We start from the raw sequence: 72,089 nt of genomic DNA, 5'->3' as shown, positions 1-72,089 counted from the left end.
AATGTATAACAAGTAATAGTTCAAATATCAACAAAATAAATAAGAACTTAACAAGTTGTTTCGAAGCTTCTATCTGTTTAATTCGGAGAAAGAAGTTTAAAAAGTCAAAATAATTATATGATAAAGTTTATTTTGGGAGGAAAACTTAATACAACTCAAAATACCAAAATATAAAAAAGAACAAAATTTTGATGATCGTGGAACAAAATATACAAAAAAAAACTGATGGTAATGGAGTCTAGATGACAAAAGCTTCGAAACAGCTGTCAAGGCCTAGGGTTTAAACAACTGCCTTAATTTTGGAAACACTAATTTTATATTGGCATTCAAAACAAAAATAACATCACAAAAAAAAAACAAGACAAAATACATAACTATCAGGAATGCTAAAAAAGGGAAATTTATCCAATTGATTTATTTTATCTTGGAAAATACTATCCAAAAATATTAGTGATTCCAAAACCAAGAGATTACAAGAAATAACTACTTAAATATTTTATTTTGAAAGGCTCCTAGATGGTTCCGAAATTATTCCTGAAAATCAATGCAAACATTATTTCCTGTTACTTGTCCAAGATTATTTATAAAATACATTCAAATTTAGCCACCAGGGTGATCCAAAAACTGAAAGGTTAAATGGTTAAATGGATTATTAAACAAAAATGATCTTGGCAGCATTAACTTGAATTTTTGTTAAGAAAAAAAAATGAATAAAAATAGAAGGCAAACTATACTTTTCTATTGACAATATGAAAATGTTTTAAAAGCGCTATACATTTAATGCGTTAATTTAATTTTGGAACACTAAAAACGAATGACCCACAGGGTTGAAGTTTCTCAAATAAAATCAACATTCAACAACAACTTAACAAAAACGTTATTGATGCCAAAATTAAAAAATAACAACAGATATAGTTAGTTCCAAAAGCTGAACTGAAATTTAATGATATGATATATCTAAAACTAAACAAAGCTCCATAGAATATTCGTGTAGACACCAGATGGATCCAAAAACTGTTGAGTTAAAATTTTAAATGGATTATAGAAAACAGAAGTGAAAGTTTGAAAATAGTAGTTTATGCAACAAGTTGCAAAAAGAAGATTTTTTCAGCACGAGTCGTACATTTATCCAACGAGGTTCACCGAGTTGGATAAATACGACGAGTGATGAAAAAATCAAGTTTTGCAACGAGTTCCCTACAAAGTTTTTTGCAATTCCGAAAAACACCCTTTGAACAGAAATATGAGACAAATGTCCATGCATTGAGTCAATGAATAGTTAAAATGAAAAAAATGTTGAAAAGTATAACTTTTCCTAACAAGTGCTGAAAAGTTCAACTTTTTAGCACCAATTTCAGTGCTGAAAAGAAGAACTTTTCAGCATTTATTTTGAAATGTGTTGCTATTCGATTCTGTTATTTTTGGTACAGAAAAGTAGGCTATTTCGTCGTTCAAGAATGACAGGAAAAGTAAGTAGTTTCACGACGGAATTGCAAAAATGTTTTATTCACACCATTGTGAGACAACATATATGTTGAGAAACCCATAAAATAAACTGTTTAGAAGTATTTAGTTAAAAAGAAGAAGTATTGATCTCAAACTAAAACTAAAATAACGAAAAAGGACTTCAAAACATCCATCAGGCTATGAAAAAATAATAATAATAATATTGCGCAATTCTCACTAACTTGGACTTCGCACTAAATTATTGCTATCGATCGCACTATTGCGACTTGTCAAACTGGCTTGGGAAATTTTAATTTTCTCGAAAAATGATCAAAGCGAGCCGATGTTGCTCGCATGTCAATCGCAATTTTAAAGTGCGAATGTCCAGTTTGGTGGAAACAGCGACTGGAAATGTAAATAAACAACTGCTGGTTGCCTAGTTTTTGGAAATTTTGTTGTCAAAAGTGCGAGAGAAAAGTGCGGGCCAAATCCAAGTTACAGTGCAAGGATCAATAATAACCAAACTTAAGTTATTTCTTGCACAAATTAAATTGGGGAACGTAAAAAATCACTAAAAGTGAAATAATTATTTCAATGAATAACAAGGCAGCCATGAAATTATAAGTTTCGGGAAAAAGTACGTTGCCATGACATTGACAACAACAACTTCAAATATTTTTTGCTGTTATGTAATTAATACATGAACACTTAATAAGGACCCAAAATGGAAAGAGCTCACCGGGATAGGACAACAGGAACCAAAACAGCCGTTCTACCGCTCCGGAATTTCCACCAACAGCTTCTAAAGGCTCTGCTTCTTTGTAGAGGTCCTTTTCTTCTGTTTTCCTTGCGTTAGGGCAGAGCTTCATCAAAGAACTCTAATTCACAAAATCACAATTTCCACTTTTATGAAACTTAGATGTGTTCCAGCACAAAAACCCTGAGCCCCAGAAACACTCCGAGCCGAAAACTGAAGATGTGTCCAAAGCTGCCACCGTAATTCCGACGCCAAATACGACGCTCACCAGTCGGAAACTACACTTTTCTCCACCACCAATTTGATATTCCGTCGCTTAGTGCCTCTTCAATCCAGCATTCAAAAACCGACTCTCAACTTCCCGGACTATCCACATTTTTAACTAAAATTTCACTAAAAATACTAAAAATATTAAAATGAGAAAGGAAAAATCCGCGGAGCAAAATTTCAAAACGTCACGACGCGCGCGCGGCTTGCTTCACCACGATCTTAATAGCGCTAGAAATAAGGTTTTTAAGACAAATTTAATGATTATCTAGTTGAAAAAACTTGTTCTGGAATAAGTTATTTGCCATGAACAACATTATTTCTGCATATTTTTTTTCCATTTCAACTTGATGGTCACTGAGACAAATTTAAAATCAATTTTATTGTTATATTTTCTCAAAGTTGCAAGATTTTTTTACAAACAATCAAGCCATTAATTGATTCTTACACTCATTTTGACCCTTAAAGATGCTGTTCTGTACAATTATGTTGCAAAATATTATTCAGAAACAGGATCAGAATAAAGTTCGTTAAATTTCAAATTTCCCGGAAATTCCCAGGAATTTCATGTTTCCCGGTAATTTTGTAATCCCGGGGAATAGGACGCTCTTGTTCAATTAATAAAGAAAATTCCTTACAACTTTGCCGAAGAGTGAAAAACGATCCGACTTGATCCTGGGCAAGATTAATTCATACAAATCAACTCCTTAAAATCTTTGTTTTCTTAATAAATATACGGGCAACATTTGAAAAAGGCGCTTATCCATTGATAGCTATACAGTCCAGACTCGATTATCCGAAGCCTCGATTATCCGTAGTTCGATTATCCGAAGGTTTGTATGGGACTTCGGATAATCGAATCAGGAACATTTTTTTTTGTGTTTTTCATTTTTTTCTAACTTTAGACATCAATTTCTGCGACCTCATTTTAGTCAAATTTGAATGGTTGATTGCATATTAAATTAAAAAAAATGCATTTTTTAATATTTCATCACCGCCATTTTAGCCACTTTCTTGGATTTGAAAATTCTAAATAACTTTAGATAAATTTAAGGGACATTGTTGAACAATCAAAAATATGAAAACGATTTTTTTCGTTATTCGATTAACCGAAGTGAAATTTTGTCAAGGCCTTCGGATAATTGAGTCTGGGCTATAATAGTTTTGAATTGTTAATTGGTAGGGTAGTTGTTTTTTTATATCTCGAGTTGTGTGAAAATTTACCAGAAGCTGTAGAATTTAGCTGAATATCAAAAATATTAAACTATGACCCAAATAAGTTATTGGTTTGTACACATACATTTGGATTACCCACTCAGCAAACACCACGGAATTGGAATGCCTTTCAGCTGACCACGAAAACGAAAAAAAAACGAATCTCGTCCAAGGTGTACCCATTTTCCGATTCCGCTCACCTTTCCTCACTGCTGGGGGGAGAGGACAGACAGATGGTCCCCTTGAGCTACCGTTAAGTAGAGTGGCAACATTGGCAATGAAAAACCATACGCCCCGGTTCAATATATTACGGTCACCTTCTCTCACTCTCCAAAGTGAGCCAAAGTGAGGCACAAAAAGCCTATCATCATCATTCCGAGGTGGCGGCGTCGGCGGCGGCGACCTCATCAACAGAGATTCGAATCGAACCGCCACCGTCATCACCTTAACAGCAAAATTCATTATCACGGCCATTTCCATTACGGTGAGTCCGTGGCATTGTGTCTTCTTGTGTCGTCTCGTGGCTAAGTTGAGCCGATAGAGATGCACTTGGGAGCGCTTTTCATGTGCACTTTTCCTGGGTATTGAATGGTGCTTGCGAAGCAAGTGTGAATTTGTATTTGGTTTCAGTAGGGGGAAGACTTGATTGTTTGACATATTTATGTTGACATCAAAAATAATTAATAAAACTTATTTAAACGGCAGTTTATCAGTCCTACACAGAAAAAAATCAATTCCCGTAATCGTGAATTAAGTTCACGAATGTGAGATCCACGAAGGAATTTATTCATGAGTATGGTGCATTTGTACTATAAACGTGAATATATTCCTTCGTGGTTCTCACAATCGTGAACTGACTTCACGGTTTCGAGAATTGATTTTTTTCTGTGTAGACTGATTCCTTAAACTTTTTATTTTATTTTAATATGAACATTAAATTGTCTGATCTTTCCGATAGAAATATTTTCAGATTTTTTAAAACTAACCTAACATTTGAAACGTTTAATAATGTTTTTTTTTCGGAAAAGGGGTTACATGGGCCCTAAATTAATTTTGCGATGCAAGTGATTATATTTGCTGGATTTCTTCGACATTTTCACATAAGTTAAGTGCATTTTGGATGGTCAGACATATTGGATTGGTAAGGTCCAAATGACGTCACTAACAAAGAGGTTTGCCCTGGTCGTTGACATCCATGATTATCTATTCCGAATGCTTTTGAAAGTAACTAAACCACAGAAGTCCATGATGCTTCGTAAATTTCTTGTAAATTATGGTGTTTTCAAACCATCAAATGATTCAAATTGAAAATTTTAAACTGTATTATTATCTTCTTAGATTAAACATGTGAGCAAAATGCGTTAAACTTGGACAACACACTTTTTTTGCTGTATAAGGTCGGATCAAAAGTGTAAGAAAAATGGATGCACAAATTTAAGGAAACAATATTTTAAAATTTAGCTTATCATCAAAATGTATTTGAATTTCAGAAAAAAATCTGAAAAATCCTGACCAACAACTTTGATTTCTATGGAGCAACAAATTATGTAAATGGCTTCTTTTACAGCTCTGAAGAGAAAAAATTGAAAATAGAAAAAAAAAACTGTTCAAAACATGTGTGATTAACATAATAAATAAATCGAAACCTTTAGCATTTCGATGTTATCGTGCTATCTTGTTGCACGTTGCTTTTTGATGTTCCAAGAAAAATGCGTTCTGATGTTTGACCTTCAATAGAAAAAATAGAGCAAGCAATGTAAACAATAACAAACACGTTTGGTTTGGTTGCCCATTCTGTGCATTGTCCCAAAGTTTGGTTGGATTTGGTTGCCGGAGTCCCGAGGTATAATCACAAACGATTACGGTAGTCGGGCTTGTACGTGTGTCAAACGCGTTCTGACCTGAAACCCCTTTGGCCAGTTGTCGCACTTACACGCACTTAGCACGACAAGATTGAAACTTCATTCAATAAAAAGTGACAACAATGCACGGTTTTTATTGAATATCTCAGGATCGAAATCGAATCATAAGGGATCTGTGAAGGTCAAGGGGGAAAGCTAGTTTAGTAGGTTTTGGCGGTCGAAAGATAGGGTTTCGAAAAGTACATGTCTTCGGGCAAAACTCGTTACGTACACTCTGTCAGGTAAAACAGTAGGGTACGATTTCGGGCAATGTCATTGTTAGCTTGTCACTTAGTAGGAACCCAGTTCAGATAGACACAAGTAAAACTATATGTGTTCCGAACTGTAGCTAGTACCAAATGCGATTCCTTGAAGCTGATACAGTTACAGGCCTATCAATTAGTAATCTACGATAGTAACTGCGATGACGGAGTTAATTGAAAGGCTAATTTATATTTGCTTTGAAAATCAGCTCGTTTTTTTTGCATTACTGATTTAATTGTTCAAACAAAATATCATAACGATAACTCGTCCAGCTCAAACCTTTGTAGGGGTAAGAAGTGGGACCATCATCATCATCATCATCAAAAAGTGAGGCATTGATAGTTGCACAAATTGGCGTTCTTTACTCAAAATGGTCAAAATGCACGTGTGACAAGTTAGCACGATATCGAAGATTTGTACCAAACATCATGTTTAACGTTTTCAAGTTGTGTAAATCTTTGATTATTTAAAAAAATGTAGAAAAAAAAATACTTGCAGTTTTCCTCAAACGTTCAACTCAGTAAAAATAATGTTTATTTGGAAGGTGGCAAATTTGATGAAGGAATATTAACTCTTTTATGATTCCATTTTATCTCTATGGGCAGCGAATGACCAAAAAGGTTAAAGCTGCCGGAAATAATCTAATCTAATCTAGTCTAATCAGACCCTAGCGCAGCCAATCTTTCGAAGGGATCCTGGAGAGTGCCTTAGGTTAGATGACGCCTAGCACTCTTCTTGTCATTTATTAACATTTGTAGTGCGCCATTGCATTAGAATGCATTGAAACATCACAAGCGTTAAACCGGCCAGGCCTACTGCGTAAAGCCGTATCGCAGAGATGACTCGTAATTGGGTTGAGTTTGAGCACTGAGTGTTCGAACAACAACACAATTCTGAATCGACAGGGGAGGAAGAAGCGTGGGGACACATCACCATACGCTCCGTGTTTTTTTTTGGTTGTATTCGTTGGAAGCACCATGCTAAGAAGGTTTGGTACTCCGGGAACCTCTGGGATGGGACATTAGGGTGTAATATGGTTGTATGGAAAAAAATAAAGTTGTCCAAATTTAGCCAGCACAGCAACTTTTTGGTTCCTTATAGGGTCCTTAACAACTCCCCAAAATTTGGTAACGATTGGTTAAGTCCCCACTTTGCGCAAAGCGATTCAATTTTTCATACAAATTTGTATGGGAAAAATCATTTTTTTGAATTATGATATTTAAAAAATCCACGTTTCACGCTATATCAAAACCGGATTCATATTTGGATGCTCTGGAATGTGCTCTACAACTTTCCCGAAGAGAGTATGGTGCTAACTTGCTCCTATAAAAAGATACAGCGTGTTCAAAACTCGTCTAAAACGTGTTTTTTGATCGAAAATCACGTTTTAGACGAGTTTTGAGGACGCTGTATCTTCTTTCAGTGGCAAGTTAGCACCATACTCTCTTCGGGAAAGTTGTAGAGCACATTCCAGTGCATCCGAATATGAATCCGGTTTTAGTATAGCGTGAAACTTGGATTTTTTAAATATCAAAATTCAAAAAAATGATTTTTCCCATACAAATTTGTATGGAAAATTGAATCGCTTTGCGCAAAGTGAGGACTAAACCAATCGTTCCCAAACTTTGGGGAGTTGTTTAGGACCCCAAAAGGAACTAAAATAATGCTGTGCTGGAAAATCGATTTTGATATTACACCCTAATGGGACATTGTATTTCCACGAATGCCCTGGACACTATTTGCCGTGGTTATAGCGCCACAACTCGCTCTCTGTAACAGTATTCATAATTCCTGTCCATGTTCACCAAGTCGTCATGGCCTAGTGGTTAGCATTTTTGCTTACCAATCCAAAGGACGGGGGATCGAACCCCGCCTCAAGCGACTTTGATTTTTCGTTCATATTCATCATTTCTAATTTGTGTGTTCTTAACTTTCTCGTTGGGAGCAGATGGGAATCGAACCCAGAACCATTCGCTTATAAAGCGAACACCGTAACCAGTCAGCCACGGCCGCTCCGAAGGTTAAAGCTGCCGGAAATAAATGAATTAACAACAACAACAACAACAACAACAATTATCTCAATTTAAGTTAAATTAGTAGAGATACACATAGATAGAGGTAATATTGCATTTTTTTTTTCAATTTAAATTACCCTTGTTTTCCCAAAAAAAATTTAACATGTGAATTAGTTTTTCAAACTCAGAAAAGATCAAAAGACATGGCCAATCCAACATAGGTCAACTAACTACCAGCTCACCCTTGGGTAATATAAGCAACTTTGAGCACGACACAGAGTGCAGTGTCTTAAGCAGCCCAGATACAACAGTGTGTAGAGTACGGCCAGGGTGAACCATGCAATTTCGCGCATGATTCCACCATTAGCAGTAAAACCAAGTGACACATTTCGTGTCTGCCAGCCAGTGTGTGTGTGTTTGTCTGATTTGCTTAAGGTTTTCTAGTACTTGGAAGTGCACCTAAATGTTGAAATTGAGTTGAAAAAGTGTAATGTTGATTAATGCTTATTTATTTTTCAAGTTGAAAACTGATCTTTCAATTTTTTTTTGATTGTTTTAAATTTTGAGATCCGTTGCTTTTATTCTGAACTTATGTGTCAATTTGTTAGATGCCAGAGAAAAAAAGTTTTGCTGAGGTTTTAGAGTGATGACCGCAAGCAATTCATCGTTTATATTAATTAAATTCATATCTTTCGAGTTAATTACTTTTTTAAAACGAGTTCCCTTGCCAAATGAGATAAAATTAAGCAAAAATGGAAATGCTTGGATGGCTTCGGCTGCCGATCCCGATGATGCTATGAGACGCGGGTTCGATTCCCGCCTTATCCACTGAGCTTCTATCGGATGGTGAAGTTAAACGTCGGTCCCGGTTTCTCCTGTCTCGTCAGAGGCGCTGGAGCAGAAATCCCACGTTAGAGGAAGGCCATGCCCCGGGGGGCGTAGTGCCAATAGTTTCGTTTTCGTTTTTCGGAAATGCTTTCTTATTTTATTCAAATTCCTCCAATGTAAAATCAATATTCCAAGAGATATCTTAGCTCAACAAACTATTTGCAAACTTGGCCCAGCGGAAAACAAACAAACCTTTTTTTATGGTTTCTGCAAGCCAAACAAACCGCCAAACCGTACGCTGAATTATTCAAACACACCTTCCGAGAGAAACTCCTAGCGCCCCCTAACACGTCGTCGTCGTCGTCGTCGGGTCAATGCAACTTTTATGGTAATTCGCATGTATGTTTGGTATGTTTTAGCACGACCCAACAGTAAACAGACACCGCGGAAAAGCCATTAAATCTCTTTGACCTAGTGAAGTGACGCGGCGGAAACCTTGTTGCAGGGTGGGGCGAATTCGAATGTTGTGTTTGTTTCTGCAATGGGGTGGAGTTCAAGTGCAAAACATTGGTTAAGTTCAAACGTGATATTGAATTTATATGATTGCTTCTAATAATTCACACAAGTTTAAAAATGTTATGGTAATGGTTTTTTTTTATAGAAATAAATTAGACGTTTATTGAAACCAGTACGGATAGTTTTGGCGAAATTTCTTGTTCTGGGGCTACACGGTTAGCAATCTTGTAAGTAAATCCAGTAATTCTATGTTGTCGAAATTGATTGGTGCGCTGGAAGTGGTAACGCGAAGTCGTGATTATTCAGGTTATTTTTTATGTGTGCTTATGTGTCGCTGTTCGTATGGGGTGAGTGCATAATTTGTAAAGGTGGTGTAAAAAATATTCGGAGTGAAAAGTGATTTTTTTTGTGTGCCTTTTGTCGTGAATTTTATGTGTCTTAATTTATTGTTTTGTGATTTTCAAAGCCCTTCCTATATCATCGTGGATCGGAAGGCACGGCGTCGGGTGCATTGTGATTAAATTTATTTGTTTGCGGTGAAAAAGCCATTTCTATATAATGATCGAAAGACGCACTGACAATTTGGATCGTCGAGTTAATAGTGGAGCAAAATAACTGTGTGTGAGTGATTTTGTGTGCTAACCAGAAAGTCCTCCCCATAGCGCCGTAGCTCGGGAGGCATCGAAAAGCCAATACCTTATCCTACTAACCCAAAAAAATATTAATCACGTGATGCTTGAAGGAGATGCTGTGGATTCAACGGTCTCAAGCGGTATCAACAAGTATATAGCGAAAAACTATGTGCTTGATGAGTCTGCAACTTCAACTATCGGACTAACATGCCTCCCTTCCGTTGAACTGCAGGCTTCTTGGGAGGGCGCCGGTATTGACTAATAAAGTAGGGATCTTCAGAGGTTAAACAGTGAACGGATGGTTGGATCCCACTGATCATTTTTGATTCATTGTTTAACTTCAGCTGATCTGTCAATAACGGAGTAGCAGCTCATTGGCAGTCAATCATGCTCATGCTCATGCTCATGCTCAATTCTATGTTGTCGAATTATAAATATTGAAATGTTTTTTTTTTTAAATTATCATCATTTATTCGATTTTACTGTTAATATTTTCAGAATCTATTACATTGCTGTTCAATCGACAACACAGAGTTTCCGGTTTGGATTTGGTACATTTCGCCGAATGTCGTTCAGCCGAATGCTACGTTTCGCCGAAGATCATTTCGCACATTGGACGGTTTGCTGAATTGCATAGAAAACATGTTTGTATAATTTATGGTTTTTCTTTGCTGCAGTGCTTTCTTAGCACTCGCTCATGCAAACTTGTAGAAGTAGTGGAAAAGATAATAATATAATAAGTAAAGTGCCTCTCGTATTTGAAATATTGCAAAAACTCACAGAAATAATAATTTGCTTTAAAAACGAAGAATGCAAACATTATCAGTAGATTTAATGATTTTTCACGCTCAACAATTGTAACTCCAAAACACAAAATTTCTCGGAAATTTCACGGAACATGGAAATAGTTAAATAAAATCTTTTGTCAAAATAACAGAAATATCATTACAAACCTTTTGTTCTATTAATCATCAATCATCCTTTAATTTTATTCACTAATTTTGAACGTGACATTAATATAAAATAGTTTCTACTTTTTTTTTGTTATTTTTAGTCACGTAAGATTGTACTCAACCTGAGATTATCTACTGAATAAAACTCAAGCAAAAATTAAGAATTGAATATTTAAAACTAACTTTAATCTAAAAAAAAAAAATATAAATGTTAAACTTCCACGGGGACTGTCAAGCTTAATCAGAAAATTTATTGATAACAAGCTAATCCCGACAAACTTTTTTCGTTTGTTGACGTTTTTAGCTTGTTTGCTTATTGCTTAGCCTCCTGTGATCAAAATTTGATTTACGTACCTTTTCCCATACATTCTGCAGATTTTCCGGAATCGATTCCAGAGTGGCCAAAGTCGTCATTTTTTTGCGTAAGAACCTTCCTTGGACTTATACGAACCCAACGCAACAAAGAGCACCTCGATCCGACGCTCCGTATTGAACTGATTCGCGTTCGAACAAAACCGTCGAAATTTTTTATATAGATAGATGTCTGTAAAAAAGTCTGTGTATGTCTGTGCATTTGTCTAAAATTCAAATATATCAATTTACAGTCATGGAAATCCATCAGAAATGTTGTTTTTAAGCATTTAAAGACTAAGAAAGTAATTTTTGGTTGATATTTTTAGAAAATATTAATGTAATGAAGTTTTTAAAAAGTCTGTGCACCTAAAAAAAAGTCTGGCACAAGCTCAAATGTCTGTGAAACACATGAAATATCTGTGTATCTGGCATCCCTGATTAGTAGTCCTTTAGTAAAATTTGAGTCATTTTTTACGACTTTTTGTCCATTTGGCGATACGTCCTATACGTTCAAAATTTTGATGGAAAATACCTTTCACTGATCTTTTGATATTATATTCCTAAAAATACATACACAGTACAATAAATACTTACACCAAATTTCCAAATCGTCACGATTTAGGCTGCAAATTATTGGAAACACGTCTTGTTTTGAATGTTCAAAATTTTAGGAGTCGTAGCGCCCCTCTATAATGAGATATCGTAAAATGTACCTTGGATTCGTTATCAGGGACCAAAATTACCTCTTAGGATCAAGTTTCACAAAAATGCCGCCAGAGAGCTATAAATGTGACATCTTTTGATTGTCTTTTGATAGCAACATTTCTCAAGCTGAATTCCATTTAAATTCGAACTCTAGACTCAATTTTATTAATTCCTTAAGTATACCAAAGTATGTCAGATTTATTTCAACATTTCGCATTCCTCCACAAGGATCTCAATCGCTGCGCCGCAAGAAGCTTTAAAATGTCTCCATTAGCTAAAAAGTTTCCGGTTTCCAACAGTTACTCCCTCCAATCTTTCTGGTGCATCACCAGAGACACTTTATTGCTCCCGAAAGAGTCCCCCCAAAAACCTGAACCCAGAACCTGGACTTTTATAGCCCCCACCCCGAGTTAGCACATCGGACAATCGTCATGAATTGATCTCTCTCCCTGGAGGCCACCGGCTGGGGCCACACTGCCAAGTGCCAATAAAAATTAACCCTCTTTCATGGCAAGGGGTATTCGTGGCGGCCCCAAAACTCTCCACCACCACCAACCCGCATAATGGATCAGGAGGAAATGATAATCATTTAAAATTGTTGAAAAATTAGCGCTGATTAGCTTCTTTCATTAATTCGAGAAATAGAAAAAAAAAAAAGATTATTGCCCCACTCCGGGACTCATTTGCGAGTTTTGGGCACCATTTCAGTTGTTGCCTCCCTGGAAGCTGTGAGGTGAGGTGGGTCAGACCCGTACGTACATAAAAAAGCTCATAAAAACTGAGCAATAATCATAATAATCGCAATCTGACCGCGGCGCGTGAAACTGGCGCGCGCGCTCGAGCAAACCCCAAAGATCTCGAAAAGGGGGAGAATTGAAACCAAGCTAATCGAAAATGAAACATTTTTTCCGTCCGCCACTGGAGTTTGCGGGAGGAGGGGAAGGGGGGCTTTCCACCTGTCTAGTGAGGGGGGCGAAAATCAATTTCAGCGCGAGCCTAAATCGCGCGTGCCACCGTCCCTCGCTGTAGGATCTGTTTTCCATGCGGACCACAATAAGTGGCGAAAGATTTTCCAGCGGACACGGTGTTTAGTCGGGTGGATTTATAAAGTTAGTAGATTGTTTCATCCCTTTACTAAGTGAGCAGTTCTCTACGGAATCGGTCTTTTTTCTTTAATTTTAATTTTTGTATTTTTTAATCCGGCTGAAACTTTTGTGGTGCCTTCGGTATGCCCAAAAAAGCTATTTTGCATCATTAGTTTATTCATATAATTTTTCATACAAATTTGGCAGCTGTCCATACAAAAATGATATGTGAAAATTCAAAAATTTGTATCTTTTGAAGGAATTTTTTGATCGATTTGGTGTCTTCGGCAAAGTTGTAGGTATGGATATGGACTACACTGAAAAAAAATGATACAAGGTAAAAAAAAATTTGGTGATTTTTAATTTAACTTTTTGTCACTAAAACTTGATTTGCAAAAAATCACTATTTTTAATTTTTTTTTATTTTTTGATATGTTTTAGAGGACATAAAATGCCAACTTTTCAGAAATTTCCAGAATGGGCAAAAAATCTTTGACCGAGTTATGATTTTTTGAATCAATACAGATTTTTTCAAAAAATCGAAATATTGGTCGCAAAAATTTTTCAACTTAATTTTTCGATGTAAAATCGAAATAGCAATCAAAAAGTACTTTAGTAAATTTTTGATAAAGTGCACCGTTTTCAAGTTATAACCATTTTTGGGTAACTTTTTTGGAAATAGTCACAGTTTTTCATTTTTTAAAAATAGTGCCCATGTTTGCCCACTATTGAAAAAAATATTTTTGAAAAGCTGAGGAAATTCTCTATATTTTGCTTTTTCGGACTTTATTGATACGACCCTTAGTTGCTGAGATATTGCCATGCAAAGGTTAAAAAACATGAAAATTGATGTTTTCTAAGTCTCACCCAAACAGCTCACCATTTTTCAATGTCGATATCTCAGCCACTAATGGTCCGATTTTCAATGTTAAAGTATTAAACATTCGTCAAATTTTCCTATCTTTTCGAAAAAAATATTTTCAAAATTTTTAAACCAAGACTAACATTTTAAAAGGTCGTAATATTGAATGTTTGGCCCTTTTGAAATGTTAGTCTTGATTTTAAATTTTTGATAATATTTTTTTCGAAAGGATCGGAAAATTTCACAAATGTTTCATGTTTTAACATTGTAAATCGGACCTATAGTTGCTAAGATATCGACATTAGAAAATGGTGGGTTGTTTGGGTGAGACTTAGAAAACATCAATTTTCCTGTTTTTTAACCTTTGCATGGCAATATCTCAGCAACTGAGCGTCGTATCAACAAAGTCCGAAAAAGCAAAATATAGAAAATTTTCTCAGCTTTTCAAAAATATTTTTTCAATAGTGGGCAAACATGGGCACTATTTTAAAAAAATGAAAAACTGTGACTATTTCCAAAAAAGTTACCCAAAAATGGTTATAACTTGAAAACGGTGCACTTTATCAAAAATTCACTAAAGTACTTTTTGATTGCAAATTCGATTTTACATCGAAAAATGAAGTTGAAAAATTTTTGCGACCAATATTTCGATTTTTTGAAAAAATCTTTATTGATTCAAAAAATCATAACTCGGTCAAAGATTTTTTGCCCATTCTGGAAATTTCTGAAAAGTTGGCATTTTATGTCCTCTAAAACATATCAAAAAATAAAAAAAAATAAAAATAGTGTTTTTTTGCAAATCAAGTTTTAGTGACAAAAAGTTAAATTAAAAATCACCAATTTTCAGTGTAGTTCAGTGTAGTCCATATCCATACCTACAACTTTGCCGAAGACACCAAATCGATCAAAAAATTCCTTCAAAAGATACAGATTTTTGACTTTTCACATATCATTTTTGTATGGACAGTTGCCGAATTTGTATGGAAAATTACATGGACAAACTAATGATGCAAAATGGCTTTTTTGGGCATACCGAAGGCACCACAAAAGTTTCAGCCGGATTAAAAAATACAAAAAAATCGAATGACCGAAATCTCAGAGAATTGCTCTAAGATTAACATTTATTACTACAATAGATAAGGAACCCAGAAATTACCTAGTTATTGAGCCTTTTGACAAAAAAAGTTTTTAGTTTTTCTTTATCATTTTTTTAAAATAAATTCCATAAAGAAACACCGTTCACACCAAGCGTCTCTCTAAATTTTATTAGCACTCACTGGGGCCACCTGTCGAAGCCATTTGTTTAGTATTGGCTTCGTCATTCAAGAACTGATTAGTCAGCTGAGGAGGTTTGCTTCGTATTTAGTGCACACAAAGCGTCCAACAGCGAGCTGCCTAAAATGGTGCAATTTTCGGCACCGGCCAACATTTGGAAAATCGAATTCAATCTCTTCGGCGGGTCGGAAAATGAGCCAGCGATCGTCGGTTAATTTAGTTATACTACTGGCGAAATCGTTTTGGCTACTAAGCGCGAGGGCACTTGGGCAAGCGCGGTTTGTCGCTTGAGCAGTGGCGTTGAAGTCTCTTTCTCCACACGACGACGGTGGTGGTGAGGTGCGAGAACAGTCACAGCACTGTTGTTGCTCCACTGAGGAGGGTTGTGAAAATTTGAAGGTTCGTTGCTTTACTAACGTTGCGATTGAAGTCGTTGGTTAATTAAATGAGTTTAGTTGTTTTTTTTTCTTCAAAAACTATTTTTTAAATAACTAAAACAAAAACATCTAAAAGCAAACTATTTTTCGACGAAGCAACTCTTCGATTCCGATCGGGTTCGTCTTCACCGGAGCTGAATACAAATTTAGAAATTGACCCAGTTTTGGGGACTTTCTTCGCTCCCTGGCGGTTCGCATCGATGAGCCGATAGTACGGATATCGCCGTCGCACGATATTGTTGTCTAGTTTGCTCGTGTGCTCTACAAATCAACGCTGTGGGAGCCCTCCCCTCGCTCTTCTGATGTCGATGATGTCGTTAATTTGTCAATCACTTTCGACATCACCATGATCGACATCTCTGATTCTGTTGGGTTGGCCTGCACAGTAAAAAACTAAATTATCAAATTTGTTGAGTTTTAAAAGCAGATGTATTTGATGAAAAAATCAATGTTTACTCTAAAATGAATTATTTCGAATTTAATTTTTTAACAGTGCTGCCCGAGTTGAGCTGGACTCGGTTTGACCGATATTGATTAGCACATCGGCGACGAATGTAGATCTTTCAAACGGTCTCGTAGTGTGACAAACCAACCGTCACAATAAAGGGCCCGCTGAACCGCACCGCTGCGCCACTCTGTGGTTCAAGAAACTTTGAACCTGTGAGGTAGATCATGCTACACTACTAGTTTGCAATTAGCGAAACTTTCCCAAGAAAATGGTAATGGTTATAATTTGTGTCTAATAACGTGTTAGATCTTTTTTTCAGTCGTGGACAGCAGTTCAGACTGTTCAATCGTGGTGGAATACTTTACGAAATGGTATCATAAGATGGTTTGTCTAATGAAGTGTAAATAGAATAAAATCTTTAGAATCTTTTTCGTGCTGTCGACGAATTTGATGTAGTTAATCAAACGCAAATTTTATTAAAAGTTTTTTGTATTTTTGTTGGAAACACATTTGTACACAGCGATTCTAGCAGCATCCAGTTAAAAAAGCTCCGATTTGTTTCAAATTTGGCATGGGAGTTCCTGGACCAAAATAATAAGTACCGTAGTTTTTTTGAATGAAGATTAGGGTGGTCCTATCCAAAATGAGTTGGGCCCAAAAAATGCGTTTTTTATCAATATTCGCAAAAAAACACAATTTTCAAAAAATCAAATCTTCTTTCCGGAACCAATTTTAGCTCACTAAATCAAAAATAAAAGAGATTAGTTGGGCTTTAGACAAAAATATTAAGACATTTTAAAAACATAGCTAAATACACTTACTGTTCCAATTAAAACTTTGCTTACTGATTTGTAGGTCTCGGAACCAAAGAGCTTACAGCTGAAAATATTTTTCTATATTTTTTCAGATTGTTTTATGCTACAGAATTCTAAGTTATGTTTTTTTAAACAAAAACTGAGGTTATCGAGGTGCCACGCGTTGATACGAGAAAAAGGTGAAAAAAGAAAAAAAAAATAAAAAAAAATCACTCGAACTGCGATAACCTGAAAATTTGAGCGATAACCTATACATTTTTGGGTATCAGAAGTTGCGTAGGGCTAAAATGGAAAAGGTCAATTGTCAATTATTAAATGACGGACATTTTCTAAAAGAATCTTCCTTCTTTAAGGCTGGTACAAATTTTATTTAAAGTTTTTGTTTTTGTTGGTCTGAAAATTCAGGGGGCAAAAAAAGATATTTTTTTCTAAAAACTTCAAAACTTCAATGGAAATTTAAGTGCAATTAGATGAAATTAATTTAAAATGTATTCCCTCGCGTTTAACATCATTTTTAGCATGTTTGGGTAGATTTAAACATCTTTTGAATTTTTGAAAATTTTCGATGTTTAGTATGGCGTCATCCATAAAGTATGCCACGCTCTAGAAGGGGGAGGGGGGTCTGAGCAAGCGTGACATTGCATGTTATAAGTATAGGAAAAGCGTGACAAAGGGGGGGAGGGAGGGTAAATTTTGGCTGATTTTAGCGTGACATACTTTATGGATGAAGCCTATCGCACAAAGTTTTTTTTTGCTATTTTTTTTTTGTTTTCATCAAATCTTACTTTTTTTTAAAACTAATGATTGCAAAATAACTTAACTAGTGTAAAATGCATTTTAAAACACTAGCATTCAAATGTTGAGACTATGGCTTGTTATTTTAATTTTTTATATTTTTTTTTTATTTCTTTCTCATCAAGAGAAAAAATCGGGAGGGACATGGTTCTCCTCTCTCGCAAACAAAAAACCGGTTAAAGAAACTCAAAAAATCACCATCTAAATTATTTGGTGGAATACGATTTCACTACTACATTTGCAGGTGTAACGTCACACGTCCAAAATTGACCTGTCACTATTCGTAGATGAACTTGAACAATGCTTGTAAACAAAAAGAAATATTTTTTTTCGCCTCTTCTGAAGTACTATCATCAGTTGTCATATTACTTACTAAGTTGCTTTAACACAAATAAATTCGTGACATATAAGTCAAAAACGGTAAAATTGAGAAATAAATTTATTTGAAAAAGAGTTCGCAAGTAAAAAAGATTTTTTTTTGCGATTATTCCATCCCTGATACCTTTAGTTTTACAAAATAACAGAGACACGGGGAACAATGATAAAATTGCTCTCACAAGTCGTAGTTTTGACCAATTTAAATGCTTTTTAGTATAACTTTTGTTAATTAAAGTTTCAAGTTGCTTCCAAATGTCCAAGACAAGTCACCTGCAATGGAACAACACAAGAACATGATGTTAAGTTAGAAAAATATAGATTTTCGTAGAGTGTCTCATTGTTCCTGCCTCGTGCGTCTACAATGAAACAGTTGAATAACTCTGGCTGTAGAGGTCGGATCGATCTCATATTTTGGTCAATGTTAGAACGATTTAATAGAAAGTAAATGCAACAAAAAGCTCTTGCTTATGAAAAATAACAAAAATCATTGAAAGTTGAAAACCAAAAGTGTCTCTTTGATGACTACCCTACCCTACGTGATGTTTCGATAGAATAAAAAAAATCGCTTTAACAGTAATGTTGACTGGTAAAATAAAAAAAAAACTAAAAAACAAAAAACTATAAATATTCAGATCAAGGGGTATTACATTGTTTAAACCCCTTCTTTTTTTGAAACCGCTTTAAATCAGGGGTATTCAAAAACTCCCAAAAAGCAAAAAAAAATTGTTTATTGGACCTTCTGAAAAAAAAAACTCCTTTATTTCTCGTATTAATTATGCCAAATTTCCATATGCAAACCCTGTTCCGCCGAATATTCATTCTGTTGAAGGGTTTAAAAACGACAATATTTTAAGTTTATTTTACACGACACTCCGTGCCCTGATATTAATATAAACATTAACATAAATTTTGAAAAACATTATGCAGATTTCGAAAAAAAATTGTCCACGTGCTTTATGGATGGTTCTTTAATACTTAACAATTGTTCTTTTATCTTTTTCGATGATAACTTTTATTTGATCAATTCTGATTTTTCGGAAATATTTTAAGGAGGGGAGTAGACAAAAAACCATAAATAATAGCTGTGGCCTAATAATTTTCAAAATTTACAGAATTAAATATTTTAATAGATTGTGAGAACAAATTTGTACACAATTTCATTTCAATCAAGTAAGATTGTTTCAATGTATTTCGCATATTATATTCCGAGAATAGTATTCATCAGTATTAATCATTTATGCTTTTGATTAATGGAATAACATATACGAAATTGATTCTGCAAAAATTAAAACATTGTTTACGAAGAAACGACTGACATAAAGTTTATCTTTATGGTAAAGAAATGTGAGATTTCTAAATTTACTTTTCGGATAATATTGGAGCTTCTTCAAACTGCGGTCAATAAATCAAAACACAATCCACCTTTTTGTTCAACATTTTATCATAAACTTTATTTCCTATCAATGGAGATAGACTGCATTTTCCCTATTTTTTCCATTCTCTCTCTCTCTCGTTCACTCGCTCTCTCGCTTTCGTCCAACATGTTCTGTTTCGTTTTGAGAAAAGATCGCGTTGAAAAAATAAATTAAAATCATAATTGCTGAGACCAGTCATTGTGGAGTACATTTTCTACAATTACACTATTTCTTGATTTATTCTTTTTTATTGTGTGTGCTTTATTACTTTCTATACACTGTGGAACGAGAAGTTTTTTTTTTGTTGATTTGCAAGAAGTCGAGAAAAGAGGACACTTAAACAGAGTAACGAAACAATTTTTCTCCCAAATTAGGGGGAAAGGGGCAGTTTTAGCTGTCGCTGGTTTTCCTTTTCTTACCACTACACGAAATGAGTAATTTTCCAGATATTTTCAAAAAATACACAGAATTTTTAAGGAGTGTTTACAGATTGAGTTTTCGATTACCTAGGTTAACTTACGAGCTAATATATTTACACAACTACATGCTTACACGATAAATACATCAACACTTTTGTCACAATACAAAAAGGAATGGTTCAGGTTGGACAGCTGGAGAGAATAATCGGAAAAAGCGGGGTGGAGGGGGGTTTGGAAAAGAAAACACTTACAGTCTAAGAGCAGATCAATCCTACAAACAAACGATACTAAAGTTAAAAATTGCACTTGTGTTTTACTTGTTTTTATAAATTTAATTCCTTCACTGCATTTGTGAGAGTGTGTTTTACTTCTTCTTCTTCGTTTTGCTTCCTAGTTGAGAATGTTTCATTTTTTTTGTCTCTTTATGGCGCACAAGATAGTGAGTTTCTCATCTTTGATATTCTGATTAGTTTCAAGAGATTTTTTCGATACAAAATTTTGAAAAATATATACTTTTTTGTTTTTAAAGAAGTTAGGCCAAACGCATACAGATTCACTTTTTTCATTTGCTAGTTTCGGGACGGAATGTTAGGGGGAATATTTTTCGTTTTTTTCTTTCTTTCAATAAATTACCTACAGACTAAACACTGTTTTTTTACTTCGAACAACTTTCTTGCTGCGCACACTCGCTGGCAGATTTTTGGGGGGACTCGCTCTCTAATAAATAACTGATCTATTTACAAAACAAAAAACCTATTAATTATACTCTGGGAAAAAGTTCAGGTTGCCATGTGTGAGTGTGTAAAGTTGGTTGGTTGGCTGAATACAAATGTTTTTTTGAGGGGCCTAGTAAAACATCACTAAGTATGAGGTACCTTTTTTGCGTCTTTTTTTTGACCACTGTTAGCTGTTTGGCGAACGCTTGCCAAAGCTGGGACTCTGCTTTAATTTAGTAAGGTGACGTAAATGCTTGAAAATTATCGACTCGTCGAATCATCGAATTTCGGATTTTAACATCTTCGATTATTCGAATCTTCAAATCATCGAATCTTCGAATCTGTTAATCATCGAATTATCGAAAAATCAAATCTTCGAATCTCGAAATCATTGACTCTGAAAATCATTGAATCTTCAAATTTTCAGTTTTCGGAACCATCGAATCTTCAAGCCATCGAACTTTCAATTAATCGAATCTTCGAATCTGCAAATTTTCGAATCTTCAAACAATCGACGCTTCGAATAACTCTTTGAATTCTTGAATCGATCTTCGAAACATCGAATCTTCAAATCTTCGAATATTTGAATCTTTGTATCTTAGAATCATCTAATCTTCCAAATCTTCGAATGTTGGATTTTTCGAATTTAGAAGTCTTTTAATTTAAAAAATTAGTAGTCTTTAAAAATAATCAACTTCGAACTATTGCATCTTTGAATATTCGAATCTTCGAATATTTGAAATTTTCAAATCTTCGAATCTGCGAGCCATGGAATCATCATATATATGAACTATCGAAAAATGGAATATTCGAAGCTTACAATCTTGGAATCATTGAATCTTCGGAATCTTTAAAACTTCGAATCTCCGAAATTCCGAAACTTCGAACCTTCAAATCATCGACTCGTCGAATAATCGAATTTCGGATCTTCACATCTTTGAATATTCGAATCTTCAAATCATCGAATCTTCGAAAATTTTAATCATCGAATTATCGAATAATCAAATCTTCGAATCTCGAAATCATTGAATCTTCAAATTTTCAATTTTTCGAACCATCGAATTTTCAAATCATCGAACCTTCAATTTATCGAATCTTCGAATCTTCAAATTTTCGAATCATTGAATCTTCAAATCATCGATGCTTCGAATAATTGAATCTTTGAATCCTCAAATCGATCTTCAAACATCGATTCCAATCTTCGAATATTCTAATTTATGTATCTTTGAATCATCTAATCTTCCAAATCTTCGAATATTAGAGCTTTCGAATTTAGGAGTCTTTTAATTTAAAAACATTAGCAGTCTTTAAAAATAATCATTTTCGAACCATTGAATCTTTGAATATTCGAATCTTCGAATATTTTAATTTTCGAATCTTCGAATCTGCGAGCCATGGAATCATCATATTTTTGAACTATCGAATCATCGAATATTCGAATAATCGAAGCTTACAATCTTCGAATTATTGAATCTTCGGAATCTTTGAAACTTCTAATCTTCGAAATTCCGAAACTTCGAAGTTCAAATCATCGACTCTTCGAATCTTCGAATATCGAATATTCACATCTTCGAATATTCGTATCTTTTAATCATCGAATCTTCGAATCTTTAGTCATCGAATCATCGGAAATCGAATCTTACCAGGTCTGAAGAGTAAAAAATCTGGCAAAAAATCTGGGAAAAATCTGGCAAGCCACTTTTCTCAAAGTAATAAGTAATTTTTTGTTCAAAAACTGTGTATTTTAACTTTCTATACATTATAGCTTCACAAAATAAAAAAAATACGTCAATAAAACCTTGAAATCATTGAACCTTCAAATCTTCAATTTTTCGAATAATCGAATCTTCAAATCATCGAACCTTCAAATCATCGACTCTTCGAATCATCGAATTTTCTACTTCGAATCACCGAATCTTCGAATAATCGAATCTTCAATTCATCAAATCTTCGAATCTACAGATTTTTTAATCATCGAATCTTCAAATCATCGATGCTTCGAATCATCGAATTTTCGAATCTATGAATCCTTAAATCGATTTTCGATCTATCGAATCTTCATATCTTTGAATATTCTAATCTTTGTATCTTCGAATCATCTAATCTTCAAATCTTCGAATGTTTGAGTTTTTGAATTTTGTAATTGTAATTTTAAAATTTTCAAATTTTGAAATGATATAATTTTAGCCTTTTGCAAGTTTTGAATTTTCAATTGTTTGCATTTTAAAATACACAGGGACATTTTGTTTTATAAACAGGGTTCTTTACCTTAGTGTTCATCAGCATAATATTTCAGCTTAATTTTCCACTTTACCACAATATCCAAGGTATAAATCATGATCATGCTGCAAATGAGCATGATTGAGTAAAGCCAGACAAGGGTCCTGATTGCCTTCAAAAAGACTTAGTCACTCGCGAGCACAAATCTAGCGCGACGAAAAACTGCTCTGATGTATTCCTACCGTTTGTCACTACCACACCAATCCCTACTGAATACTCTCTCTTTCTTCTTCGTCTCAAATCGGATAGTACATCGAATGGTACAAAGAGAAGAGATTTTGTTCAGTCGCTCAAAGCTGACTGAAAATAGTTTGCGATAAAATAAATGATATCAATAATATTTTGTAATTTTCCTGTTTACACAACATCAAAGACACATTTTTCAGCAATTTCCACCATGTCAAATTCTAAATGACAGAAAACTGTTGTAATGCAAGTCAAGTGAGCGCCGCGCTAATATTTTTTTTAGGCTTCTCCTCTCTGAGCATATTCGTGTGTAAATCAGGTTGACGGACGAAGTAGGAAAAGAAATTCACGAAATATTTGTTTAGCTGAGTTAAGCGATTGAGCAAGTCGCAGGCAGCCAGCGTTTCGTGTTCGCTCGCGAATGGTTGCGCGCTCCAGTCGGCAAAGATTCGTTCGGTGATGAGTGAGTGATTTTTGAGCTCTGAACTGAAAATCAGGACCCTTGAAACCAGAAAATTCTAACACATAGTCAACAAATCATCAATCAAATGTTTGTTGTTGAAATATGTTTTTGATTCTTATGTATTCATACTTTGGTTTTGAAAAAAATAAATAAATCGATTCTTCGTGGTTGAATGGATTCTCATTTGTTCAGAAAAATGAACTTTTGCCTCTGTTTTCTTTGTTTCTTCGAAGTCAGACAGGGATCACAGCAAACGATGGTCGATACTCAACTGACATCTAGATCAACTTGATGATTGTATTCGCAAGAGTTTGCGTAAGTTTGGCTGTAGATAAGGCTTTACAGTTGTATTTGCTCATTTATGTAAAAAAAAAGTTAGTTTACCAGAGGCATCCTTTGGGGACAAATCATAACCCTGATGAATTTCGGTCAAAAATCCCCAAATCTGCATAGATTTCGCCGTAATTTGGCTGTAATATATGTTGACCTTAAAAGACGCCTACTTTGACTGAAAATGTTTAAATCGAAATAAAATATTGCCAAATCTCGTGCACGTCAATACATTTAAACCCCTTGGCCGACGGATTTGGCTCAAATTTTGCCAAATTGCCCTTTTTTACATGTTAAATTGAACACCAAAATGTTCAGATCAATCATCCTACGTCACCCTTTCTAAATCAAACCAGAATCCTCCCGTTCAATCGCGACTTTGTCACGTAAACGGCACGAAGCGGAACTTTTTGCTATCGCCACCCATGCCGTCGGGACTGCTCGGGGACATTTCCCCCAGCAACACCGAGGACAGGTAGTGTGGCAGCTGCTGCTGCTGCTGATTGTTCAGGTTGTTGTTGTTCTGGGCGCAGTAGTTGGTGGCGGAGGACCGCTTCCTCCCGGACGGGGACGGGGTGCAGGAGGACGCCGGGGATGAGTCCGTCGTCACCACTACTGCTGCTAATGGTCAATCCCGGCCGATCCGTTTGTGGATCTGCTGGTGCTTGATGAGGTGGGCCTTCTGGCGGAACGCTTTGGCGCAGACCTCGCAGCGGAACGGTTTCTCGCCGGTGTGCGTCCGCAGGTGGACCTTGATGTTGCTCTTGTTGAGGAAGCCCCGGTTGCAGATGTTACACCGGTGGACGGGTTTGTCCTTGCCGAGCAGGCCGCTCAGTTCGCTGGCCGCCTGGAAGCTGAGCGCGGCCTGGGTTTGGGCGGCGGCCGCTGCGGCGGCGGCGGCTGAGAGTTGTTGTTGTTGTTGGAGGGAGGGTTGTTGCTGCTGGGATTGTTGGTGTTGCTGGTGTTGCTGGTGTTGTTGGTGTTGGTGTTGTTGTTGCTGTTGCTGGTGGTGGGAGTGACCGTTGGCTTTGGACTGTTTGTGCGGTCTCCGTTTGTTTTTTGGTGTCGTTGGGGTCGTGGTAGTGGTGTGGGGGTAGTTCCCTATGAGGTCCGGACTGCACAGGCCGTCCGGTTTGAGGCCCATGTTGAGGGCAAAGTGGGAGTTTTGATGATTCTGCAGGTACCTTCCGTTGAGGATCAGGTTGTCGGTAGTGGACACTACCGAGCCCGGTGGACTAGTTGAAGTCGAGATGAGTTCGCCACAGTAGGACGTTGAGGTGGGGGTTTCGAGCTTGATGGGGGGTCCGTTCTGTAACCGGTTCTGCAGCAGGGGCATGTAGCCGTGCGTCAGCAGGTTCTGCAACGTCGAGCCGGACGTGTGCACCGGAGAGTGAGGTAGGATCAGCTCGTTGAGTTCCGAGTTGCCAACGATGAGTTTGCTCTCGGGCGTCGTACAGGTCCCTTCGATCCACGCGTCCAGGTCCATCCACGAGTCCCGCGTGTCATTTCCGTCCTCCTTTTCGACCTTGTTATTCGGCACGGTCGTGTCCGCGATCGCCGACCCGATGATCGCGGCAATGTCCTCGATCGAGCTCATGTCATACTCGGACAGTTCTTTGGAATCGACGAATATCCGCGCTCCGGACACCGAGTCCGGCCCACTGATCACGCAGCTATCGGCACTGGCCGAATAGATCTTCCCGTCGATCGAACTGTCCGAGAACAGCTTCACGTCCTGCAGACAGCTGTCCGCGCCGTTCCCGTCCGGATTCAGCACCGAATCCGGCAGGCACGTCGAAGACGACACTATATTGTTATCCCCGTTGCTCCCGCCATTGCTCCCCCCGTTCGGAAACGAACTCGGCGGGTAGTTGTTGTTCTCCTCCGGCAACCGCTGCGCGATCGCCGTATAGTGGTACCCCGAGATCCCATTGATCGACAGGTGGCCCGTATTGAACGAGGTAAACGACGGCAGCGGCTTCACGTCCCCGTCGCTACTCGAATTGCTACTATTGATCGAACTGCTGTTCAGCAGCAGATTCTCCAACACCTCCATCGAACTCTTCTGCGTCTCCGAGTCGCTCGGCAGCGACTCCAGATCCGCCTCCAGCAACAGCTTGTGCCCATCCAGCAGGTACTGGTCCTGCACGCTCGTCGACTGATTCCAGCACGGACTCATCAGCAGACTCTCGACCTCGGACTCGTTTTGGCCGCTCATGTTGACCATTGGCTTCTTCCGACCTCCCAAATCTCTTCTAACCGCTCTTTCACAAACAAACAAAAAATAGAAAAACTTTCACCTTCTCTGAACTCGCGCGTCACGCGTCACGTCAACGCGGGGTTTTTGTCACAAGTTGGCACGCCTAATCTGCCCGCCGTTCGACGTCGGGAGCGGTGTCCGGTAGCAGCACATGGCCAGACCTGGAAGCGAAAACAACAGAGACAAAAAAGAGAAAGAATTAATTAACTGAATAAGGTTAGATCGTGCGCAGGTGATCTACACTTGCCACGCATCGGCGCTTAACTAGGTAGGATCTGGGGGGATAGATTTGCATACGGGGAAGATTTGTATCAGTTTGGACGTTGTCAAGTTCGGGGGCCCTCTCCCTGCTTTTAATGTGTGGTTTAGTTTTATGCTAATGCGAATGAATAGCTAATTAAGGCATGCTCGTAACATAGATGTTAGAGTGTAGACTGGGAGGGATCCAGTTCGCGGAATTGGGTTGTTTTATAAGATGGTTTTGGCTTTTGAAGTGATCTGTTACTGAATTGTTGGGGAGTCTGGATGAAGTCAATTTTGATAGAGTAACGTCATGATTCGAAATCCGGACACTTAGTAGCATATCATTTTCGTTATAGCTGACAAAAAATCATGTAATAAGTTGGAAATGAAGAAATATCATCAGGATGTAGTATTAACAGTCAGTTTTAAGAGAATGCATGCAAAATAAGTCTTTTCTAACAATTTTTCATCAGAATTTTAAAATTAAAATGACTTGTTGTGCTTCGAATCCCGGACACTCATAAAAGCTGATTCGAAATCCGGACACTTTTGCTTCGAATTCCGGACACTCGTTTTTGCTAATGAATCGCACAAATTTGGACTGAAATGTTAGTGAATGGCATTCTTTAGGTCTCAAATAAGCTGTTAACATCAAAATAATCGACATTTTATATAAAAATTTGCTAGAATTTAAGGAAATCAAAACCATAAATTTCTGCCTTGCCTTCCCGGTGCTTCGGACGCCTTTGAAATATTTCACGTGAAATGTTTCGCATTTTTGGTAATCTTATAATTTTATTTTATTTTATTGTTTTGACATTAACTACAGCGTTTAAACAAACTTTAAATTAAAGCTGATGTTAGAATTCATCAAATAACACAGTTTTGACATTCATAATGCGAACTTATATCCAAATAATTGACAAAACAAGATGAAGTGTCCGGGTTTCGAAGCGTCCGGGAATTCGAATCATGACGTTACATTCCAAAACAAAAATTCTTGAAATCTCCAAAACACAATATTCATTCTTCCCTCAATACAATCATCCCATCAATCAAAACACGCCAACAATTCTCCCCCCAAAAATATTCTCAAACAGTATCATCTCATTCATCCGAGAGGTGGGAAGATCCACGTTCCGTTATTCCGATGACCCCATTCCTGTGCTGTGCTGCCGTCGTAGCAACGTCACTCTAATATGGCACACAACCCATCACACGAAATTAGGGAGTTCTAATGACCAAAACAAACAAGTTCTCCTCTTCGACACAGCCAACCCCTGAAATCGCCGTGCCGTTCGAGGCAGACAGACCTGAATAAATATGAATATTGATTTAGAACGACGACGACGACACCATTCACAGTTTAGCAGTTCAGAGACTGGACACTGGAGAGGGTAGAATCATCGGTGACACATTGTGTTTGTTTTGTAAATGGCCTTTTGCGGTGGCATTAGCATTCCACCTAGTTTTATGCATTTTTAATGGACGTTTTGCTGGGGTGCTGATTTGAATAAACTGTTATTCGATTTGGTGCAGGTAGAAGAACCCAGATGGGAAGAGGTGGTGGCTTCTGACTTTGTTGCGGCAAATTGTTTCGTAATTTTGTTGAAATTTTAGTATAATTTGAAGGTTCTTATTAACAGTTTAGACCCCACGCCTAATTTTTCTGTTCGATTCTTATTGGAACTCCATATAAACCTTAACGGTAGAAATTAACTTTATTAAGCTTTGGGTGATGAGTTTCAATATAACTTTTATTGTTTAGTATTGTTTTTCGTATATGGATTCCTTTAGCATAGTTGAAATGACTTACTGCAGTTTGAACCACTTTTTAAATATTTTGTAAATAATATATAAGCTTTTAAGAACATGCTTAATTTTGGTCTGAAAATATTTTTTTAAATAGTTTTTATATTTAAAATTTGATCAGTTTTGAGCACAACCGCACACATTCTTGTAAAAAGTGCTGTTTAACAAACAGGAAATAAAAAAAATGGATGAATATGAAAAGGCTACCAGAAATATCGCAGATTGCTGTGCATCGAATTAGCTGCAAAATTTGCAATTAATGAATTAACAACATCAGAACAGCTAGGCATGACTCCACGAACTCTTTTGGTCTAACACACGTATTAGTCAACAATCATAGTTGCATGTTTTAGCTTTCAACTCATGCAAAGCTATGGATCCTCGGTCCTAACCTGATCACAGCACCTAAAAGAACCTAATGAAAAAAAGTTATGAAAAAAAACTCATGCAAAAGAATCATAGTTTTATGAGGAATTGAGAGAACTATGCTGCCCATGTTCGCATAAATATCCCATATGCAAAAACAGCAAGCTGAGAAAATCGCATTTGAAGTTTGTCTCACACATAAGGGTACGTGTTAAGTTTTCGCGAAAAAACTTGATTTCCTCCTGATTTCTAGAACAAAGTATTGGATGTTGTAGGCTTTTTTGAAAGATCACACGATTTGGAATCAAACTGCATCATTAACTCAAAAGTGATGAAAATGCATATGGGACATTTATGCGATCAGGGGCAGTATGCGCGATTAAAACAGGAGATCAAATCTCCCCACTCTCCTCTACTTTTTCCTTTCCCTTATTAAATAAGTGCTGAATTCTACACTGAAGCATTGATAATTAAAATACATTATATTCTGGTAACACTGCTCGACTAGTGAACTTGTTGTGATTGAACCCTCCAGATAATTCAGCAAAAATTAAGCCGAAAATCACCAATAAATCGCCAGAGACATCGCTGTACCCGTTGATCACGCCTCGCTGTACGTATTGATGCTGAAAATCAGTGATAGTGCATGCAGCAAACCGAGTTAAGAGCGTTGGAAATTTTGAACTAATCTCAGTACACTGCACCACCATAACAAAACCGGGCCGCCCACCCGACGCAAAGTGTGACATCCGCTTCTGTCAAACCACTTTATTGCATTATTGGTCGTCATACTGTTGATTTAGTTGCCGAATTCTACTCTTACTTGCAATTGTTGGCCTCGCCACCCAACAAGATCTGCTGCAATCAGCATAAATGCTGCTGTAATGCCACCACCGAGTCTCTGAACCAGCACACAAATTATAAGCACTGCCAAACAAAATCGCCAATTGTACATGTAACATCTGATGAGTCCAGAATAAAGATCATCGTTCTGCTGGTTGTTTTCATTCGTGCCGAAAGCCTGCCCCACACGTCGCATCCACCGTCTCGCCTTCGTCTTCAAAACCTGGACGCCAAATACTTCGCCGTTTGTTTACTTCTCCGCTGCTGTCTACTACAAGAGATTCTACTCGAACGGAATAGGCGTATCAGTGTGGTAAGTTGTGCTGCAATAGTATTGGTACTTGCACTGCACACTGCCACACCACCCTGCACGAAATTTCAAACAACAGCGCCATCTGTTAGCGAGCACTGCCAACATGAGTTTAAATTTGGCAGAGTTGCCAGAACTCATTGCATCTATTAGAAAGGATTCATCAAACTGCCTGAAGGATGTTGTAGCGAGCCAACAATTTCTTTCGAACAAATTTGAAGAAATAGTGGGTCATATGAAGCTGCTACAAAACCAAATTCAGCTATTGCGGTCGGAAAATCACTGTTTGAAGCAGTCAATCAAAAATCTCTCGGAAAATGCCAAATCGATCACGCAAGTCGTCCATCAAGCGGAATTAGACATCGACTGCCAACAAAGGTCTGAACTGTCTACCAACGCGATTATTCTGGGCATACCCAGAACTGCCCAGGAAAACACAGACGACATTGTGTTGAAGACCTGCGAAGCTCTTGGATACTCTACGGCAAAGCACGACATGGTTTCCTGCTGCAGAATACCCTGTGCGAAATCAGAAAATTCACCGATTCGCATCACATTCAAAAGCGCGCACTGCAAGGAAAAATTGATGGAGCACAAAAAACAATACGGTACTATGGATATCAGTGCAATTCAAGATCAAAAGCTGCCAATGGGGACGCAAGGTAGAGTAGTCATCCGAGATGAGCTGACACCACTATCCCGGAGACTCTTGCAAGAGTTGAAAGGATTACAAGCCGCCCTCGATCTTCGTTACGTATGGCCTGGACGCAATGGTGCTATCATGGTGAAAAAAACTGAAAAATCGAAGGCCATACCAATTCTGTCCCGTCACGACATACAGAAGCTGTTGCAAACCCCGAAAAAGTAATCTGTGCAGCTTGCCATGCAGTATCTACAACTAAATCACCATTAGCGCAACCCATTACTCAACCAACACCTACGTAGGAAATCCTTTGAATCTGTCCCTTCCTGGCTCGTCGACTGTGATCAAAATTCTGCAGATCAATATTCGAGGAATTAATCGATTTGAAAAGCTTGACTCCCTGTGCCTATTCATACGCAATCTAAATACAGTCGTCGACGTAATCGTGGTTGGTGAGACGTGGCTTAAAGAAGCTCGGTCGCAGTACTACAACATACCAGACTACCAAGCTGTCCACTCCTGCCGTAAAACGTCGGCCGGCGGTCTGGCAATCTTCATCAGGAAGGAGCTACCCTTTGCAGTAACAGCTAACACAACGTACCAAGGCTACCACCACATCGCAGTTAAACTTCACGCGGGAAAAAATCATGTCCTCATTCATGGGTTTTACCGTCCACCGGACTTTGATGCTGTTCACCTTGCCTCATCCATTGAAGCGATCCTGGCGAATGCAGATACAGCGGACCCGTGTCTCTTAGTGGGTGACATGAATCTACCGGTCAACAACCCTGAAGCCAGAGACGTTCAACAGTACACACAGCTGCTAAATTCGTATGGCATGGCGGTGACTAACTCTTTCGTTACAAGACCCAGCAGCAACAACATCCTCGACCACGTGGTATGCAGTGTGGCGAACTCATCCCGAGTTTCCAACTATACGATGGATTGTGACCTGAGTGATCACAGCTATGTCCTTACAGTGCTCAAACTCAAGATGGAGCAGGAACGGCGCACACTAACTAAGACTTGGACTAACTATACAGCTGTGAATGATGAATACCGATCATTTCTGCAAGAGTACCAACTAGACTTACTGGTACCAAACGAACGTCTGCAAGCCATAACAGAACGCTATGCTCTTCTAACAAAGAAACACACGCGAACGACGACGGTGGAGGTCAAGGTGAAGCATAACTGTTGTCCCTGGTTCAACTACGACATTTGGAAGCTGAGCAACATAAAGGACAAAGTGTTGCAGAAATGGAAGGCCAATCGACTGGATGAGGCTCAAACCGAACTCTTGGCTCGTGCAAATCAAAAGCTGAATGAAGCAAAGCGTAAAGCAAAGGCGAACTACCACTCGAGGCTGTTCTGTACAAGCAACCCAAAGCTACTCTGGAGTCGAATCAACGAGGTTCTAGGAGGTAAGTCGAAGGCAAACTCCAAAGTGCAGTTAGAAGTAAACCATGAAATCGTGGAAGACCCAAGCCGTGTCTCTAACATCTTCAACGACTACTTTGCATCAGTGGGTGTTAATCTCGGCAGCCAGCTGACTTCTGACGGCAACATACACAAGTTTGGCACGATGAAGTATGCTACGCGATCCCTGTTTCTTCGACCAGTTACATCACTTGAGGTCCAGAACATAATTTTCGCACTAGACCCTAAAAAGGCGCAGGGTTATGATGGTTTCCCGGATGCTGCCCTAAAAAGACATAGTACTCTTCTAGCAAGTGTCATCAAGGACTGCTTCAACGAGTGTGTCAGTCAGGGGGAGTTTCCGTCGTGCTTAAAGAGAGCTTTGGTCCACCCCGTCTTCAAAGGAGGCGACCCAACTAACCCGACAAACTACAGGCCTATCTCAGTGCTTCCTGTCTTGAATAAGGTCTTCGAGAAGCTGCTTTTTGCCAGAATCTACAACTTCCTAATCGCCACCGAACAGCTATATCGCCATCAATTCGGCTTCCGTAAGGGTTCATCGACGGAAGTAGCCATACTTGAGCTTGTTGACGAAGTTTCCAAAACACTCGATGATAAACTGTCTGCTGGCTCGATCTTCTTGGACTTATCCAAAGCATTCGACACGATAAACCACCAAATGTTGCTGAAAAAGTTAGAGTCGTGTGGATTACGCGGATTACCGAACGCCCTTCTACGAAGCTACCTGTCCGACCGCATACAGCAAGTCGTCGTGTCTGGAATCCGCAGTGAGATCCAATTTGTTCGATGTGGAGTTCCCCAAGGAAGCGTTCTCGGACCGCTACTGTTTCTGATCTACGTCAACGATATGTCTAAACTGCAGCTCCACGGTAAGACCCGACTCTTTGCCGACGACACCGCCATTTCGTACGCATGCCCATCACCGGTTGTAGTAGTACAACAAATGAAGGAAGACATGGAGTTAGTGTTCAACTACCTGGAAAACAATCTTCTGGCTTTGAACCTCAGCAAAACTAAAATGATGATTTTTAGATTTCTGCATTCACAATTGCCAGAATATCCCTCACTAAGTGTTCGCAACACAGTCATCGAAGAAGTAGCATGTTTTAAGTATTTGGGCGTCTACCTCGATAACCGGTTCAACTGGGACAATCACGTGCGGCAAGTTATTGCAAAGTGCTCATCACTGTGCGGAATCCTCAGGAGACTGTCTAGAAGCGTCCCACACCATGTGCTCCTGAAAATCTACTTAGCATACATTCACAGCCGTTACCGATACGCCATTGCAGTTTGGGGCTCGTGTCCCAAAGTCTACTTAAAAGAACTTCAAGTGCAACAAAACCGCTGTATTAAGGCTGTCTACAAGCTACCCTTTCTACATCCAACACGTGAACTCTATGCAATGCCACAGCACAAAATCCTGCCAATGTATGGCCTCTACACACAGTCAGTCGCAGTAATTATGTACCGGATCTTAAACAACATCAACATTCATCACAATTGGGAGTTTGAAGCTGCTATCCACGACCACTACACCCGAGGATCAACTGATTTAAGGAGGACAGGATTTCGTACTGAACTAGGAAGAAGAAGATTCAAAATCCGAGGACCAACTCTATACAACGAACTCCCGGAAAACACGAAAGAAGCGCTCACAGTCAATGAATTCAAAAGAAAATTAACAATTTATACACGTGAAAATTTAAACAACTTTATTGTACGTTAAAACTAAGAGATGAATTGAATTAAAATAATAAAGTGTTACCACATACACAACACAACACACAACACAACACGACACAACAAAACACAACACCCATAACATAACATAAAAACCCTTTAAAAGAACTAATGTTCACTAGGGGAATTATGGAATGCATTATGAATTGAAATGAAATAAAGATTATTATTATTATTATTATATTATTATTGTTTTGATGTTTATTAAGGACATGCAAATAAAAAAAAAGAAATCCCTGTAAATAAGGGATAAAAAAAACAATAAGGGAAAGTGGGGAGACTTGATCCTCTTTTTTGTATCGCACATAACTCTGTCAATTTCTCACAAAACTATGAACTTTTTGCATGAATTGAAAGTTTAAACATTCAACTATGTTTGACTGATAATGGTTTTTCATCAGATGAACTCTTCGAATCACGCCAAATGTTAAAAAAATATTTTAAACCGGCAATTTCATAATGTTAGGGGTAACTTGGTCCCCCTTCAACATTTTGAAGAAATCTTAAGCAATATGATTCTTATTCATCCAAAGTTTTTTTTATATAAGTTACAAAACCTGTACGTTTGTGTTCGAAATATAACAAGTTTAGTATGTAAAATATTTAAAAACTTAAAATATTATTTTTTAGACCAAACTGTAGTAAGTTATGTACTACTATACTACCGGGAACTATGTACGAAAACCCAGCCCAATTAATTAAGTTTGAGGCTGATTCCAGTGACTGTAAAAATGCAGGGATCAAATCTCCCTGAACGCACTTTTTTAAACAATTGATTGTAAAAATAGAATGACGATAAATTTAACGTCAAATGCGTATGGGTTTGGAGTTAATAAGTTTATCAAACAATTCGTTATTAGAGCATCACATGTCTCATGGTGAGAAACATTGGAAAGTGATAAACATTGAATAAAGAAGATAATTAGCGAAAAAATTGTGCACTCTACTCCACCGGGGAATTGCACCCCGTTCTATCCCATACCGTGAGAACGCATCACCGATCATCTGCCAACGGAACCAAACCACCTTGCTGAAAGGCTACCTCTTAGAACATGATCTGTTTCTACTGGGTAATCGTATGACATTTGTTCCATGTCTCCGACGCAACCATAACACCAATTCTTTCGCTCTTCTATTATGTCAATTTCTCTCTCGTTCCATTGGCTCTCCGAGATCCTTGTGGATCAAGTATATTTTTAGAAGCATTTGTGTCGTTGTTAATAAGGGTCACTGGGTGAATACTGAACACCTCGACCCAAATGTGACGTATAAACGCGAATGCCCTAATGACCCTTAATGAACAAAGATACAAATGCTTCTAAAAATATACATGATCCACAAGGATCTCGGAGAGCCAATGGAACGAGAGAGAACTTGACATAATAGAGAGTTTTTGCAGCACTTTTTAGAAAAATGTGTGGAACAAAATCATAACATTTTTTTTATTTTTTTCTTTGTCTAACACAATGAGTTTAAGTCAATTTCGCACAACTTTCTAAAACAAAGCTATTTTTTTACCCACATGCTGACGTGATACGGCTTGGGATCAAGTCTCCCCACTCTCCCCTATTGATTGAAATTTTCATCACTGAAACATGTTCAACTGATTGTAAACTATTTAAAATATATTGTATAAAGTTTATTTCTGTATTTTTTGTCAAATCAGGCTCATTAAGACTTTTTGCAAATTTTGGTTTTTACGACCGAGATCGGAAAAGAAATATTAACTTTAGGGAAAAAATGTACTCTCATAAATTTATTGAAACTTAGCAAATTTTTGGTAGTAGCATAACTTCTTTTTGCTTAAAAATGTTGAAAGATGGGCTTGAAATTATTTTTTTCAAAATTGGTGGTTCCAAAAGCCTGAAGAGTCCAATAAGGATAAAAATGCAAAAAAAAAACAGTTCCGACAGTTTTTAATCGATTGTACGAGTTTTCCAACGACTTTTTCAGCAATATATTTTTTACCAATGTCCATTGGAAAAAAAAAGACAAATGTGTTAAGTGAAACTTGTCCACGTTGCACTGGTTATAAACAAAAAATCTTCAAAATCATTTGATTGCGAATGCTTAAAATCAAGCCGCATGCTGTTAATACAGAAAAAAATAAACAATAATAAATATTTCCATTAGTTTGTAAACCAGGTTATTTTTTTTTAATTGGGTTTGAAAAATGAATTTTTTCAAAAGTTTCTAAGCTGTTGCTTTTCCATGGTAATTCCAGCTCAAAATAATCTGTATGAAGCGTTGAATAAATCCATTCTCCTATTTTGGGAGATTTAAATGAAAATTCTTACTTATGCAGATTTTTACATTTGTTAATCGAATATTGGAGGAATCCTCTTATAATTGAAAGCAAATATGTGAATGAATCGAAGGCAAATCTATAGTTTTTACCAGAAAAAAATCCTTAATCGGAATTCATATCTTATCGCCTTTGGATGGATGAAAGTAAATTTAAAAGAGATGTATTTTTTTTTTTGTTAAACTGAAGGACAAGCAAAAATATTGAAATAAGTTGAATTACAAGCAATTCTGATTACATTTCAATGAAAAGCCATCTTTGGTTCTTTTAAAAAGATTATGAGTCGAAATGAATACGGAAAGGTAGGTCTAAGACGTCAATTTTTTGAATGATTTTCTAACCTTTCCTCAGCGAAGACAGAAAAGGGTTGTAAATTGCATACAGTCCGGACTAGTTTATCCGAAGGTTTTGGAAAAAAATCACTTCGGATAACCGAATCACGAAAAAAAAAATCCGTTGTCTTATTTTTGATTGTAAAGCTTAAGTATGACCCCTAAACTACGCAAAAGTGATTTAGATTTTTTAAATCCAAAATGGCAGATGGTGATGAAATATTCAAAAAAATAATAATTTGTAATTGGACAATCAACTATTCAAATTTGACTTTAAGTCACAAACTTATATTGGCTGTTAGAAATAAAAAAAAAACAAAAAAAAATATTGGTCATGATTCGATTATTCGATTATTATGAAGTCCTATACAATGTACAGCGAGTCGGAGCTGTGGTCAATTTACCGAGAATACAGAGTTCGCTTGAGGCAGTGCAAGACACCCGATGAGCAGATTGACGTGATCGCACACTTGCTGACGAATGGCACGAGAAAATGATAATTTTTGTCAGTTAAGTTTTTTTTTTATTTTTCTTTTATTATTTTTTGTACTATTGATCCTCGGTCCTAACCTGGTCACAGTACCTAAATGAACCTAATAAAAATAAGTTATGAAGAAAAAAAAGTCCTATACAAACCTTTGGATAATCAGAACTTAAGATAATCGAGTCTGGACTACAATGCATCAGTAAATTTGCGATCATCACTTTCCAAAAAGCAAAGCGTGTACATTTTTTGCGTTTTTTTTGTGGTACATTGAAATATTGATAGCATACCAAATACACTCCACACAGCAAAAAAAGAAGTAATCCAGCTGCGTGTAAAAGGCCTGGTATAAACTTATTTTTTGCATTATTTTAAGAAATTCTATGTAATATTACATCCTGAAATATGTAGCCCATCAGTATCGGAAACCTACTTGACTGAAATGTCAAGCTCATATATTCGATTATCCTTTCGATTCTTCAGCGGTCTGATGGCCGAGCGGGCTAAGGCACCAGTCCGTATCGTGGTGCTAAGTTTGAATCTCGTCGGTTGCAACCTTGAGCAAAAAAGTGTGTAATATTATGTGTCTTTTTTGACGAAGGTGATGTGCATGCTTTTGCTTGCGCTTTTACCATCGGATTTTTTGCTGTGCAGACTCGATTATTCGCAGGCCTTGGCAAAATTTCATTTCGGATAATTGGAACTTCGGATAATATAATCATATCAAAAATCAATTTTTTGTTTCGTTGTCTAATTTTTGATTGTTGAACTTTAGTATACTCTAAGATGACTTTGAATTTTTAAATCCAATATGGCGGCAGAAATGGCGATGATGAAATATTGAAAAAATGCATTTTTAAATTTAATATGCAGCCAACCATTCAAATTAGACTAAAATGGGGTCGCAAAACCTCGAATTTAATGTTAAAAGTAAGGAAATAAAAAAAATACGAAAAACTTTTTTTTTTTGTTCGTGATTCGATTTTCCGAAGTCCCATACAAACCTTCGGATAACCGTAACATCGGATAATCGAGACTTCGGATAATCGAGTCTGGACTGTTTTTTTTTAAGAGTTCATACGCTCTTAGAATGTTTATCAACTAAGGAATCTGCTTTTTAACATTCTGCTGCACTATTTTTTTTTAATTTGGATTCATTTGCACCTTTATTTGTCAGGCTAGCTTTGATAAAACCTCTCTTGTTTAATATAACCAACAAAAAAGACGACGGCTTATTCGTAGCATGAAACGACACTGTTCTTTAAAAATCCACGGCACAATTGATGAATTTCCGTCCCGTGAAAAAAGAAGGAAAAATACAATTATTAAAAATTGTCTGTCATCCCGCGTCCAACAACAGAAAAAAACGACCCAACATTCCTCGGTTCCTCGCTCCCACTTCGGTTCAAGTCTTTCAGGCTCAAAAAAAGGTTGCTCCACCGCACCGCCACAACGATCCCGAACGCCAATAATTACTTCGTGGCACATATAATTTCCCCCCTTTCCCCTTCTACCAAGTTGAAAAATTCTTCTCCCGATTATCTCATGCTTTCTCCACGTTTCTTCTTCGCTTGCCCGGGATTCAAAGGCAGGAACGATGAAAGCGAATTTTTCCCCTTTGCGTGTTTTGCTCGATCCCCTCTGCCCTCGCTCCCGTCTCTCCCTACCCGTTGGATCTCAGCAAGCGAGAGAAAACGGAACAAAATGAAAAGCGAAAAAATAGGTCAATCGACGGCTCCCCTCGTCGTCGTCGTCGCCTGCTTCGTGAAGTGGCTTCGGGCTCGGTTCTCGGTTGAGCTTGAGAGCATGGAAAAAAAGCTCGCACAACAACAACAACAACAAAAGCACTGCAAGTCGTGCTGGTTGTTACGATTTCAAATGATAGGAAGAGTGGAGCCAATTTGCGCGTAATGTTGCTACCATGAAGAATGTGCGCACAACAAGATGAAGAAGAAAAGTAGGAGGAGGAGGTTGGCCCAGAATGAAAGTGTGTAAAATGGCGGGAGCTCGGATGATGATCGGTTTTCCCGCCGTCTTCTGCGATTTTTCCGCGGGATGAGACTCACTTTCTGCCAGACGAATTGCGCGCGGGATTGATTGGCGGGAGGGAGTACAGTGTGGCCGTTACGGTTCCCGGTTTTCGATTTCGTTCGGGTCGGGATCAAATTGGGAAAAATTGGGAAGAGCGGAGGAAAGTGAGAGCTTTGTGGAAATTAGCTTTATGCTGCATATTACATATTTAGATCACAGCTTCCACAAATATGGATGCAGTGGTAAAGTTTGTTCTGTAAGTATGTAAGTCTTCATACTTTTAGCAATTAGTTTTGGCATTTTTCAGAACAATCTATTAATATTTTAACAGTTTAAGTTATAACTTGCCATTACAAATTTATGATTTCTAGCAAGGGTTTCCAGCAAGGCCTCAGACTGGCAAGTAATTAATAATTGCTTTGATTTTCAGCTGGTAATTAGGTAATTCTTTAATTACTTAGTAATTCATGGCAATTAGAGTAATTTAAAGTAATTAATTGGTAATTAAAGTAATTTTTGAGTAATTAAAGTAATTGATTATTTTAAATTGTACTTCTTCAACAACACTATTTACTTTTTATATATAATCTATTATAACAGAATTTTATTAATTTCAAATAAGAGTGAAACACAAAGATTAAAATAGACTGGTTCTTTATGTGGAAGGCCTTATTCACCATAGTTCTCTCCTAAAACTCTTCTAAAATTTATTTTAATCATGTTGTTTATCGAAGCTGATTAACAACATAAGGCAACGCCATGATATATTACCCAGTGAAAAATGTTTTGTGAATCCGAAATCTATTCATTTTTATTAAGTAATTATGAAAATATGTTTCTTTTTTTTTGCAAGAACTTCACTGCCGTTCTACGCATAATTGTCCCATGTCATTTTTGGCCGATTCTGACTTTTTATCATTTTTAAGCTTACTTTTACGTATACTTTCAGAAAAACACATAAAATCTAGTAATTTGTTCAGAAAATCATTGAAAAAAACACCAAGTCTGTTTGTCCCATCGTTGAACTTCTACGAATAATTGTCCCACCAAGTATTTTCTATCACTAAATCATGAGTTTTAAGAAGCATTTCATCTTGTTTACCTGTTTAGCTGTAAGAGGATTACAAATAAGGGTGATAAAATGTTAACCGCGGTGATTAGGGACATATACTGCCCATGATCGCATAAATGTCCCATATGCATTTTCATCGATTTCGAGTTATTGATGCAGTTTGGTTCAAAATCGTATGCTCTTTCAAAAGACCAGTACATTGCTCTAGAAATCATGAGGAAATCCAGTTTTTTCGCGAAAACTTTACCCGTAGCCTTATGTATGGGACAAACTTCAAATGCGTTTTTCTCAGCTTGCTGTTTTTGCATATGGGACATTTATGCGAATATGGGCAGTATAGGGCGAATAGGGACCCACGGGACAATTATGCGTAGAAACACAGAAATCGATCGAAAAATTTCAGTCGCGTTTTTCTCAGTTGCCCTTTTTTGAACATGGGACAATTATGCTTAGAACGGCAGTTCATTAGAATTGATTAATTTTGTATGCTTTTCCTTCTAATAAGCAGTCAACATTATTTTAAGTTTATGTGGATCAAATATTCAAAACCAAAATATACTTAACTATCATTGATAAAAACAAAGTTTTCAAGTGATAGCCATTTAAAAAACAATAAAAATAAAAATATATTTTTTTCATAATCTGCAGGAATTGACAGTCCTGTAACATCTCTCTATTAAGAGCTATTTCCCCGAAACATTTCCAAATATTTCTGAGACAAATGTTTCAATGTTAAAAATCAAACTCAATGAAATTAAAATCGACCAATATTCAGATGCAGAAATTAAATCCAATGAAAATGTCACATTTCACACTATCCGTATTTTCAGTAACGGATTTTTTTTAATTTGCTTGAGAAAAATAACATGCAAAGTAATGTCAAACCAATGTTTGAAAAACATTTTAAAACTTAACATTATTTTGTTGAATTCCACAATATTCATGAAGAGCTGCTGCAAATATTTGTCAAAGTTTATGTTTGGCTCGAAAAATCAGGGGACCTTTTTTCAAACAACTTCTATATTTTAATGGCATTCGATTTGCATTAAACTGTAAACAATTTTAAATTATTAATTAATTATATTAAAATTCATACATTGAAGACTAACACGACTTCAAAACACGTAAGTCAACTTAAATAATCTTCTTTTGCAATTGATTGATAAGGGTTCGGTTGATTGAAACGTGAAACATAATGGAATTTCGAATCAGATAATGAACAGGTTAAATTGGCCATAAAACGAATATTATTGTTAATATCAATTGAGCTAGTTATTTTTACCTGAAAATGGTATAATTAAATAAAATGTCAATTTTATAATAAAATAAAATAATTCCAAATTTCAAACCAATTAATTCGCTGTAGGATATTTTGTTAACATCACCCAAAGTTTCAGCGGCCTCTACTGGAGGGCATTTTTGACGTTTGATCGCCTACAACTATTTTTAATAAAAATTGTACGCAAAATTCATAATATCCAGATTGGCTCAAAAAAATAAATAAACGGCATATTTTTTTAAATAGCTATCGAATGAGCTATTTAAAACACCTAAACTCCCAAGCTCGAGAAAAAGGGGGAATTTCCATACAAATTCCCCCTTTTTCTCGAGCTTGGGAGTTTAGGTGATAAAAAATTTAGTTTCGAACCGTAGAAATCAATACTTAAATTTAAATTAAATGCTTTTTATCGTAGTGAAAAGTAATTAAGTAATTAAGAAATTAATGTGTTGATTTCTAGTTTATTTTGAACAAGTCCACAATATTAAAGTTTATTTTTCTAAATTTAATCTACAAATTCAGGAAGCAAAACTAAGGTTTTGTTCTAGAAATGGCAAATTAAACTCAAAATGCTTATTAAATTTGTTGTTAGCTGGATTTTTTTGACTTTTTTGCAAAGATCACTTATTTGTGTCTTTTAGAGCTTGAGGTATTTAAAAAAATATTAGATTGTTTTTTTTAAACCACAGATCGGGAAAAGACATTTTGCTTCACCATGTTGAAAATTAGAGTTATTTTATTTATTACGCTATCAAGAATTGTGATCACAATGCAATTGTGCTAAATTTTGTAATCTTAGATCAGGTTATAAGTCAATCAAAAATAAAATATTAATGTACAAAAACTATGAGAACATTTCCTCGTTCAATTATTAAAATCATCAATTCACAAAATTAACTCTCTTAACTTCAAAAAGGTTCAAAAGTATTCCATAAAGATATGTATATTTTTATATTCATCGATTTTTCAGAGTTTGGGGAGGTTTTGAGGCCCAAAAGGCATGAAACACTTCTGGAGTTTTTTTTAATAGGTCCTATAAACAAAAATTCAAATTTTTGCTTTTTGGGTGTTTTTAGAACCGCCTTGAGTCAGGAGAATTCAAAAACACCCAAAAAGCAAAAAAATAAAATTTTGTTTATAGGACCTTTAAAAAAAAACTCCAGACTTTGTTTTAGATTTCGGAGTTAGCGACCAGCCAATCCAATTTTTATACTGCTTTCATTTTTTTTAGATTATTATGCCTTAATTGGTTTTACCTTTAAAAAAAATCGTTCAAAATTCCATATTAAGATTTATGAAAGTACAAAACTCATTGAAGGACGAACAATGACGCATTAGAATGCATAATTTTCCGAAACATGTTATCAGTTTAATTTATTTACTAGCCTTTATACAGCTTTGTAATTAGGCAAGTACAAATTAAAAACTTCAAATAAAATTAGAATAGAACAAAGAAGGAAGTTGTTGTCTTCTTATTCCAAAATTTTCAAACTTACGGACCCAATCCTGCAATAACGTGATTGTAAAATTATTCAAACTTTGCTGTAAATTACTTAGTGGACAGTAGTTTAGGGGATGAATAAAAAAATATGTCGATAGTATCCGTAGTTTTGAAGATACTAAAATGTCTGTAACAAATTCTGGGTGCAAAAACTCTGGTTGATGTGTACCGTTAATATCGATAATTTTTTTCGTTTAAACTGATGCTTAATATTAAAAAAAATAGAGCAATCATTTTTTTTCAAGCAAAGTTCAACTTATGCTTTTTGGAAACATCTTAAGAAAACAAGGGAAGAAAAAACTTGTTTCTTTTTACTGTGAAGTAGAAACAATTTCAATGTACTCTTGAACATAAACTTTTTTTTTAGGCTTGAACACATTTTATTTAAAAATTACATAATATCATTGAATTTATATAACAATCTTCTTGAACTTTTACCGTTGTGAGGTCCAGAAATTTAAAATTTAGCAATCGATTTTAATAGTTCTTTCATTAAAAAAATCAATTTTAGTCAAAGGTTTTTTTGAATTTTGAAGGGAAGCTCCTAGGGACAAAACTTGAGATAAAATGTGTCTTACCTCAATCAATTGAGCAGTTCTCTAGGATTTCGGTCATTCGATTTTTTTGTATTTTTTAATCCGATTGAAACTTTTTTGTTGCCTTCGGTATGCCCAAAGAAGCCATTTTGCATCATTAGTTTGTCCATATAATTTTCCATACAAATTTCGCAGCTGTCCATACAAAAATGATGTATGAAAATTCAAAAATCTGTATCTTTTGAAGGAATTTTTTGATCGATTTGGTGTCTTCGGCAAAGTTGTAGGTATGGATACGGACTACACTGGAAAAAATGGTACACGGTAAAAAAATTTGGTGATTTTTTATTTAACTTTTAGGCCGATGCAAATATTTAAAAAGTTTTGTCCTCGGCCCTGGCCGAGGTCAAGGGGGCAAAAATAAAAATATAAAAATTAAATAACAAGCCATAGTCTTCACATTTAAATGAAAAAAGTGTTTTAAAATGCATTTTACACTAGTTCAGTTGTTTTGCAATCATTAGTTTTCAAAAAATCTAAGATCTGACAAAAACAAAAATTTTATCGAAAAAAAAGATTTTGCATCGAAAATTTTCAAAAAATCTTAAACGTGCAAACATGCTAAAAATGATTTTAAACGCAGGAGAATGCATTTTAATTTGATTTCAGCTGGTTGCACTTGAATTTTCATTAAAATTTTGAAGTATATTGTAAAAATATTTTTTTTGCCCCCTGATTTTTCGGGCCAATTTTGAAGGGGGGGGGGGTGACAAAAACTTTTAAAAATATTTGTACCAGCCTAAATATACTGTGAAAAAATTAAATAACAAGCTATAGTCTCAACATTTGAATGAAAATATTTTTTTAATGCATTTTACACCAATATAGTTGTTTTGCAATCATTAGTTTTAAAAATATGTGGGATTTGACAAAAACAAAAATCCTAGCGAAATTTTTTCGTGCGGTTTTGTACATCGAAATTTCTTTAAAATTCTAAAGAGGATTTCATAAAAAACCCCAAATATTCTTAAAAATTATTTTAAACGCAGGGGAATGCATTTCAAATTAATTTCAGATGATTGCACTTGCATTTTCATTGAGTTTTTGAAGTTATTTGGAAAAATATTTTTTTTTGCCTCCTGATTTTTTGGGCCGTATTTGGGGTGACAAAAACTTTTAAAAATATTTGTACCAGCCTAAACATGTAAAATATTTCCCAAAAAGATTTAGCAATCTGCAACTAAAACCAACGTCTCACACCAAACGAGCTCGTATCTTCCACTTCGTTAAAGTCTTTCCGAACTAGAGTCTCTAAAAAAACATCAACCGAACGATCGCACACCATCACATACCAACAACTAACGACTCTGCTCGGCCGCTCCTCCAACCAACACAACGCAACTCAACTCAACTCTACCCAACCAGCACACGGTCAAAGTCATGTACCATGCTTCTCCACCACCACCAGCGCGCCCAGCTTCCCCCCTTCTGCTTCACACAACAATTTCAAAAAACCTCGATCCCGAGCCAAGCTCACCGAACCGAAGCAGGCGCGGTGAAAACGCTGAGAGAAGAAAGAGGAGGAAAAAATCTACCGTTATTCACGAGACCTGCTAACACACTTCCGCGTCGTCGTGAGAGCGAGAGATGCTGCTGGCAGGCAGGCCCACCTAGATTTTCCAAAGCAACGCACGAAGAAAGAGACAGCACCACAACAACAGCAGCACGGAGAGAGAAAGTATCACTGTCTCTTTCGTTCGAACGGTCGCTGCGCGATCGACAACACCTGTCCGACGCGCGATCACCCGAGAGAGAACACACGAACTCTCGCGAGAGAGGGAGTCTCTGTTTTGATTCGCTCTCACTCTCTCTCGGAGACACGATCGTGCCGCACAGTTCGGGTTGATGTTTTTGCGGCGCGTTCGTTTTGTGCACTTTCTTCGTGTGTTGTGCGTTTTACTTTCAACTGGCGCGCCTCGGCTCGGCCGAAAAAGCATAAAATTATGGATTTTCTCCGCGGACGTCGCATAAAAAAGAGAGGGGCAAGGGACGGGGAGAAATTCCGATTCGCGGTCGTTTCCGACGCTGCGACTGCTGTTGTTGTTGCCATTTCTAGGTCAACATGGTTTTGTTGTTGTTGTTGCTGCTCTTTTGTTGCTGATGTTATTGTTGAGAGCGCAGCAGCATTGTTGATGTTGTGTTTGGGGAAATTGTGTTTTGGTGATGAGGGTAGGGTAAGGGAAGGGGGAGAGGCAACAATGTTTTGACCTTTTTTTCGAGGCCAGGCTACTGCGATGGTGGTTCGAGGAGTCGTTGCGAGAGAGTTTGGGAACGTGACCTTAGACATTTGCCTTATTGCTGCAGTCGCTGGTGGTCAAGTTTAAGTCATCGGTGGGGTGCTGAGGGTTAGTTGAGTTGATCTTTTGGATTTGAAAAGGTTGGCGCGAAGAAAGTGTTTCTTAATCCTTTTTGAAATGAAAGGTTTAGATTGAAGCAAAAGATAAAAATACGTACTTGGTTTAAAAATTATTAAAAAAGTTTTAACACAAACTTAAACTAAATTATAAAAAAATACTTGAATCTTCTACTCTAACTATAACAAACTTTAAAATTGGGGGTTTTGCATTTGGACAATCAAGCAAATTTTAGAATCGGAAGTTTAAAACCTTGTATAAAAAATACTTTTTGAGTTCAGGGGATTTAGGGAATCATTAATAAGCCAAGAAGCGTATTTACTGGGGAGGGGTTAAATGTTAATGGTATGTCTCATGGCCGTGTTAATATTACATATGAATTGTTCTCAAAAATATTGTCTCAAAATATTGACGTTGTCGACAAATTATTATTTTTTGTAATTCATTGAAATTAATGCTAAATACTGAGGGATATAAGAGGAGAAATGTCCATAAAATTTCCTCTCAAAAGAGCCTATTCATTGACATTTAATCTTTTTGTATTGAGTCTAGCTCCAGTCTAGCAATCGCAACCCATCCCTTGAACAAATATTTTTAAAAATGATTTAAAAATGTTAAAATCAGGCACATTTATTGAAATGCAGAGCGTCCAATTTCCCGAAGTTAAAAAAATCCGGGGAAATGAGAAATTTTCAACCAATTTCCCGGGAATTCCTGGGAAATTTATAAAATTGTCGAAAATTATTCCAATCTTGATTCTGATCAATATTTTGCAACAAAATAGTATTGGACGGCGAATCCAATGGTTAAAAAAAGTGTTAGGATCGATTAATAGCTTGACTGCATGTAAAAAACGTTACTTAATCCACCTTTAGGTGGTTGGTGCCTTCCTCACATTCATAAAGTGAATACACTACACAGCGTATAACTAACACTTATTTTTATCAAAATATCTGAGATCAGGCCTCAAAAAAAGTGAATTGAAAACACTAAAGTACTTATAACTTTTGATAGGGTTGTCAGATCTTCAATTTTTTGGGCTCGTTGGATAGGTCTTTTGATTACCTATCGAACGATGGGTTGCATAATAGATCCGGACAACTTTTTTTTATCAAAATATTTGAGATCCGGCCTCAAAAAAGTGTATAAATAACACTTAAGTGCTCATAACTTTTGATGGGGTTGTCAGATCTTCAATCTTTTAGATGCGTTGGAAAGGTCTTTCAAATACCTTTCAATATGTAGCATGACGGGTTTTCTTACAAAAACCACCCTTTTTACAATCTTCCGAAGTTTAGGTACAACCGTTTTTTAGCATAACTTTTGAAGTACTTTCCTAAACATCATAATATTAACTAGGGTCTTGTGGGACCCCAAGACGGATCGAATGAGACCAAAACAGTCTAAATCGGTTCAGCCAGTCCAGAGATAATCGAGTGCATATTTTTGGGTGCACGGACTCACATCCAGACACACGCACAAACATTTGATTCTGAGTCGATAGGTATACGTGAAGGTGGGTCTAGGAGGTCGAATAAAGAAGTTCATTTTTCTAGTGATTTTATAGCCTTTCCTCATTGAGGTGAGGAAGGCAAAAATCAAACAACTTCAAGAAAATATGTATTTTTCTAATTTTATATACTATCTTACAAATCGTACTATAAATCAAAAAGTAAGTTTCAAACTATACAAAGTAGTTTTTTAATGGTTTTATTTTGTCAAAAAGATGATTTAAATTATACGATAAATAACATCACTTCACAATCAGTTTTACATTTTTTTCATAATTAACCCTCTAACACCCATTGCAATGCATTGTAGCACCAGTGCACCTTAACATTTTACTTCAAACTGTTATGTATTGAATGCTATTGAACGTTTTGAACTTCTTCTTTATGCTCAATCCTTTTTAACACTGGAACGCCCAACGCATGTCCAACTTACACGGACGCCCAAGCCTCCCAAAAAAGTTGGAACGGTAACTTCAACTCGCTGGTTCTCGGGCATAACTCAACCAATCGGGACGATTCTTGTTTCCAGTAATTTGTAAGAATGTCTAGATGATCCCAAAATTTTGCAGAACTTAATTTGATCAAATCTGTAATTTCTGCGTAACATCGTTCCACCTTTTTTCAAAACGACTGCCTCCGCGGAATTTTTGGCGAATTTTTTTTTGTACGCGAAAAAAAAAGTTGGAACGATGTTTTTAGTCGCAAAAATTACAGATTTGATCAAATTAAGTTCTGCAAAGTTCTAGAATCATCTAGACATCCTAACAAATGACTGGAAAGAAGAATCATCTTGATTGGTTGAGTTATGCCCGAGATCCATTGAGTTGAAGTTACCGTTCCAACTTTTTTGGAGCCTTGGGCGTTGGAATGTTAAAAAAATTAATGACACCAATTCAATTTTCGTCCAATTTGATCATGGTAAACAAAATCTTTCAAAAAAATCTTATTTCTGCTTAGGCGCGAAGAGGTTGATTTTTTAATGAAATAACATCTATTATTCTTTTGAAAGCTTACCCAAAATATCACAGTTTATTTTTCATTAAGGGGTTACATACATGTAGAAAATCACAAAATTTCATATTTCAGAAAATTTGTTAAATCCACTTAAAAAATGATTTTCAATCACTCCTAAAAGTTTCATGAAGATATTTCATGATTTAACTGAGTTAGAGACGATTTAAGCTCAGAATTTTGCCATGCGCTAACTTTCTGAGCGTTTTTCTATGAACACCAAGTTGATTTACGGGTGCCACGATATCTCGAGATGGGACGGACCAAATTGGCTGAAATTTTGGGTGAAAACTCCCAAGACATGTCCCGTGTGCATGACGAAGCCCGATTTAGAAATTTTGAATTTTCAAAAAATATATAAATCAAAAACTGCCGATTTTTTATATGAAAAACAGAAAAATATTTTTATCTTTTTTAAAAACAAACTTTTTGAAAATCGGCCTTCGTCATGTACACGAGACCGGTTTAACGAGTCTTCACCAAAATTTTGAGCCGATTTGGTCGAAGCAATGTTGAGATATCGTGGCACCCGTTTTTTGAAACTGATAATTTGAAGTGATATGATACAACCAAATGTCTTCAAATTTGTTTTGTTAATGGATGAAAATGTATATTTTAATGCCCTGAAAACAGATTTTGAAAAAAGTAAGTGTGTGTTCAAACCGACCTCTGACATTTTTGCCGATTTACATGTATGTAACCCCTTAAGCAAGATCTATTTTCAGTTTTGATTTCTTCAGAAACTAATATTAAGAGTAGAAAATCTTAAAGGGAAATTTTCTTACCTTCTGATTGATTCAATTTTAACAGTAAATTGAACCGAATAAAATCTTATTAAGATCATTTTTTTCAGTTCGTTTTCAAAAATTGTTTCCAAAAAGTTAGGAAAATGTATGCTTCCGCTTAAATTTTGGGAATTCCCGGGAAATTCTCAAATTTCCCGGGAAACGAGAAATTTGTTTTTACGGGAAATCCCTGGAATTTGTTCCCCTGGACGAGAAGTTTGAAGAAAAGGTAATAAGACAATTTTCTTGATTTCGTATTTTAAACCAAATTTAGAAATTATTTTCATTGAAAACATCAGAAAATTTCACAAAGTTTGATTGAAACATAGAAAATCAATCGTGTTCATTTTCGAGATATCTTCAGCTGAAAATTACAGGTGACACATAGAAATACTCATTTTCATCAATTCGATTTTTATGTGAGGCTGTACCTCAGACACTAATTGTCCCATTTCCAAAGTCTCAGAGAGAAAATGGTAGATGTAAGCTTTTAAAAAATATTGGGGTGGCTTTCTCTCAAAACATATTTAAAAGGAACGAAAAATGTTAAAATTTCAGATAATTAAAACTTAAAAGTGAATATAATTCCAAAACTTTTCAATTGCAAATTTGGTTTAGCTTTTGAATGTAATTTTTTGAAATTCTTTTGACCACATTTTCGATATTAAATAAAAACTAACAAAAATTTCAACTCTGGAACTAGGGGAACTATACCCTTTCTCAGCCTATTTCTATTATCGGCCTATCAGCACTTTGATCATGAATTACAGCTTTCATAAAGTGTTTTTGACTGTTCCAAAGTAATAAATAACTCAAACAAAAGTGAGCAAGCAACTCTTCATTGTTGATACATCTGAAAATGTTGATTTAATAGCGGAAAACGGCAAAAGTGATGAGAATTGGTCGAACGGCTTAGAGTGATTAAAATGGGCATATTTCCCCTAGTTGCACCATCATGAACATTGTCTTGAGATATGTTTCTAAGTCCCCCTAAACCAACATTAAAAGAATCATAAATTAAAATGAATATTTCGAGAATTAGACGTTTAGTGATATAAAGTTAAATAAAAAATTCTGATTTTTCCGTGTACCTATTTTTTAACGAAAAGTCGATCGACATGTTGGTCGATCGATTTGGTATCTTTGGCAAAGTTTAAGCCTATAATTAGGACTTTTCATAAAAATATTAAATCACTAAAAGTTGAATTCCCAAAATACGTATATTTAAATTACGTTTTTATTATATGTTTAGGGGGCTAAAACGAATCTTTTGCGTTAGAGTTAAGGCTCTGAGAGGTATCATTCCCGGTTGGCCATGTTTGATTTAGAAATTCATTTGAATCTCGATTCAGAATGCATCATTTTTTTGTGTTGATTGTAGAAGAATTTTAAATATTGTGATGATTAATTTTTCCTGACAATTTACAATTTCTAAACCATCATTGACAGGTACCGGAGTTACGAGTTTGAAAAAAAGATTTTTTGGAAAAAAAATCGAAAATAGTGTCAAATAATTATTTCAAATCACTTTTTGATGTGAATCGAATACAAATACAGCAATTCCATTTAAAAAGAGCCTAAACAAAAAAAAAAGTTCTCCGATCGGGCTCAAATTTTTTCTGGGTGTTCCTTGGCTAAAATAATTAGACACGTATTTTTTTGTTTGACCATTAGGGTGACCTACATTGTGCTAGGGTGGTTCAAAAAAGGGCAATTTTCGTCATTTTTCGCAAAAACCACTTTTTTCAAAAAAAAAAAACATATCTCCGCGTCAATTCATCCGATTTTAGCTGTCTTAGACGCAAAAGAAAGGTGATAAGTTTGGCTATTTAGGAAAAATAGTAAGAAGTTTCAAAAATTTAGCTTAACATTTGAAAAAGTCGTATGAAAATTTAATATGGCTTTTGACCGTGTCTGGACCAAAGAGCCTATGCCTGAAAATATTTTTATCGGATTCCTCGGAAAATTTCACATAATATATAAAAAAACTGGCGATGTCGAATCGTACGTTTTTTTTGAAAATAAAAATTGAGTTTTTCGACGCGCCACTCGCAAAAACAGGAAAATGACGAAATCGGCAAAAAATCAACTTTTTTCACTAAAACTGCGATAACTTGAAAATTTTAGCGATGACCTATACATGTTAGGGTACCAAAAGATGAAAGATTATGTAAAACATCCAAGTAAAGGTTTATTTCTAAAGTTCCTTGAGGTTGTGACTGCCAACTCCGTACCATAACACGACCCATCGCTAACACCTCGTCTAAACTTATTTCAACCACCATGACCACTCCAAAGACATCTGCGAAACGGAGAAATGACCCAGATTCGCTCTGCGTCCAAGTCATTGTCTCTGCTCCAGGTAGGAAAACCCAGTTCCAGTTCCAGAGCGAGCAGCAGCAGCAGCAGTAATAGAATTAACGAAACAAAATCGTAAAATAAATTGGCGTGTGGTTTTGGAGATTGCTTTGTGGGACCCATAACGACTTGGCATTTGGCTGTTTGGCGACAGACCGGAAACGGATGTGCGAGAAAGTTTCGTGGTTTTGAGTATAATAATGGCGCGGGATGGGAAAAATGGCAACGGAGTTCGAGGTTGTCATCGCGGTTCGACTGCTGGTGTCTCCAGACACTAATGATGGTAATTTGGGATTGTTTTAGGGGGGCTTTTCGGGCAGGTTCCAAAGACCACCTAATCAGATCGCACAATTGAGGTTGGGGAAAGATTAGGGAGCTGATACGGGTGGCAAATATATTGTGATCTCGTAGATGGAGGAATGTGGTTGACTGGCTAATTAATTGGGAAAAACAGCATTTTTTATATTGAACAATAAACAATTAACTTTTGTATTTCTTCAATGCCCTGATTTTGTGTTAAGCTATTTGATAAATAACATAATTCGCAAAAAAGATTAAAAATGCTCTTAAACAAATTTTAAACTCCAAAAGTTTAACAAGTTCACAGCATCTCAACCTAAACCGTACCTCAGTCATTCATAACTTGGCGCACAGCGGGTGACTTCAACGCGACAGGACAGTAACCCGGTGCTGAAGATGGAAATGTTCGAACTTTGATTTTTTTGTCTTTTGCACCCCCCGTTCAAGATGCCTAATACGATAAAGGTCAGCACGGTCGGAATTAAGTACCGCTATTTTAGGATGTTTTTTTTTTCTCGCAAGCCTTTTCGAAGAAATTATCGATGATTGATGCGTTTTGGATGGTCAAACAAAAAATAAAATCGTGTGATGTTCGGCAAACTTGAATTAAATCAAATTTGAAATTCTAATGAGGGCTTACGCGAGGAGGGGCGAAAGGCCATCGAAGAACGGAAGGCTCATAGATCACGGAGTTTCGCGGCGAAGTTGGCAACAAGCCACTTCACCAATCAACACCAGCCAGGCAACTTTCCGCTTGCCGTTTCGGTGGAAGTTGAGAAATTTTTCACCTTATTATAAGTTAGCAGCAGCCGGTCCCCGGTAGCGGCGGTGTGGCTGCCACAACGTAAACAGAGCATGAAGCCGCCGCTGTTCGCTTTCGAAACTGCTGCGAAGATCTCGACGTGTGTCGTGATTTGGGACTCTTGGCACGGATCAGGCTCCAACCGCGTGTGAATTGGCAAAGAAAATGAAGGAAACATCCAACGGAAGAAGCTAGAGAGACCCCTGCTTAATCAGAGTATCATCACCCCAATAGCAGGGGTGGTCAAATTTAGACCATTTTTAAATAAAAATCAATATTAATATTGTTACCGGAATGATACGAAAATTTAACTTTTTTCCATTTTTGACATTGAAGAGGATCAACAGTTGTGGTACTAGTAAGTTGAGTACAGTTTGAGTGCTAACCAAAAACCCTCATATTTTCTTTTTCTACACGGAGAAAAAAGAGTTCCCAAAATCGTGAACAAGCGTTCATGAAAATGGGAACCACGAACAAAGTGTTCAAATTTCATGGCACGTTTTTCAAAATCGTACCATGGGATTTGAACACTTTGTTCGAGGTTCCCATTTTCATGAATGTTTGTTCACGATTTTGGGAACTCTTTTTTTCTTCATGTACTTGTACCTATACCTCAGCAACCTGAAATACAATCTTCAAAGTTTCTTAGATAAATTAAAAAAAACAAAAACGAAATATTGCAAAATTTTCGAAAAAATAATTTTTTAGGTGGATTTACTTCGGACACGGTGCACTTCTCAAAATTTCGTCTAAGTACTTTTTGATTAGATATTCAATTTTGCATCTAAAAATGAGGGGAATTGGTTTTGCCCAAATTATTAAATTTTTCAAAAAATTATGATTCTTTCAAAAAAAAAAAAAAAGGCTGGCACCACAACCAAATCTTGTTTGCCCTTTCTGGATCATAGCTCAAAAATTGTATTTTTAACTCTTGAGTATTTTTTTAAGAAAGAGCAATTCCAGCTCAAATCAGGAATTTTTGTATCCGACCCTCTCCGATTTCAATGAAACTTTGTGTTTATGGAGCCAGTTGCACTGGATAATTACATTTGAGAAGGGCGTAAGTGTTTAAAATATTTAAATATTGCTGTGTCTAGATATATCATATCAAATCAAAAAGTAGTCCAAGTCAAACTTGTAGGAAATTTGACGGGCTTTCTGAAGAAAAAAAAAATACACTGAAAGGAAAAAACATGCATTTTTATAAGATATTTTGATTTTTAAGTTTAAAATTTGAGTTAGAAGGTTATGTCACGATTATGTTTCGAGCAATTATTTTGTGGAGTTCTTGTAAAGTTACAGCGGTTTTAAAAATGAAAATGTTGAAAAAACAGTGGTTATGGCCAATTTTTGGCAATTTCCATATGAGAGACTCTTTTTTTCAGTCTTACGTTCTTCTCAAATGTCATTATCGAGAGCAACTGGCTCCATATCGTCAGCTGTGTGCTATCTTGTAACAACGGCCATTTGGTACTTTTCGAGAAAATCGATTTTTCAAGTTTGATGATAAATATTTTCAAAACTATGAATGATAGAGCCAAACTTTTTGAAGCAATCGGTTCGTATACTATCGCTTTACAAACGCTCCAAATTTCAACTAATTTTGTAACACCAGTTAAAAAAAAAGTAAATTATGTGAGCAAAAATCTGAAAAGCACGTGTCACAAGTGTGTTTCGAAAGTAAAATTGTACTACGTGTCACAAGTGTGCACAGAATTCCCATACAAACTAAAATATGCTTAAATCAATAGTTTAACCGATTTCATCAGTATATTTTCAAAAACAAAAGATTGCATTGTCTTTAGAATGTGTGTTTCAACATAAATTTGTGAAAAACAAGAAATTTTTTCCAAATTTTCCAACAACGTGTATGACGTGTCACAAGTGTGCACAATCATTTTGATGATAAATTGGTCTATGTCACAAGTGTGTATTGCGATATCCGGGAAACGGAAGCGAGTTTCCAAAACGGGTTAAAGCATCTTGTAGTGCAGGGGTGCTCAAAGTTTTTGGAGGCCGGGCCAAATTTGAAGCTCAAATGAGCTTGCGGGCCAAATTTACCAAAAAAAAAGTTATTAAAAAAAAAATTACGTTCTGCTATTAAAAAATATCAATTAAAAATAATTGAAACCACAAAATTTTCTATCGGTATTGTTGATTTTATTGTTTCAGGTATTTGAAAAAAAGTTTTTAGCTGATATGCCTGTTGTTAAAAAAAAAGTGTTGTTTTTATATTTCGAAAATGTTGACATTACATGTTGAACAATTCATCTAAAGGCGTAATTTTATCTACAAGTTATGTGTGGCTAATAAAATATCGTTGAGAGCCAGAATTTCAACATTTATTTCATCGAAAATTCAGGCCGTTGCTAATATTTTTCAAAATTTATGTCGCCTTCAAAATTGGTCTGTAAAATCAGAGGGCAAAAAAAATTTTTCCCAGAAACTTCAAAATTTCCATGAAAATAGAAGTCTAATCAACTGAAAACAATCTAAAATGCATTTTTCTGCATTGATAATCATATTTAGCATGTTTGGGCTTGTTTTAAAATGTTTTGAATTCTTATGCAATTCCAATGTACAGCACCGCAAAAAAAAAATCGCAAAAAATAAAAAAATTGTCAATACATAAATGTTTTGGAAACAAATGATGGCAAAACAACTGGGCAGGTATATGATGCATTTTAAATATTTGCAACGGCCTCACTAAAATCCAAATTATTTTTAATAAATCCAAACATGCTGAAATGATTCTAAATGCAAAGGAATGCATATTTAATAAATTTCAACTGAATGCACTTAAATTTCATTCTTTTTTTAAGTTTTTTGAAAATATATTTTTGCTCTTGGTTTTTCGAGCCATTTTTTTAATAATGGAGGAGAAGTGGGTTGATCGACGAAAGCTTTGTAAAATATTGTAACAAACTTGATCCTCCGATTTCCACATTTTGTCTGCCTGAATCAGTTGGTAGTCAATCAGATTCGTTATCTGACTTTAATGAGTTCGAATCCCGAAGGAAGTGCAATTTAAGTTTAAGGATCAGTTCATAAAAGGTCATTATGACTTGCAAATTAGTAAAGTAAACTTATATTTTTGCAACTATTACAGAATTCAACCTAAGTCAAACTTGAACGTTTTTTAAATATTTCCAAAAATGTTTGATGAAAGTTTTGACGATATTCACTAGTTTTACTCACATTGAAACGTGTGAAATTGTTTTAATTATAAAAAATTATGAACAAATTATTTGTATCCTAGAGTGGGGATCAAAATATTGATAAATCATAAGTTTTTTTTTATTAACAAAAAAAAAGATTAGCATATGAAAGTTTAAAATAAACCTTAATTTTAAAAAAGGATAAAATTTCTTTACAAGTAGTCAACGGGCCATTTTACATGATCATTCAAAATGGGTCCGCGGGCCACAAAATATCACCTCGCGGGCCACGTTTGGCCCGCGGGCCATACTTTGGTCACCCCTGTTGTAGTGTTTGTTAAGTATAGCAAAACGTCATCATTAACTCATTTTCGACCAAAATGGTCTATGTCACAAGATAGCACACTGCTGACGATATGTACAAAAATGGCTTATGAATAACATGTATACAAAGTTTCATTGAAATCGGAGAGAGTAATTTTGAGTAAAATTTGAGTAGTTTTGAAAAAGCGGTATTTAGTAAAAATTATAGTTGCATAACAAAACCTTAAATAAAGTGAAAAAGCATACTCATATTGCAAATTAGGAAAATTTTTGAACAAATCTGAACATTTCTACTTTGAAACTAACAACATTTTCAAAAAAAAATATTCTTACATACATTGAATAGGGGAAATATACCCTTTCTAATCAAACACCTATCTTCGTCATATGGAGAGTTTGATGCTCGATTAAAGCTCCAAAAATACTATTTAGGCTATAAACTTACCAGCAACAGCACCGCCTCAAGTAAGCACGCAAATTTATGCCATTTACTGGCCGAAAAGATCAAATTTAATGCACTTTTGATCATAATTTCTATTTTGCGAGACCATTTCTCATCATTTTGGTGGCACACACATCCACACGCAAGATCAGAGGTTAAATGCTTAACGAAAGTCGCCATCAATATCTTTTTACTTGCGCTAACGATTTCAAAGCGCTTAAGATATAAAATTGCTTCCATTTACCGGCAACATGTTCTTTTGACCATTACTTAGTCACTCACTTGAAAAATAATCCCGAAAAATGTAAATAATTAGCAAGCACCATCAAAAAACAAACGCGCTAAGTCTTCTGACGTTTGAATTTTGAATACCCATTCCAATCGAAGGCTGAAGAAAACCGAGCGAGGAACGAGGGCAAATAAAGAACAAAGGGTGGCCACCAACACCACCAACATGCTGGTGCAGCGCCTGTTGGAGTGAGCAAGTGCTGCCAGGAAACTTTCGCTATAAATGCTACTTTTCGTGAGTGTTCGCTTAAAATTTCATCAATTTTGGCAGCACTAAGCAGACCCAAAAGAGCGCTGGAAGAAAAAAAGAACTAAGCTGAAAATAGAAAAATGGGCGTGGCCCAATGCACTCGACTGATTAGAATGCATTTTTTAAATGGGTAATTCTCCGCCAACTCACACAGCAGTTGCCCCGACCCCTCTTCGTTTTGCGTGAAACTTTGTTCTAAGGGGTAACTTTTGTCCCTGATCACGAATCCGAGGTCCTTTTTTGATATCTCGTGACGGAGGGGCGGTACGACCCCTTGCATTTTTGAACATGCGAAAAAAGAGGTGTTTTTCATTAATTTGCAGCCTGACACGGAGAAAATTGGTGTCAAAGGGACTTTTATGTTAAATTAGACGTCCGATTTGATGGCGTACTCAGAATTCCGAATAAACGTATTTTTCATCGAAAAAACACTAAAAGAGTTTTAAAAACTCTGCCATTTTCCGTTAATCAACTGTAAAATATTTTAGAACATGTCATTTTATGGGAAAATTTAATGTACTTTTCGAATCTACATTGACCCAAATGGGTAATTTTTGCATTTAGCACAGAATTTTTCATTTAAAAAAAAAATATTAAAATATCGTGTTTTTTCTAACTTTGCAGGGTTATTTTTTTAGAGTGTAACAATGTTCTACAAAGTTGTAGAGCAGATAATTACAAAAAAATTGATAAATAAACATAAGGAGTTTGCTTATAAACATCACGAGTTATCACGATTTTACGAAAGGAAGTTTTGAAAAAGTTGCTTTTTGCGTTTCTCTTTGTTTCGTCGTCCGTTTCTGTCGCGGGTGACCATGAACGGCCATGATCGACGACGACCAACTTTTTCAAAACTTTTTTTCGTAAAATCACGATAACTCGAGATGTTTATAAAAAATAACCCTTCAAAGTAAGAAATAACATGAAATTTTAAAATGAAAAATTTTGTTCCTAATGAAAAAATGACTCTTCTGGGTAAGTACATTAAATTTCCCTTAAAATGACATGTTCCAAAATTTTTACAGTCAATTAACGGAAAATGGGAGAAATTTTAAATCGTTTTAGTGTTTTTTTCGATGAAAAATACGTTTTTTCGGAATTCTGAGTACGCCATTAAATCGGGCGTCTAAATTTACATAAAAGTCCTTTGACACCAAATTTCTATCTCATCACCGTTTCAGGCTGAAAATTATTGAAAAACACCTCTTTTTTCGGATGTTCAAAAATTGAAGGGGTCGTACCACCCCTCCGTCACGAGATATCAAAAAACGGACCTCGGATTCATGATCAGGGACAAAAGTTACCCCTTAGAACAAAGTTTCACGCAAATCGAAGAGGGGTCGGGGCAACTTTTCCCGATTTCGTGTGAGTTGGTAGAGAATTACCCAAATATTTTTTTTTAAATGCTTGTAAAAGGAATAGCAAAAAAATAATAAAAGTGAAAATAAACAGAAATGTTCACAAAAAGTTGCTCTACTCGTTGGTGTACTTGGTTTCAAGGAACAATCCAGATTATCCAGCATCATTCAAACACGACCGCTTATTAGGCTTAAAATGGGCATATTTCCCCTACATTGAAAATTTTACAAGATATGGTTGTATTAACCGATTTTAGATTTTTATAGAAATAAGAATTATAGAAATAACTATAACGATAACCATTATCGTTATCGTTAGGTGCTAATATCATCGATTAACAACCTTGGTGTGTATGTATAACTAATTTGGAAAAAAAAATCTCAGGTAGCTTGGAAAATTCTCTTCAATTAGGGCGTCCAATTTTCCCAGGTTTTGAATTTCCCGGGAAACGGGAAACATATTTTTTGAATCCCGGGAATTCCCGGGATCCCGGGAAATTTTTGCAGCAGTCATAAAATCTATGTTTTCATTATATTTGTTACGTTTAAATCATAGAATTAGCTCAAAACTGTTAATGGTGATAAGCTACACTTCAATCTGAACAAGGGCAACAGTCTTTAGATACTTTAAAACACATTAAAAAAATGTGTTCTTTGGTGTGCTTTGGAATTAAATTGAACCAGAATTTTAAATATATTTATTTTATTTTTTTATTTATATAATATAACTACAAAAGGTTTAACAATTTCATTGAAAGTGTCTAAAACAACAAAAAAAATATATACCAGACCGCACTTTGGATAAGTTTAGAATTTTATGTTTTATATTTAAAAACATATTTTAAAAATTATCTTTATTGAAAAAGTGCAGTGCTTCTTGGGACGCGCAGTCCTGTTTTTTCGTGATAATTTTCGTCTCTTTTGTGTCGCTCTTTGTGTGCATGGGGTGATTGGGCATAATAATTGAATAATGCCATCAAAAGTGCAGTGCTTCTGGGGACGCGCAGTCCTGTTTTTTCGTGATAATTTTCGTCTCTTTTGTGTCGCTATTTGTTTTCATGGGGTGATTGATTTTATGTGATTAGGTTTTAGGTGATTGGGTTTTATTTTTTAATGTTATCTTCTTTCTCTTCATTTCCTCAGTTTGAATTGCGATGCCTTTCCTTCGGGTCGTGTTTTTTTTCGCGTTCGTCGTCGGTGTGTTTTTCGTTTTTTTTCGCGTGCGTGTTTGTGTGTAAAGGTGCGGCTGGCTCTGGTTGTCATCGATGACAATTGAGCCAGTCTGATTTGCGATGCCTTTCGGTCGGGTCGCAGGGTTTTTTCGCGTTCGTCGTCGGTGTGCAATAACAACAAAACCTTATCATACCATTTCAGCTCGATAAACATCGTAACTCGTCGTTCGCTTCGTTAATCAGTACCCCACTAAACATGAATCATGTAAAACTCGTAAAAACATCTCAATTAAAAAGTCAGACTGTTAAATCCTTCATCATGTAATTACCAACAATTTTGGTTCTATCTTTCCACAGCCGGCTGTCTAAGATTAAACCATTTCAATTAAAAGTTAACAGCCGATAAACGGGAAATGTCTCATCCGCAGCATCCGATTGTTTGCCTTGAGAATAAAATATAATACCTTTCAACAAACACTATGATTTTGGGTCGCATCATCATCTTCTATGATGAATCCTGACCAAACACCCTATCCTACTAACAAATTTTCAGGTTCCTGGCGCTTGTGGGGTGTAAGCACAGAGTAAATCAGCTGCCCTAGTAGCAACCTGCGCTAACTAACATTCCCGTCCCTTAAAATCGAGGTCTACAAACTGACATGGCGGGCGCCGTTGGTGGCCAATGACTGTTACCTATTCGCAACTGATCTAGCTTTAGCAATCATGGTGTTTTATCTTTTCAGCGCATTCATACATGCTGTTGATAAGGGAAACACCACTAGATCGTCGAAGCATATAATCAGTAGTGCTCAAAGGATATTACGGTTCTGTTCAGCAACGGAGGGGCAACCATGGGTGATCTCTCATGCTCATGCTCATGCTCATATTTTAAAAATTATCTTTATTTTACTACCAACAAACTACCAACTGGGGATAATCGGGACTGCAGTCTGAATAGGTACAGGAGATTTTAGAGCAATAAATTTGGAAATCGGTTTACTAATTGTTTTGATCTGTTCCTGTTGTAATCGAAATCAATCAAAACAATCAGAACATTATTCAAAAACAAATTAGCTTAAACAGCTGTCTTAATTCGTTACTTTTGTACTGATTTGCTCCAGATGCCGGTTTATGATGAAAAGTTAAATAATTTTTAAAACATTATGTTTTTTTTTTCAAGTTTAAAGTCATAAATATACGTGAGTATAATAAGTCTATGCCCCACCCGTGTGGATCAATCGGACCGCGCACTGGACTCACAACCCAGAGGTCACCGGTTCGAATCCCGCGGCGGGCGCTCTAAAATTCTTTGTGTAAATATGGGTATTCGGCGCCGTCGCTCCGTGCCATACTTTCATACACTTAGGAGCCCAGGGCGGCGAAGTCCTTGTAGATAAAAAGGAAGACACTAGTGGTTGGTACTAGCAATGGTGGCCGACAGCTATAAAGTCAACTTCGTTTTCGTTATAATAAGTCTTTTTTTAAATAAATAAAATTTAGTAGAAAACATCTAAGGTGCAAAGCATTTTGCGGATCTGTAAAAAAACAAAAAATTGAACAATTTTCCCTGCCAAATTAAGGCTGTTATATGCCGAATACAAATTTTAATGCTTTGAAATGCTTATCGATTACTAATTTCCACAACCAAATCTGAATTTCTAGACCAAAATTTGATATGTTTTCAGTTTCGGGAATTCCTGGGACAAAATATGAAAAATCCCGGGATTCAGGAATTCCCGTTTTTGGAAAAATCCCGGGATTTTTGTCCCGGGAATTCCCGGGATGGACGCACTATCTTCAATTTCCATTTTTTACGTTAAAAATTGGCCGAATAATTGCATTGCAAAGGCTAAAAATTGAGAATTAAGAAATTTTCTAAGTGTTTCCAATAAGTTTGACGATATAATGATGGATTGGCAACTAATGGTCCGATTTTCAATGATAAAATATGAATTTTTCTTACTTTGAAAATATCAAAACTAAATAAATAATTGAGTCAAAATTCGTATTTTTAGGCAATTTTATATTTTTTAAAATTTTAGTCGTCAAAAGTATCCGAAGTTTTACTATGAAAAAAAAAAAAATAAAAAATGTCTCGATTTTAAAAACATATTTTCTGATAAATATGGATAAATATGGATATTGAATTAAAAGACATCAACATTTGCATTCCTCAGATCTCATTTGTTCTATCTTAATAGGAATCCTGGACGAAAAAAATAATAATGTAATTTGAAGATATTTTTGATTCTGTTTCACTAATTTATCTGTTCTTAAAACTCTTATCAAAACAAAGAAAGAAGACCGTTTACCCACTTATTTTAATTGAGAAAATCATGGCACTTGGTATGGTATATAAATAATGTATTTATCAATGTTTTCGTAAATATTATTTACTAACATTTGAATCTTTTGAAAATTTAAAGAATACTACTTCTTGAGGTATTTTGAACACTTTTCTGCCAGCTCAGTATAATTTCATAACATTTCTTTCGTATTTAATGCGTATCTAATTTGTGATGTCATACAGATTTTCTCAAAAGCATGGGAAATTCAAAATTATTCCTGATTTCAAATTTACTTGCTAAAACGAAAATATTCGTAAATTCGTTTGAAAATTCCACATCAACTGAAAATTCCAACATTTCGGCACCCCTGCCCTTCAGCGCAGTTAGTAGTAGCCGGTAGCCTCCGCTGATAATGATAATAATGATAAATGATGGCCTGGCCAGGAAACTGGGTCCATCGGACGGTATCAACTGGCTGGCAGGCTGGCTATCGATCCGATGTTCTCACGCGGCCCGTTTCGTCACGGCTGCTGGCAAAGCAAAAGGAGAGTACACCGAGCCTCTAACAGCACTTGTTGTGGAAGTCTGCCACGGAACTTAAGGTGAGACCCGCACTCGACTCCATCAATCACCGGCACCGGCCGACCGCTCGTTTATAGTTTTGTACAAATTGTTGCGTTTTTGGAATGTGGGCTTCTTCACTTAACTATGTTTTGCTGGCTTTCTCATGTTCATGATTTGTTGAGAGCTTTGGCGATGGATAACTGGGTCTGACGTGTCGGGTTATTAGGGCCTGCTGATAGTGGCTGCCGGAGCTACCGTTGTTGGCGGGTTGGTTAGTTGGAACCGATAGCACCAATTTGCGGGATCAAATTACGGCTAAGGAGGGATTTCAGGTGGGAGCTGGTTTTTGTCTTTAAAGTTTTTAAAGCAACAAAAAAACATGGATTGCATAGACTTTATAGTATTAATAAGTTTGAATGACTTTGGAACGGAAATGTCTAATTTTTCATACAATAATTCACATTGGTTAATAATAGGCAGAAATCGTTACGATACGTACCTTCCTTTGCCAAAAATACAACTTACATTTTGATGATTTTTTTCCCCACCCAGCTGTTAGGAGTGATTTTGGAACGTCAGAAACCAAAAAGTTACAGATGATTTTGGAGACACTGTAAGAGAAGTTGTTATGTTTAATTAGAAACTATTTTAAGATATTTCGAAAATTTTACACTTCAAAATGCTTTATGTGCTGTATCATAGCAATGCAATGACAAATATTATACAAATTTGGTGACTTTTAAGCTAATTCAATATTTCCAAACCAAACCTTAAGCATATCTTCACTGTTATTATGTTAAAGCTTACTGTACCAACGTAAACCGGGGTGAAATTGATAAGTTTTCAATTTATTTTCGAAATATTTTCCAACTGTAGGAAAAAAAACAACATTGTTTTAAAAATAGTTGCGACAAAAACTATTATTCCGAATTCCGGGCTGACTTTGATAGTTATAGTTTTTCTTGTTCAAAACACATGGATCATTCTGTGTCAACTGGGTACACTTTTGGACTCGACCTTCACCGATTTGGACCAAACTTGGAGGAAACGTTCATCTATTGATAGTTAACAGAAATCCCAAGTTTGGTGCCAATTGGACCATCCCTCTTTCTTTGGCACCGCCATCTTTTTTGACGATTTACTAAAATGCTTTTTTTTTCTTTTACACGTCCCGAGCAGACGGAAATTACTTGGGAATAACATTTTTTGATATTTGAAAATACTAGGCCAATAACATTTTATATTATTTATAACAAGATTTTTTATTCGTCGTTATGATTTTTTTGTTATTGGATTGTTATTGTAATAACTGACGAATAACACTTTTAATTATTTTCCGAACAAATCTTTGTTATTATTTTTTGTTATTTTAACAACTAATCCGATCATCCCAATAACAGTTGGAGTTATTCTTCCATAACAAAAAATGTGATTCCAAAGTTGTTTTGGCTTTCAATCAATATCATACCAATAACAAATTTGGTTATGATAACATGAACTGTTATTCAACCCTTATTCAAAAATTTATTTTTCAAGCAGGTTCCATAGCCTTTTTTTGTTATGTTAACAGTATTTGTTATTGAAATGGCAAGAATTTTGTTATTACCGTATGCCCGGGGTAACTTTTCTGCTATGAGACCAAAAGACTTTCTGCTGGTTGCATTTTATAGGAAATTGTCCGAGGAATTCTTTAAAAATAAAATATCAACCCTCAAATGCCTTCCAATATTTTTCTGTGCAGTTTATGATTTGAAACGTGATTTTCACTCATTCCTTATATTTACATATATTTAATTTTGTCTTTATCGTGTTCCCCAGACAATTTTTCTTAAGATTCAATGTATATCTCAAACTAACCCAAACAAATGCCGAGAAACAGCCCTTAAAAATAAAAACTCTGACTATCAATAGAATAGAAAACTCTAACTATCAATAGATGAACGTTCTCTCCAAGTTTGGTCCAAATCGGTGAAGGTCGAGTCCAAAAGTGTACCTAGTTGACACGGAATGACCCACATATAATTTGTGCAATTTTTTTTCGTCTGTGTACCAGTACTGTGGCAGCTTGAAAAATAGTTTAATGTTATTATTTGGTTAGCTTAGTTCATAAGCTTTTTCGTAAAATACATATAAAATTAAGATAAATTTAAAATTTTAGAATTTGGTTCAAATTCTCAAAAACAAGCCTTTATGAAAATATTAATATAAAACTGAATTTGAAGCACGAATAAAAAGTTATCACATTTTATAAGACATTTGTTCTACTGAAAATACCGATTTTTTTTAACATTTCTTCAAATTATGTTGCAAAAACACATAAAAGTTAATATTTTTAAAATAATTTTATCGCCTCCTGTCTACCACGGTCAATATGATTCCTTACCATTCTGTACGTTTTTAATTTGTACTGTACACCCCGGTTTGAAGTATTTAATCATTTTAAAAATATAAACTCGAAACGAACCTTTGAAAAGGGCCTTATTTTGTATCTAAATTTTAATTTAAAAATCCTGATAGGGGAAAGTGGGGCAAGTGTAACAAGCTAAGGAAATGCTCGTTATAACCCATCAAAAACGTTAAAAATCTGTCGGATTTTTTTATAATCATCTTATTCCAGGTCTTGACTAAGACTTTGATAGAAGAAGTTTTTAAAAAATCCTGTTTTTAATGTAAAAATTGATTTAAAAAAAAATGATTTTCCGTACGTTCTTCTCAACTAGTGGGGCAAGACGAACAACCCGTTGGGGCAAGAGGAACAATGCATGAAATAACATGTTAATTTGCTAACAATTGAACTGTTATCACTTAGGTACATCAGATTAGAATGTATTTGAAACGTTTCTTTAATTTTTAGATTAATTAATAATATTTTACTAAAAAATTGATCGTTTATAAAAAAAACAAATTATTACTGAGATGAAAAAAGGAAATTTTTATAATATCACTATATTTTGTACGGAATTTTTTTTTTATCAATTGTTTATCAGTTTTTAAGTACTTTTATGTATTTATTTCCCAATAAAATATGATGTTGCAGCAATTCGTATTTTTTCCATAATAAAAATCCATATGGTACACTTGCCCCACCTGGACAAGGTTTTTAAATCATACTTTATAATAGGTGCAAGTCATTGGTAGGGACACTACTGATCTAGGAAAAATAGCATTTTGATAAAATGAGCCTTAAATCGAACCCTAAGCCTTATTTTGTACTTTCCAAATATTATAAGAAAAAAAAGGTTTTGAAAAAAAACTTCATTAAATCTCATGCCCCGTGGCGTTTACGTCGTTTTGGCGGTTATGTGGTAGTAGAATCAGCTAATTGCATTGCTAGCAACAATTCCTCATACTGGAAATAATCAAAATTGTAAAAATTACGGCCGTACGAGCGATTGTTCCTCTTGCCCCATATGGTCGTCTTGCCCCACCTTCCCCTAATATTTTTTTCGGAAAGATCAGAAAATTCTACGCATGTTTAATTCCTGAAAATTCAAAAAAAATAGCTGCTGATATATCAGCATTAGATTGTAGATGGAAATTTGAGTGATAACAAAAATTTCACATATTTCGCATTTATTTTCTATTTAAAAACTGTACACTCGCCACTAAAAATCCAAACTTCAAAGATTTTAAGAAATTTGTAAGACTTTTCCTGAACTTTTCAATGAAAATATTTTCAGGCTTGGACAATCATGGAAACTATTGGAAAAACGACAAATAAAAAAAACCAAATTAATCGTTTGGTGGATCTTTTCAAGATGTTTTTTTCAATTTTTTTTCAAAAGTAATGATTTTAAAAAAATGCTACATTGCCAAATATTAGCTTAGTCTCATAACAAAAGTTGTCCTTTTTGATTCTCTAACATCGTCGCCGTCGTCCTAACTTTTTTGGCTTTTTTGGCCAAATTGAGTTAAGAACGCCATTTTGTACAGCTCATAATGCCTCATTTTTTGACCTTCACAGATCCCTAAAATTCGATTTCAATCCTGAGATATTCAATGAAAAAAAAAGCTCCGAAAATTTTTGTCACTTTTCATATGAAAGTAGTTTCAATCTTGTCGTGCTATCTTGTCACTCTCTGAAAATTTATGTAAGTGCGACAACTGGCCAAAAGGATTTCAGGTCAGAACGCGTTTGACGCACGTACAAGTTCGACTACTTTGACTAACTCGGGATTCTAGCAACCAACTTCAACCAAACTTCGGGACAGTGCACAGAATGGTCAGCCAAACAATACTTGTTTGTTATATGTTTACTAGGATGTAACAAAAATGACTTTTTGGCGGGCATTCAGGGGTTTGTTCCGGTGGGCATACTGAGCCCAAATCCCAAATATGAGCTTGATTGGACGTAACAGGAGCTGGCGCTCCGCCCTTCAATTTTAAATGGGATTTAACCCGTAAAAAAAGATTTTTTCAAAAATGTCCATTTTTGAGGCATTTTGGCCACTGAAGCGTTTACCAAAAACATCACTGGCGTGTAGGCCAGATTCTTGCGCATCTTTTGGTATATATAACATTGAAGTTTGGAGCACCCTGGAGCTCGGTACAGACCTTCAAAGTTTGGCATTTTTTCGAAAAACCGGCCCCGGCAAAAAAGATATGCGTCGCGTCTCGCGACGCCCGAGACGCCATTTGATTTTGCTGGGACCGGTTTTTCGAAAAAAAATGCCAAACTTTGAAGGTCTGTACCGAGCTCCAGGGTGCTCCAAACTTCAATGTTATATATACCAAAAGATGCGCAAGAATCTGGCCTACACGCCAGTGATGTTTTTGGTAAACGCTTCAGTGGCCAAAATGCCTCAAAAATGGACATTTTTGAAAAAATCTTTTTTTACGGGTTAAATCCCATTTAAAATTGAAGGGCGGAGCGCCAGCTCCTGTTACGTCCAATCAAGCTCATATTTGGGATTTGGGCTCAGTATGCCCACCGGAACAAACCCCTGAATGCCCGCCAAAAAGTCATTTTTGTTACACTCTAATGTTTACATTACGTGCTCTCGTTATTGTTTATTCAAGGTCAAACATTAAAACGGGTTTTTCTCGGAACGTCGAAATGGCGGGTGCGACAAGATAGCACGACGACGTCGACATGACATGTCAAACAATTTAAAAAAATGTTAAATAATGTTTTTCCGCAAATCGAATATTTGTGTTAACATATAAAATAAAGAAATGGGTGCAACTTTTTAAAAGTGTACCTATATTTCCCGAATTGTTTTTATCTGTACCAACAATTCTGCCGAAGACACAGAAAAAAACATCCGAAAATACGTACTCAAGATACAGATTCTAGAATATTAAATTTCCCAAATCAAATTTGTATGGAATAAATACAATCAAATGAAATTCGATGGCACAAATATTAGAGAATTGGTTATGGACAGCAGTAACTTCTTTAGTCATAGGAAGCTTCCGACAAATTTCAATCGGAAAAAAGCAAAATTAAATCCAATTCCGTTTTTTAAGAATTTCTTAATGACACATTTTGTTCCAAAATATTTTAAAATTATTTCATAAAGTCATTCCATTTAATAAATTCCAGCTTTAAAAAAAAATAAAAAAAAACTGCATGTCTAACTTTTTTTTAGTCTAATAATATGTTAGTTATACTAATTGGTATTAATGTAACAGGAAAAGCCTTAACCACAAAAGTAGATAAACCAATTTATTCATCCTAAATCAATTAGTCACTTTTCACAATGTTTAAAAATCATGCAATTTTTCACACTTAATAAATTGATCAATTTAAAATCATATCTCGGAAGCTTAAGCAAACGAAAACGTTGACATTAGATTATTTCACAATATCTGTTAAACAAAAAAATCCTACTCAATAACCAGATGCCGTTTGAACTACAAATAATTCCCGACCGTTCCCATCAGTTTGATATGATTTCACCAAGTTTAAACATTACATCGAAGTCGTTCCGCTCAAAACAGTCAATTATCGGGTTGCCCTAATCAAAGAAAAGGTAAGATAACCCTTTTTCACAATTGCCAATTACGCGTTGTTAGAGATATCAGTTGCGTTGCACCTTTAGCAGCGGCTCAGCCCTTTAAGAAAGAAATCTCATTTCCACGATATCACCGCGGTAAGTACAATTATCATGCCCTAGTAATTCGCTGGAACCTCCTCTCCGCAGCTCGCACTGCCGGGTGGCCGGCCATTTATCCAATCAGAGCCCTCTAATCAGCAGTGCCCGAAACCAACAACAAGGTACAACTAATTGAAGAAAGGCCTCGTTTTTTGTTGGACCCCCAAAATGAGTGCTCTCCTCCTCCGCAGTTTTTAATGATGTTATCAATTTCGTAAATCTCTCACTCGTTACTTCCCGCGTGTATGTTTCGTTCAAGGTTTCTTCTTTTTTCAGTTCGCCTTGGCCAAGACCGCGACCAACAATTCCACCTGTTGTGTGGGGAAGCATATGGACGACCTCGAAAAGAAATAAAAAAATACCTCCAAACACGCCAAGACCCAAAAGCCCACATTTCCACCAATTTTAACTCATCTTTTTTTCTGGTGCTTCTTCTTCTCCTTCTGCGGTTGATGATGGTGGAAACTTTGATTCAGAGATTGCATTGAGCTCAGTATTAAGGGGAGGGAAGGAAACGCACCGCACAAGAGAAACAAGAAGAAGAAGAAGAGTGTGGAAAAATAAAACGAAATAAAACGAATTAATTACGAAAAATCGCATAAAGCTCGAAAAACTACGTGAAGCGCCCATTAATCGTTACCGCGGGAAGAAGAAGAAGAAGAAGAATCCCCCCCCCCCCCCGCAAGAGAAATGGGTGGTTTTTAAACGACCTCCCAAAGCCCCCTTCCTCTGGGATCTAATTCCTACTTCAGCTTTTTTCGAGGTCTTTGGAGCCACCTGATTCAGGGCAATTCATTAACATTTTCATTCCTTCTGTTTCCGAGAGGTTTGGTTTCAGATTGTCTACTGATCTTCTTTGCTGATGAGGAGAGGGGGATGATTAAAATTTATGAGATGTGCAACCAGCTGCTACTTTTAGACAGCGAATACATGTGATTTGATGGTCATCTGAAGTTGGGACTGGAGTAACGGGGTGAACAAGAGTAATTCTCTGAGACTTGAAAATCAATTGTTCAAAATTACTCAACTAAGCGGAACTAGTTCCAAATCTGTATTTTTTACCTTATCAATAAAGGTTTGAGTTTGAAATTTGGAATTTATCTGCAACAGAAAACTTTACTCATATTTAAATTTTTGATATTAAATATCGAACTAAAAATGCTGAAATACTGAAACTTACAATTAGAAGAAGATCTTTTTTTTCATATAAATTTTAAATCTTTTAATGTGTTTAACAAACAATAGGATCATTTTATCCTGATAAAATTATCTACAGCAATTTTGTAGTTTGTAGCTAAAGCTAATTCAATTCATTTTTTGGTGAGGACGTCAATCAATCCAAGTTTCATTCAATTATTTTTAGCAGCCTCATTAACACTCAAACGCTCGGGTAGTCATTTGACCCCTATTTTTTTTTAAATCTCATAACTTTTGGTAGAATTGACCAATTCGGATGCTTCCGGTTGCAAAAGATCCAGATTTGTCTATATTTTGAACTGTAAAATAGAGGACAAATATGGTCCACTTTTACCGGAGATATTCCGGATTCCGTTGGGGTACCTTGGCCCTCCTATTTGGGGGTTTGGTCAATAGAACACAAACTTTTTCACAGAACAAAGCTGGAAATGATGCAAAACTTCAAGGCATCATTCTAATACATCATCATATCATACATCATACATCATGGAGGGCCCCGTGGCGCGGTGGTTAGCGGCTTCGGCTGCCGATCCCTAAGTTGCTATGGGGCGCGGGTTCGATTCCCGTCTTTTCCTCCTGGAGCTTTTCGTTCAATGTTTGTCCCGTTACTATTAGTATTCAGTCTGAAAAGACGGTGTAATTGTCTTCCTGCATAGATACATGGCATGGTCAAGACCTTCGGGCACCGAAACAGGTTCCAACCGGAAACGGATCACTGAGCTGATGTCGATTGGTGCCCAAATGGAACCGGCTCCGGTGTCCCGTAGGACCTAACCATGTCAATTATTTTTGCTGGATGATGTATTAGAATGATGCCTTGAAGTTTTGCATCATTTCCGGCATTGTTCTGTGGAATGGTTTTTGTTCTATTGACCAAACCCCCAAATAGGAGGGCCAAGGTACCCCAACGGAATCCGGAATATCTCCGGTAAAAGTGGACCATATTTTTCTCCTATTTGATAGTTCACAATATAGACAAATCTGGATCTTTTGCAACCGGAAGCATCCAAATTGGTCAATTCTACCAAAAGTTATGACATTTTTAAGAAAAAAAAATTGGGGTAAAATGACTACCCGAGCGTTTGAGTGTTAATGTTTGAATAAAATTTGACCTGCATTTTGTTGGATCTTTACTTTTAAAAATTATGGATTTTTAAACGATGGTTACATTGCTAATTTAAGTCTAAACGTCTTGTGCCAAAGCATAAAAGTAGTTAATATTGTCATTTTAAACTTTTCCAAAAATGAAAACTATTGAATATGGTCATTTTTGAAAGCACAATTTTTAGAGGTCAAAATTATTGTGACACCAAAATAGAGCGTCCAATTTCCCGGGTTTACAAAATTCCCGGCAAACGGGAAATTTTCGACAAATTTCCCGGGAAATCCTGGGAATTCCCGGGAAATTTCAAATTTCACCGCAATTTGACCTCATCTTTGTTCTGATTGATATTCTTTAACAAAATTGTTTAAAATAACAACTTAAATGATCAAAATAAGTGCGACGGTCAATCAATGCCTTAACCACCTGCATAAAAAAAAATCAAGAAAATATATAAATATTCTAAATTAATAGGCTGCCTTGCAATTCGTACACACGATTAAAAAAAAATCATTAGTTTTTTTTTTAGCAGTATTATTTTTCTAATCACAGTATTTGGACAGCGGGTGAAATGAATCTATGCTTCAAAACCATAAAATTGCTATTAAATATGGCTCTGTGAACAGTTTGAGAGAATATGATGAAGAATAATATTGAGACGACGATGAAATGAAAAAAAATAAAAAAAATCATGAAGAAAATATAGATTTGAAATCATTTTTCCAGAACAAATCTTGCTTGTTTGAGCACATGAATACATTCACATTAAGAATCAGCTTTTTCACTAGAAATATTATTTTTATAAAATCAAAACTCAGAGTTTGAAAATATTTGGAGCGATATTTTGAAATATGAAATATGATTCAGCTTAATAAATGACTTCGACTAAATGATTTTTCATAGCAATATAAGTAGTTTAGACACTATTTCATATTAAAACCTCTTAAGGCCTTGTTAGCTTAAGTGCTATATAAATTTTCAACACTTTTAAACAAATTAACCAAATTCTTCTTGTACAGCACTCTTTGAGGAATTTTTTTTCAATTTTCATCCAATTTGGCCATAGTAAAAAAAAAAAACCGTAAAAAAATATTTTGACAGAAAGGGGTACTTTATTTTCAAATGATATAACAACAATTTTCGTTTGAAAAGCTAATTTGAATTATAACTGTTAATTTTCATTCCAAAATATCGTAGTTTTTGTTGCTTAACGAATAAACAAGATCCCAGTTTTGAAAGCTTCAGAAACTAATACTTTTTAAAATATACACTAAAATGAATTTATCAGACGAACTGATAAGTTATAAAAACGGTAAAGTAAATTGATTAAAATAAAATTGCGTTTTTTCATTATAATTTCTTGTAAATTTAAAAAATAATGTGCCAAGAAGTTAGAAAAATGTATACTTCCGCTTGAATTTCGGGTAAATCCCGGGAATTCCCGTGACGGGAAATTGGACACCAAAATAATCTATTGAGTTATTCTCCAAAATATCGCAAATATTTTCGTAATTTTTGATTTAGTATTTTTCTATTTAAATGAAACTTTTTCCATGCATAATACACTTATAAACTGAAAATGCACATCAAATTTCGCTTCGTTTGATACCCATACTGCAAATTTTGAAAATATGAGTATATTCGAATAAAAACGGTATTTTGTGAAAATTTTAGAATTTTTCAAGAAAAACTCTAATGAAGTGAAAAAGCATA

General features: G+C 35.9%; 1 protein-coding gene across 1 annotated transcript; it reads right to left on the bottom strand.

Moving 5' to 3' along the window:
- Nucleotides 1–24,353: 24,353 nt before the first annotated feature.
- LOC6053921 (ichor) lies at nt 24,354–26,017 on the bottom strand. Its single transcript, XM_001869890.2, has one exon. It carries the CDS (start codon nt 25,982–25,984, stop codon nt 24,386–24,388), a length of 1,599 nt encoding a protein of 532 aa, XP_001869925.2. The 5' UTR covers nt 25,985–26,017; the 3' UTR covers nt 24,354–24,385.
- Between the last annotated feature and the right edge of the window lie 46,072 nt (nt 26,018–72,089).

The sequence above is a fragment of the Culex quinquefasciatus genome, chromosome 3 (genome assembly GCF_015732765.1).
Source record: "Culex quinquefasciatus strain JHB chromosome 3, VPISU_Cqui_1.0_pri_paternal, whole genome shotgun sequence".
NCBI classification, from domain to species: Eukaryota; Metazoa; Arthropoda; class Insecta; order Diptera; family Culicidae; genus Culex; species Culex quinquefasciatus.
Note: the sequence above shows the minus strand (reverse complement) of the source record. Positions and strands in the feature narration are given on the sequence as shown.

What these genes read in the sequence shown, in the direction of transcription:
- LOC6053921 (XM_001869890.2), bottom strand. Translation starts at nt 25,984, where the DNA reads ATGGTCAACATGAGCGGCCAAAACGAGTCCGAGGTCGAGAGTCTGCTG.